This window comes from Marmota flaviventris, chromosome 3 (assembly GCF_047511675.1).
Source record: "Marmota flaviventris isolate mMarFla1 chromosome 3, mMarFla1.hap1, whole genome shotgun sequence".
NCBI classification, from domain to species: Eukaryota; Metazoa; Chordata; class Mammalia; order Rodentia; family Sciuridae; genus Marmota; species Marmota flaviventris.
Window position 1 is genome coordinate 143,966,749 of NC_092500.1, and position 57,111 is coordinate 144,023,859.

Genomic DNA, 57,111 nt, shown 5'->3' on the forward strand with positions numbered 1-57,111 from the left:
CCAGAGGCGGTTCCCCAAGGATCTGATTACACTTGCAGCCCCACCGCGTGTCCTATATCCCGAACGATGAACACCCTCTCTGTCATTCAATTAAGCCCCAGTGCTGTGGTGGGGTGATCTGGGAACCAACAGTTTAATTTTTCCGGACCCCTTTGGTGGGCACGCCCCCAGAAACTGGCGGCTAAGATCTTGGGTGTCGCCGCTGGTGTTAAGGGGAGGTGGGGATCTGGAATCCCCTCTGCTTCCCTACAGACACGCCCCCGGTGGTTTCCTGGCTGCTTGTATCTGGAGGGGGTGGGAGTCACACACCTGCTAATGTGGATTCCGCTGGGAAGGAATTCTGTCGGCGGAACTCTGGTGATGTCACCACTCTGCTATGGCGGGCCCCAGGCTCCTTGCTGGAGTGTCCGAAGGGAGGGGTGGGACTGGTCTGTCTCTGGTTGGTTTCAGCTCCCGGTTTGCTATTTCATGAAGGCTTGGCGAGAGACCTCTTCCTAGAGTCCCTGCACCGCTCCTGCTGCGCTGCACCTCGGAGGCTATCCGCCCTGACGCGGGGGCCGCGTGCAGGCAGCCGACAGCCGCCGAGTCGCGCGGGCAGCGTCTGGCGGGTCTGGACCTCTGCGCTGCGTGGCGGAGATTCACTCGTCTAGCGCAGACTGTCACCTCCAAAAATCTTTCCAATTCCCGGCCGGTCTCTCTTTAGTGGAATTTTGCTAGGAGTTTCTCAGCAGGTCGAATCTAAGCATATCCATGCGTCTCTCTGATCCCGTTGTTGAGGAGGTACTGAAAGCGCTGCCTCCCCTCTCGCCGCCATGTTGGATCCCTCCATGTTTTTTTTTTTTTTAAGCCTAAAATTACCATACAACTTTAGAACACCAGCTTGATACAATGTTCTTTTGAAGCTTCTACCTTACAGACTTGTATACCTGGAAGATATGAACACATTAACAGCACCATAATTACATTGATGTTTTTAAATTAACCGAGGTTAGCTTTTAAAGAAACAACATTACAATATTGAAAAATAACAGCTGTTGTTTAACCATAGTTGTATAATCTTTAATTTCTTTAAGATTACTTGCTCAAAAACTTATACACATAACCAACTTACACAAACCTTTTTTATCACTTACTTAAACCTTTTTAATTACTTAATCACATAGACTCTCTTATCCAGAAACACATTTTCCCTCTATTAAATCTATACCTAGAACCTTTTAGTTTCTCTTTTCCATCTGTTAACCTCCTTCCGTTCACATTTTAAAACAATATCTGTAAATTTCTGAATTTAAGCAGATTATTTTATAGACATCATCATTTTATTAGGGTCTTTTTGAACACCTAGAAAAACTTATAAGCTTAATTTTAAAGACATCTTTACTTTTATCTGTTTACCCAATTTAAATCGAACCATTTGAATCACGTGAATTAAAGATATTTGGATCCATTTTTAAATTTTTTTATGAGCGCTCCTCATCTGTCAATTGTCATATCACTGCAGGATACATGGACATACACACATACAGACATACCGACATACAACACATAACACAAGTGTAACACCCTTGTAGCTTTTTCAGGTGAAATCTCCATTGCAACGTTTCAAAACTCCACAGTTGATCAGAAAAACATTAACCTAGGTCTATAGGACCAAAATCATGAGCTCAAAAAAAAAAAATACAGAATCTAAGAAAAAGCAAGAGTCCTAAAAAAAGATGACTGGCCAGTAATTAATAAATACCATATAATTTACTTTTTGGTTGGGGTCTAGTTTGAGTTCAGGTAAAAAGACACTTTAACTCTTTTTTTTTTTTCCCCTTGGGCCTGAAATCTGTCTCCTGCTGAGTGCCCCAGGCTTCTTCTATTTGCATATCAGTTTAAGTCCTGGCTGAGGTCTGTAAGGAACTGGGAAAACTGGAATTCTGAGCAGAAACCTCATGCCTAAGGCATTTTAGCTATAAGTCATAATTTTCAGGTTTAAGATGCAATTCTCAAAATTTTATATCTTTATATCTCTTTACATTAGAAACACTTGCCCACCCAAAACTGAAAATAGGATCTTTTTCTGATAATATAAAGGCCACCATCAGAGGAAATTCCCTCAGGATCATTAAGCTGCTTCCTATGTTCTGAAGTTCCTAAAGTAGTATTAAGTTTTATCATGTATATCCAAAATCAAGCCTTAAAAATTTCCAAGACTGTTGCTAATTAATGTCATTTCAATAAGCCAGACCAACGTTTTAATTTAACACCCTTTTTTTTCCTGAATCTTACACACTGAGGGGAACAGATATCATATCATAATTTATTATCTTTGCCCAAGTTAATGCACTGGAATACCTAGTGAAATTTTCTCAGGCTACCCAGTTCAAAATTGAAACTTTCTAATTTTTTTACCCTAAGTATTTAAGTTTTCTAGCATGAACTAACTGAAATCAAACTAAACAATTGCTTAAACCCAACTTTTAACTGCAAGATTGTGCAATGCTTTAGAAACCCATTCAGATACCAAATTGTTACAATAAAAAAAAAATCATATTTTAGATACACATTTAGCCAAGATCATCTCCAAGAAACAATCTATAACATCAACACATTACTGTATTTATTGTCCCATTAGTTAAGCAAACAGAGGTGGGGGAATCCCTAAAGTGCAGGTAAGGAAGGAGGAAACTCCCCAAAGCAAAATGGCTTTGGCAGCTGCTGGGAGCCCCTTAGTTCCACCTTTTACTTATAGGATTAGTTCCTCTGGCTTGGTCTGACCCCAGGCATTAGGCATTTCTCACATCTCCTAACTTTTCAGTAGTCAGCTTCCCAAAAAGTTCATCTTCTGCTTGCAGTTGTTTCGAGTTTGAGAAAAGTTTAAGCGAGATATCAAAGTTTTTAGACCCCAGGCATTTCCCTCTGCAGTGGGCGTGCTCAAGCCAACTACGGGAAGAAAAGAAAACACTGCTTCCCTAATCTCGCTTAACAAAAGGGGGGTAAAGTTTATCAAAGTTCTTTAAAACACAGCTAAGAGAGGTGTAAAAGGTGAGAACAGAAAAGCTGGCGGTTCTATTGACTTTTGGTCCCTCACAGGAGAAGCATTAGGTTAAAATTTAGCTAAAGTTACTTCCACACATCTAAGGCCGTTTGGAATTTGGGACTCTGTATCGGTCCGAAGTAAAACAATGCCATCACACTTAACAGAGACACAGACAAAATGACACACAAAGATCATCATGCAGCTCCCGTTCATTCACAACCCCAAGATCTACAATCTTGTGACTCAGGGAGAATGGAGGGAAAAGGGGGAGGAGCAGAAGGATTGAGTGATAGGATCTTGGGGGAAGGGGTCGGAGTGGAGGCAGGGACCAGGAAAGGCTTCACGGACAGAGGCGTGGAATGGCTTTGTCCCATACTGGGAGTTACTCAAACAAAGACAGGGACAGGACAATACAAACGTGACACAAACACGGACACACAGTAAACGTTTAACACAAGTTTAGAAGCAAAGATTAAAGACAGGCAGTGAACTCAACCTGAGAAGAAAAGTAGCCAGCAAGACCTGACGGGTTGGCAGCAGAATCCCTTCTCACCGAATGAGGGTCCATCCACCCCTCCCCGAGTCCTTGCAAGGCGTCCCTTGCAAGGACGTGGCCTGTGGCTTAAAGGACACGTCTGCCCACCACCGCCAGGGGGAGTTCACACTCTCCGCTGGCAGCCACTCTGCCAACCCAAACCGAGAAACCGAACCCGAACAAAAAAGCTCTGAGAGCTCACGCTCTCCACTGAGCCAAAAACCAAACCTGACCAAAAAGCTCTGAGAGCTCACGCTCTCCACCGAGCCAAAAACCAAAAAGCTCTAAGCGATCGCAAAGGAAAAACAAGAAGGAGGAGAAGAAAAGGAAGAAGAAGAAGAGGCGCCTTACTTACCCCCTAAAGGAGTCCTTTGGAGTCTCTTTGTCCCGGCCAACGCACCAAATGTAAGGGTCAGGCGAAGCGTCGGAGAAAGAGACCACCAAGTGACCACTCATGCAATTGGCAGAAGGGGATTTATTGAACCAGCATGCTGGGGCTCCGTGCCCACTCAAGAAGGGAAAACAGCCCAGAGCCCCGAACAGGGGCTGAGCACTGCTTAAGTACACTTTTTGGGGAGGGCAGAGGGCTTTGTATACATCAGAACAAATCATCATGAGGCGCGGGAAAATTGAACAACAACTTCTAAACATGATTAGTTCATTCATTGGCGGGAACAGGTCAGGCTGGAGTGATAGGTCATTTCTAAACGGGGTACACATTCAAACTGATTGGTTTTAGGGCCTAAAGGACTACGTGACCAGTTACACAGAGCCCTAGTTATTGGACAACCAGGGAGTCAGTGGGAATATTTACTGGGCAATTCCAGTATTGTCCTAACAGCTACAGGGATTTCAGGTTTTGCAGGTAACATAGAAACCTAACAATACCTAATCCTTTACATTTTAACTCAGACCTTGCAGCTTAGAAACTTTACAACACCCGGTCTTTTACCCTTTAACTTTTACGCTTTAACTTCAATTTCTTTTACCCTTACACTGGGAGTTCAGATTATTAAGATTTAGATGTTGGCCAAATGTTTATCTGTGAATTTTACTTTTAAGTTATGACTTCTTTTCTGCATACTGCAGAAAATGTACAAGAGGAGTTGGAGTCGGTATTGCTCTCCAGAAGATGTTTCCCATGTTATTGGGTAAATTCTTCAGTAATAGAAATATGGAATCACAGAGAATGAAAGAGGGTTCTCAGACCCAGAGATAGAAGATCATGCACTTGCCACCCATCCCAACCCATTTGGAGTTGAATACTCCAGAACTGTGGGAAAATCTATTTTCTGCAGCAGTGTTTGTTGTTCCACAGTGAAGAGAAGAGCTAACATTGAAGACAGGAAAGCAATATGTTGAAATGTCTATGGAGTTCATTCAGAGTTAGAACCAATCCATTTTTTAAAATATTTAATTGATTTTATTTGTTAAATACATGACAGTGGAATGCATTACAATTCTTATTACACATGTAAAGCACAATTTTTCATATCTGTATATAAAGTGTGTTCACACCAATTCATATCTTCATACCTGTACTTTGGATAATAATGATCATCACATTCAACCATCATTAATTACCCCATGCCCTCTCCCTTTCCTTTCTACTCCTCTGCCCTATCTAGAGTTTGTTTATTCCTCCCATTATCCCCCTGCCTACCCCATTATGGGTCAATCACCTTAAAGAAAACATTCGGCTTTGTTTTTTGGGGATTGGTTTTAAGGAATCGCCGCCACTGAGATCTATTATCTCAAGCTTTTTGAATGATCTCTATGCACATGTTGTATAATAGATGGATTGCAGAGCACCCTTATTGCTTTTCTTTTCACTTGCTAAAAAAAAAGTGAATTAATTTTGAAATACCAAAAACCAGCACCAAATTCCTCACTGAGAAGAAATTCCTTGGTTTTACCTGCTTTCTATAATGTTTTTTTTTCTTTTCACAAAATGGTATTAAAAACACTTTTCTATAAGTGATATTCACCTGGAATAGCTTTTTCTATGACCTCTTTCTCCCTATACCACCCCCCCACTTTCTGAGTTCCCTTTGATTTAAATGGGTAATGCTTTGACCATTGGGCTCTTTCACAGAAGTAGGTTAGGAGGACAAAATGTGGAGACAGAAGGAATTTTTAGCTAGCAGTTTCCCAATAGTACCCTCCCAGTTTCCCAATAGTTCCCTCCTTCTCCGCCTTCACCTCCACCTCTTCCTCCTTCCTTTTCCCCAAGAGAAGGAGGAGGAGGAAAGCAAGGTTTGGAGGATAAGGACATAACTCCAAGATGAAGGCAGAAAATACTGTCTGATGGCACCCCATTTTAAAACTCTGAGATTTTAGAAAATGGCAATATATTTATTGCTTACTTTCATTTTGTTCCTTGTCACTGACTTCTTAATGTTTTGTAGTTGCTCAAAATGTAGCTCACATATCCCAATGTGAGCCCATAAAATTGTCCTCAGCGCTCATATTTTTCCAAAAACACTAGAGATTTGTTTATAAAAAGGTTAATATGTTTTTTCAGTTGGTCAGGGCTATTTATAGATCAATCCCTGGGTACACAGTGATGTAGTTGGTCTCTAGGAATACCATTAAAGAGCAGGCTTGGGTTCTGACTTATGATACTTATAACCTCTTGGAAAGGAAGGTCTTGTGTGTGATGAAAGGAGCTTTCTCAGTGGAGAGTTAATCCTACAAATTGGAGTGCATGTAGGAAAAATGGGCCCACCTGGGGGAATCAGTAGGAAATTAGGCTGGAATCCAAAATTCAAACTTATACTGCCTTCTTAGGGAAAAAAAAAATGGAAGTAGCTCAGTCCTCTCTCAACTTCTGAGAGATGTTAGCAGTGAAGAGGCCACAAAGTATAAAACAACTGGGACAAATACACTGTCATCCCAGCCCCAGGGCTCTCCTCCCTGCTTCTATACCCTGTGTCCAAAGAAATTGTCTACTCTTGTCCTGTTACCTGGCATTCCTCCTAATCTTAGTTACTTAACATCTTAATTCCAACAATAGATCAGAAAGAAAGTGACTTTGGCTGAGGATCCCGAGTTCAAAGCCAGCCTCAGCAAAACTGAGATACTAAGCAACTCAGTGAGATTCTGTGTCTAAATAAAATACAAAATAGCGCTGGGGGTGTGGCTCAGTGGTCAAGTGCCCAGAGGTCAATCCCTGGTACTGCCCCCGCCTCCCCCCCAAAAGAATGATAGACAATTTTGAAGAGACACTGGGAGAATGTTTTGAGACCATTTAAGAAAGACAAGGAGTTTATGTATCTGTTGCATGAGATGCCCTGTGTAATATATGCAGTGCACTTGGTATTTAATTAAGCACTTTCAAGTAGACAGTCAGGAGACAAGATAGAAGCAGGAGACTAGAAATATCCCACCAGTGTTTTATGAAGTAGACTGTGAAATGCAAGTTGTTTTTTTTTTTTTTCCCAGAATTTATATATCATGTGCCAAACCCAAAGAGGAAAAGAGGAAAAGGCCAGAAGGAAGAGGGGTTTGATCATCAGATGGTTAAATGTGGTGTGATAGTGTTCTATTAGAAGTTTTGAAACATTCAACCCATGTTCACTTCACTTCAAACAGACCCAAATGGAAAACATCTGGAGATACACACATGCAGCAGTACTATGGGAAACATCTGTGCATAAGTCACACTTTGTGCTGGTTAGTTGTCTGTTGGCTTCCCCAGTATACTCCCACTCTCCCTGCCCTTCTCAAGAAGGGTTGGAAGCCTGCAAACTACATTTCCCATAATTCCCAGATGGCTGTCTACTAATGGGAGAGGCTGGGGAGAGATAGAAAGAAGGTGGAGGGGAGCAATCTATTTTTATTTCTTCATCTGTTGAAGTCTTTGGCCGTGCCAGCAGTGATGGTGAGTGAATGTGAGTTTCTGCTCAGGTAGGAGAATTTTCATAGCCTAGAGGCTGGGGTGCTCCTGCAGCCTCTATACCACAGCATTCCCTGGCTGTGGGTCTGGCTGCATCAGCATCTGTAACAGGCAACCATTGATTCAAGTTCAGCTTCCTGGATTCCTGAAAGTTTCCAACACAGCGGTGGGGCAGTGGGTATCCCAGCAACCTCAGCAATCATGGATTCTGGATAACAGCATTTCTTCTTTGGTTGGGTCAGCCTTAGGCAGTAGCTCCTGCGATTACTAATCTCTCAGTGATCTCTGCTTCCCCCTTTGTTCTCCTTCAGAACTTTTAACACATTTGTAGCCAATTTCCTATGTTAACTTCCCTCTACTGAAATTCCTAGAGCATTTCTGTTTTTCTGATTGGACACTGGCCAATGTACACACATAAACTAGACTAAAAGAAGTGAAGGAAAATCAAATTAGACATTTAGTGTGTTTAGTCTCTTCCCCTATTTAGGGGTAAGCAACTCTTTACCCCACAAGTTCTAGAAAAAACTCAGTTCCTTGTCATATACTCTGGAGACTCCTTCAAGGAAAAGAGGGCAGGCGACACTGCAAATATTCTAGACAAGAGACTTTCCCTTCAGATAGCCCTGTTCATAATCTATGATGACATTTTAAAAAAAGGACTTTTCACCAACTATCTTTTATATGTTAGGCATTTAAAATGTTATTTTATTTAGTCCATAATAATCCTTGAAGTCTTATCACTCTCATTTCATATACAAGGAAAATAAAGTATTTTGATAGTGGTGTACTTCATTTGGTGGTGTCCAAGAACAAAATTTCAACATCCAATTTCAATTGAATTTTTAAGATCTCATTGACTTTATTAATGATTCACAAACCCAGCAGCATTCAGTCTATAAAATAGACAGGAACTCTGTGGGGGTGGATAACAGTGAGATTTTGTGAGGTACTGTGCACAGGAACCAGGAAACAGCGTTGTACAAAAGTAGATTGATTGGTTAACATCAGGTTACTTCAGGTTAATTCCCTTGTACGGGTTGAAGCAGAGGGAACCTCTTTATCATGTCAGCTCAGATTGACTGAGCTCCTTTTGATGGGTTGCTGTGAATTTCCTCTTTTTTTTTTTTTTTTAAGCTGGGGATTTTCCTGTTTTTAAAATTTCAGTTTGATTATGTGACACTTAACACAAGTGACTCCGGTTTGGTTTGGTCTGTTGGGGCCTAGCATAGGAGCTCAAAAGAATGGCTTCCTCTCCCTTTCCCAGCACACATCCTTTTTGCATTGAGACTTAGCTATTCCTCCCAGGCAGTGGTGCAGTCTATTCTTTACTTTCTGGAATCTAAGATGACTTACTCTGGTCTGTAAAATGTGCTGGAAAAGATAAAATGGTTTCTACAGGTCAAACTCTGGTTTGAAAGGTCTGGCAGGTTTTGCCTTCTTCCACGTGGAACACTGCTGTAATGTCACTGAATGCAGTAGATCTAGCCTGTTGGAGGATAAGAAGCTGTTTAGAAAAGACACAAGATGCCTCAGCCAGCCACCAGTACCAACCTCCAGAGGTTAGAGTGTGGCTATCCTTGAGCTTCTAGTCCAACAGCCTTTCACTGAAAGCAACTGCAGGCCAGGCAAAACTGGAAAAGGAACCACCCAGCTAACCTACAGAGTTGTGCAAGATAGGAAATCATTGTCTTAAGCCACTAAGTCCACTGTGCAGCAATATATAGTTGATAAAGTGGTCGTTTGCTGGGAATATTTTTTTTTGCATTCATATTCATTCTACTTTTGCTTGTCAATAGTTTCCCAAATCCCTTTTATTGTATTTTATTTTATTGTCTTTGCTAATAAGATGCTCATCTTCCCTAGTCAAAGAGCAGGCACAGGACTCAAAGTGGTCCAACGGGATACTCTGTCTCTGGAATTTGATTTATGATCAGAGGAAGGAGAATTCTAGGTGAGAATATAGGTTGACTATCCCTTAGCTGAAATACTTGGGCTTTGGGAAGTATTTCAGATGTTAGACTGTTTTCAGATCCTGGAATATTTGTATACTTATAATGAGATATCTTGGGGATGGGCTACAAATCTAAATGTGAAATTCATATATGTTTGATATTTACCATATACCCATAGCCTGAAGGTAATTTTATATAGTATTTTGAATGAGTTTTCACATGAAAACAAGTTTCATGGTGTGGAATTTTCCACTTGCAATGTCAATGGTCAAAAATATTTCAGAGTTTGGAGCATTTTGGATTTTCAGATTAGGGTGCTCAACCTGCCTTAAGATCTGGATCTGCTGTATGGAAATTCCTTAGAAAACTTGGAATAGAACAACCATTTGACCCAGTTATCCCACTCCGTAGTCTATACTCCAAAGACTTAAAATCAGCATACTACAGTGATGCAGCCTCATCCATATTTACAGCAATTTGACTCACGTTAGTCAAGCTATGAAAACAACCTGATGTCCTTCAACAGATGAATGGATAAAAAAAATGTGTTATATATACATGATGGAATATTACTCAGCCATAAAGAAGAATGAAATTATAGCACTTACCAGTAAATGAATGGAACTGGAGAATATCATGCTAAGTGAAATAAGCCAATCCTGCCCACTCCCCAAAAAAGGCTTAATGTTCTCTCTGATTTGTGGATGCTAACCCCAAAACAGGGAATAATAGAAATTGGACTAGACAAAGGCAAATGAAGGGAAGGGAGGGGGGGAAGAGAATAGGAAAGACAGTAGAATTAATGGTCATAACTTTCCTAGCCTTGTATTTATATATTTGTATACACGACCAGGATAACTCCACATCATGTACAACCAGAAAGAGGGATCCTAAATAGAATAAAGTATACTTTCTGTATGTATATTCTGACAAAATATGTTCTACTGTCATGTATAACTAAAAATGTGTTATATATACATATATATATATTTTTCAATAAAAAAGAACACATGGGGGGGGGGTGGCAGAAAGACCTGGTTTCTGCAATGGAGATCCATTGGAGAGGCTGGTTCTCATTATGTTACAAATCTCATTCTGTGGCACTCCTTTTGGTCCTGTTAGCTGTCTCATTTTCTTTTCTTTTTTCCTTTCTGTAAGTTCCCTTTTTTAAGTTAGTTTGTATGGATTTCTGGTGCAGCACTACATCTTGAACCCAGCTGCCCCACCCAGGTTCTACCCATCCCTGTTGCTTCCCTAATCCTTTCTAATCCAGTTTCTGCATTCATTTTAGCATCTCAAATATGTCTGACCTTGCTTGATAGGCATTCAGAAAAGTCTATAATCAAGCTGGGAGCTGCAACCTGGTATCAATACTGGGTATGTTAATTAGGTCTTTGTGCTGTGACCCAAAGACCTGAGAAGAACAACTTAGAGGAGGAAGTTTATTTTGAGCTCAAGGTTTCAGTAGTTCAGTCCATGGTGGATGACCCCATTGCTCTAGGCCCCAGGTGAGGCAAAACATCTTGGACAAAACTTGAGACAGAGGAAAGCTACTCAGCTCACGGCCACAGGGAAGTAGAGAGAGGGAGGGGGTGGGGCTCCAGGAGATGAACTCATTCAGGGCATGCCCCCAGTGACCCACCTTCTCCAATCACACCCCATCTGCCTACAGCTCCCACCCAGTCAAAATAGGATGGACTAATTAGGTTATAGCTCATGTAATCTAATCATTTCACCTCTGAATATTCTTGCATTAACACAAGAGCTTTTGGGGGGATACCTCATATTCAAACCAGACTCTGGGTCTCCCATCCAATAATCATGTTGGCAGTAACCAGGGAAGGAAGTTTTCCAATTGGAGAAATGATATATTGACCAAGAAGTGGTGATTTTTTTCTTTTAGGTTTATTGGAGTATAATTGATATACAATTGAAATGTACGTAAACATATTTCTTTTTTCTTTTTTTTTTTTTTTTGTATTTTATTTCCAGACAGGGTCTCACTGAGTTGCTTAACACCTTGCTTTTGCTGAGGCTGGCTTTGAATTCACGATCCTCCTGCCTCAGCCTCCCTAGCTGCTGGGATTACAGGTGTGAGCTACCACACCTAGCTAAGTGAACATATTTCAAAGGTTCAATTTGACACATTTTCTCTTGTGTATCCATGAAAACACTACCACAATAAGATACTGAGCATCTCTATGAACCCACAGTTTTCCTTGTATCCCATTAGGGTTTGGTTCTTAAATAACCCTGAAGGCTCCTGTGTGGAAGGGTTGATTTCCAGCCTGTGGCACTATTGGGAGGTGGTGGCACCTATAGGAGGTGAGGCCTAATGGAAGAAGTGGGGCTATTGGGGTGTGTCATCAAGGGGGGTGTAGGGACCAGGGGCCCATTTCTTTCTCTTTGCTTCCTAGCCACCATGATGAGTTGATCAGGTTTTCTCTGCTGGGCGCTTCCTGTCATGATGCCCTGTGCTTCCACAGACCCAAATCAATGTGGCCGAGCAACCATGGATTAAAACCCTGCAACCATGAGTCAAATTCAACCTTTTACCTCCTTTGAAATTTACCTCAGATATTTGTGACACAGACAATAATCTGACTAAAATGTGATCCTTTGTAATCCCTTCCTCTCTCTTATCCCACCTCTATTTCCCCCAGGTAACCTACCTGCTTATATTAGTTTGTGTTTCCTGAAGTTTTATGTAAGTGAAAAAACACATGAAAAACTTTTTTTCCTCCAACCCATTTCACTTAGCATAGTTATTTTGAGATTCATCCATGTGGTTGTATGTATCAATATTTTACTTCTTTCTGTTCCTGAGCAGTATTCCTTGGTGTATGTACACCACGGTTTGTTCATTCATTCACCTGTTAAAGGACATTTAGGTCGTTCTCTGTTCTGGGATATTACAAATAAAGTTATAAGCATTCATGCACAAGCCTTTATATGGATATGTTTCCATTTCTCTTGGCTTATTATTTAGGAGAATGACTAGATCATAAAATAAATGTGTATCTAAATGCTTAGGAAATGGCCAAAGAGTTTTTATAAAATAGTTATACTATTTACATTCTTTTTTCTACATTTTTATTGATACATTATAATTTTACATAATGGTGGAATTCATTGTTACGTATTTGTATAGGCACACAATATAGCAATATAATCATTCCCTGATTGTGGTGAGCCGCTTCTGCCGTTTCTGCAGACTATGGTCGCCATTACAAGATGGCGCTGGCTCCGCTGTGGTCTGTGACAAACAACTCCTTATTTGGGAGAGTTGGCACATGATTTTTCACCACCCTATGAGAAAGCTCCACGTGGCAGCTTTGCATTGGGGCTTGAGATGCTTTATTAAGGCTGGGAGGGGCATCCGAGAGTTAGAAGAAGAAATATCAAGGACCTGAATAAACTGCTGAAAGAAGATTCCTGAGTTGCGTCTTCCTTGCGGGCAAGGGGTCGCGACACCTGATATTTCCCTGTTCTCTCTCCTACTCCTTCTCTATGGTCCCTTTCCTCAACTCTGTAGATCTCCCTTTGATTTTCAGACACCCCACACATTTCTTTTCCCTTTTCCTTTCTAGCTTCCACATATGAGAGAAAACATACAGCTCTTGATTTTCTGAGTTTGGCTTATTTCACTTAACAGAAGGTTCTCAAGTTCTATACATTTTCCTGCAACTGACGTACTTTCATTTTTCTTTATGGCTGAATAAAATTCCATTGTGTATATATGCCACATTTTCTTTATTTATTCTTCTCTTGATGGAAACCTAGGTTGGTTCCATAGTTTGGCTATTGTGATATTGTGAATTCATACATATGTGTATGTGTGTGTGTGTGTGTGTGTGTACACACATATATGTGTATATATATGTATAAAATAGATATAATAAAGATAAATAAATACAGATAAAGATATATAATCTTTAATTCTATTAAGGGATATATACATATTTCTTAATTCTTTAGGATAAATATCAAGGAGTGGTATAGCTGGGTCATTCCTAGTTTTTTTAAGAAAACTGCATACTGATTTCCATAGTGGTTGTAGTAATTTACAATCCCACCAATATTGTAAAAGCGTTTCTTTTTCTCCACATGCTTTCCAGCATTTATGTTTTGTACTTTTTTTTTTTTTTTTGGTACTGAGGATTGAACTCAGGGCCTTGTGCATGCGAGGCAAGCACTCTACTGACTAAGCTATATCCCCAGTCCCTGTTTTATATTTTTAATGGCGGTAATTCTAAATGGAGTGAAATGAATTTTCAGTGTAGTTTTGATTTACATTTCCCCAATTGCTAACAATGTTGAACACTTTTTCCATATATTTGTTAACCATTTGTATTTCTTCTTTTGAGAAGTGCTGTTTAGTTAATTTGCCCATTTATTACCTGAGTTATTTGTTTGTTTGTTTTTGACTTCTTGATATATTTTGGATATTAGTCTTCTGTCAGAAGAGTAGATGGCAAAGTTTTCTCCCATTCTGTAGGTTCTCTTTATACTTTCAATTATTTCCTTTACTTTGCAGAAAATTTTAAATTTTGATGCTATCCCGTTTTCTAACTCCCAGCATCATTTCCTGAACTTCAGAGGTCGTATTGAGAAAGTTGTTGCCTGAGCCTATATGTTGGAATATTGACCCTACGCTTTGTTCTAGGAGTTGCATAGTTTCTGGTCTAATTCCTAGATCTTTGATCCATTGAGTTGATTTTTGTGCAGAGGGGAGATAAGGATCTCATCATGTTCTTCAACATATGTATAACCAGTTTTCCCAGCACCATTGGTTAAAAAGTCTGTCTTTTCTCCAATGTATGTTTTCAGTAACTTTGTCAAGGACCAGATGACTGTATCTGTGTGATTTATCTCGGTGTCTTCTATTCCGTACCATTGCTCTATATGTCCGTTTTTATGCCATTAACATGCAGTTTTTGTTATTATAGCTCTGCAGTATAATTTGAAGTCAGGTATTATGATGTGTCCAGCATTGCTATTTTGACTGAAAATTGCTTTGGCTATTCTGCGTCTTTTATTTTTCCAAATGAATTTTAGGACTGTTTTCCCGAGTTCTGTAAAGAAAGTCATTGGTATTTTGATGGGTATCACATTGAATCTGTATATTGCTTTTGGTAGTTTGGTGTTTTAACAATATTAATTCTACCTTTCCATGAACATCAGAGGTCTTTTCATTTTCATGTGTCTTCTTCAATATCTTTCTTCAGTCTTCTATAGTTTTCATTGTAGAAATCTTTCACCTCCTTGGTTAGATTTATTCTTAGGATTTCTTCTCTTTCTTTCTTTCCTTTTTTTTTTTTTGAGGGGCTATTGTGAATGGGATTGTTTTCCTGTATTCTTCTTGGCAGATTATTTATTGGTATATAGGACAGCTATTGTTTTTGTATGTTGATTTTGTAACCTGCCATTTTGCTGAATTTGTTTGTTATAGGAGTCTTCTGGTAGAGATTTTTGGGTCTTCTAAGTATAGGACCACACCACCTGCAAATAGTGATAATTTGACTTCTTACTTTCCTATTTTTATCTCTTTTATTTCCTTCTCTTGCTTAATTCATCTGGCTAGAATTTCTAGCGTTATATTGAATAGGAGTTATGAGAGTGGATATCCTTGTTTTGTTCCAGATTTTAAAGGAAATGCTTTCAGTTTTTCACTGCTGAGAGCCACAGCTGAGTCGGAATGGCCCCTGGCATTTTGCCAATAATATTGATTGACAGGTGAGGCATTAATATCTGCCTCGGCTGCTACTTTGCAGTTCTCACGGTACTTTGGAGTTCTCATGGGGATTCCCAGGGATTCCCGGAGAGTTCCCATTGGTTGGGGAAGTGCAGGAGGAGGGATTTGAGGAGGATATTTCCAGCTGCTGGTTCCTGGAGGAGCCACGTGGCGTTCGGGAGGAATTCCCGGGAGCGTGTGTGGAGCGTGCTGTTGGAGTTCAGAAATAAAGTTTGTTCCTGCTTCAGTGGCTCGTGATTTGTGCCCAGCCAGACTGCGGCATTTGGTGGCCCGTAAGGGGAACGCCTGAAGCTCGGGGGTAAGTGAAATTGCTTACCCCTAAGGGAAGGTGAGAGAATGGGTGACCATTTCAAAAAAAAATGTGTTCTTGTTTTGATTTGTTTTGTTTTTGTTTCAAGCTGCCTATCCCTAGAAGTTTCTCAGGCAAACTGGGAAAAATGGTTGGCTCAAGGTTTGAAGTTGTTTGCCCCTGAGGAAGAGATAGAAATAGACCACAAATGCACATGTCAAGAAAATAGGAAAATTGATACAACGATTTTTTGTTCCGTTTTTGTTTCATTCTGTTTCAGTTTTGTTTTGTGTTATCTTATTGGGTTGCGTTATCTTTATAGTAGATTAGAAATTAGTAAAAATCAAACCGAAAGAGTGTTAAGTAAATTGTTAGAGGTTCAGACCATGGAGAAAGACATTTTAGATCAAGTAAGAGAAGTTCTCTCGAGCTAGTCAGATAGAGGAAGAAAATTCAAAGGAAGAAAGCTTAGAGGAGAAACAGCTATTAGGGAAAAAGCTACAACAGGAGGCTGCCACTAACACCGTTCTATCACCAGAGGGCGTAATTCAACCAACAGCTCCACCTATAGAGACAGCTGAGTGGCCCTCAACCCCCGTAGTTGATAGATGGGATCCTGAGATAGGACCTCAAAGATTAGCATGCCCTGTACTTGAGCAGGCAGGAGGGCAGCAAATTCACTGTGCTTTAGATTTCAAAACAGTGAAGCAGTTAAAGGAGGCTGTAACAACCTATGATCCTCAAGCAACCTTCACTGTAAGCATGGTCGAATCCATAACCAACTTGGACATGACGTCAGCAGATTGGGCTAGCATGTGTAAATCTGTGCTAAATGGAGGAGAATATTTGTTATGGAAGTTGCCAATGAGAAATTTTGCATGGAGACAGCTAGGCGAAATGCAACAGCCGGTTACCCTCAAAGAAATCTAGATATGTTGTTAGGAAAAGGACCTTATGAGGGTCAACGGCAACAAATTGAATATGATCCTGCTATATATGCACAAATTGCTGCAGGTGCAGTTAGGGCATGGAAGACTTTACAAGGACATGGAGATTTACAAGGTCAATTATCTAAGGTAATACAGGGAGCTAATGAACCTTACGCTGAATTTGTAGATAGACTTATTCAAACAGCTACCAGAGTTTTTGGGGATATAGAACAAGCAATACCATTATTTAAACAACTGGCTTATGACCAAGCAAATCGTTGGTGCAGAGAGGTCATTAGACCATGGAAACATGGAGATTTAAACACATATATTAAATTATGAAGAGACATTAATGAACAAGGGCAAGTCTTGGCAGCTGCAGTACAATAGGCTTTAGATGCCAGGCCAAAAACATGCTACAATTGTGAACAAACAGGACATTTTAAAAGGAGTTGCCCCATAGGAGGAGGGTTTAACAAAGCTAGGTATCAAAGGAGTAGAATACCGGGTATTTGCCCACAATACTGTAGAGGGAGACATTGGGCTAATGAATGCCGTTCTCAAACCACCATAGAGGGTACTCCGTTATCAAAAAACGGACAAGGACCAGGTGTTTACCCACGATATCATTGAGAAAGGCATCGGGCTCCATTGCCAAAAAAACGGACAGGGGGGCCCAATGCTCCAGGGCCCACAACCACAAATATACGGGGCACTGGAGGAACCGAGAAACACCATCAGGGTAGTGCCCAGGACACATTATCCATTAAATCCCTCATCAGACAAACCAGAGGAAGCGCAGGGTTGGACATCTGAGCCTCCGACAGAGCAGTACTAACTCCAGAGATGGGAGTTCAAATCATTCCCACAGGAGTAAAAGGACCTCTTCCCCAAGGAACAGTAGGCTTATTGTTAGGACGCAGTTCTTCTACTCTAAAAGGACTTATGATACGTCCTGGGGTAATTGATCCTGATTATGAAGGTGAAATAAAAATTATAGCTAGTTCTCCAAAGCGTATATCAGTAATTTCACCAGGAGATAGAATAGCACATTTATTAATAATACCCAGCCTACATGATAAATTTTCTAGTCGTATTATAGAAAGAGGTTACAGGGGATTAGGCTCCACAGGTGTAGATTGGGCTATGCTGTCTTTAAATTTAGATTCTCGCCCAATGCTAAAACTAAATATTCAAGGACATGAATTTAATGGACTACTGGACACAGGTGCTGACCTTAGCATCATCTCTCGTCAAGAATGGCCAAAACATTGGCCGTTACAACAAGCCACTCAAATGCTTTGAGGCCTAGGAGTCGCAACTAATCCCCATAGAAGTGCAATGGTATTAGATTGGAAGGATCCTGAAGGATGTGAAGGAACTATACAGCTATATGTATTGGATCATCTTCCTATAAATTTATGGGGACGAGATGTCCTAGATCAATTAGGTTTGACATTAACAAATAACATCAATCCTAATGTGCCCACTACTAGGGCTAAACAAGGTTTCAGGAAAGAAAAAAGATTAGGAGAACAAGAACAAGGTATAGCAGCACCAATTCAAATAGATCAAGGAATAAATAGACATGGATTGGGTTTTCAGAAGGGGTCACTGAGGCAATAAAAATTACTTGGAAATCAGAAAGACCAGTATGGGTTCCTCAGTGGCTCCTGACTAAAGAAAAGATACAAGTAGCCCATGACCTGGTCAAACAACAATTAGCGGAGGGACATATACAACCTTCCGTATCTCCCTATAATACTCCCATTTTTGTCATTCAAAATAAATCTGGTAAATGGAGATTATTGCAAGATTTAAGAGCCATTAATAATGAGATGGTTATTATGGGACCTGCTCAATCAGGGATTCCTCAATTGTCTGCTTTGACAAAAACCTGGTACATTTTAGCTATAGATATTAAAGAATGTTTTTTTTTTTCAATTCCAATTCATCCTGAGGATAGTCCACGTTTTGCATTTACTATCCCTGCACTGAATCATGAAGGTCCTGATCAGAGATATGAATGGAAAGTACTCCCTCACGGGATGGCTAACAGCCCAACTATGTGTCAAATTTATGTTAACAAAGCAATCCAGCCACTTAGAAATCAAAATCCTGAACTACAAATATTTTACTATATGGATGATGTATTGTTAGCACACAAAGATAAAAACACATGCTAGAATGTTATGCCACACTTACAAATTTATTAAAAAATTATAATCTAGAGATAGCAATAGATAAAGTACAATTAAATTTTCCAATTAATTATTTAGGAGTTCTATTATCCTCAACCATGGTCCGTCCACCAAAAATTCAAATACGAGTAGATCAACTCAAATCACTTAATGACTTTCAAAAGTTATTAGGAGACATAAATTGGATAAGGCCTTATCTAGGCATACCAACAGGAGAGTTGGGACCTTTATTTGATATCCTAAAAGGTCCATCAAATCCAAATTCACCCCGAATGTTAACGCCTGAAGCAAGACAGGCATTAAAAATTATTGAAACATATATGGAATGCTAAGAGCCAAGTATATGATGCATGGCATTTTTGGTCGAAAGGTGACGCCAGCTAGCCATTGAGATGATATGATTATGTTAAGATTTGCATTCATATGGATATTGGACTCCTGCTGTTCACCTAGGCCGGCTACGGGACTCCTGGAGAGTTCCCATTGGTTGGGGAAGTACAGTAGGAGGGAGTTCCGGGGGAGGAGCTCTCTCTGCGGGTCCGAGAGGAGGCCGCTTGGGTGGAAAAAATCTTCCCGGGCGCGTGCCGAACATTGGCGGCAGTTTCAAAAAATAAAGTTTGTTCCTGCTTGAGTGGCTCGTGATTTTATGCCCAGCCAGACTGCGGCAACTAGCGGCCCGCACGGGGAACGCCTGAAGCTTGGAGGTGAGTAAAATTGCTCGCCCCTGAGGGAAGGCAACAAAATGGGTGACCATTTCAAAAAACAATGTGTTCTCGTTTTGATTTATCTTGTTTTTGTTTCAAGCTGCCTATCCCTAGAATTTTCTCAGGCAAACTGGGAAAAATGGTTGGCTCAAGGTTTGAAGTTGTTTGGCCCTGAGAAAGAGAAAATTGATACAACTATTCTTTGTTCGGTTTTTGTTTCATTCTGTTTCGGTTTTGTTTTATGCTATCTTATTGGGTTGCGTTACCTTTATAGTAGATTAGAAACTAGTAAAAAACAAACTGAAAGACTGTTAAGTAAATTGTTAGAGGTCCAGACTATGGTAGAAAACATGTTAGGTCAAGCGAAAGAGAAGGTCTCTCAAGCTAGTCAGACAGAGGAAGATTTGAAGAAAGAAAGCTTAGAGGAAAAACAACCATCAGGCGGGGAATTACAACAGGAGGCTGCTACTAACCCCGTTCTATCACCAGAGGGCGTAATTCAACCAACAGCTCCATCTACAGCTGAGCGGCCCTCAACTCCCATAGTTGATGGACGGAACCCTGAGGCAGGACCCCAAAGATTAGCATGCCCTGTACTTGAGCAGGCAGGAGGGCAACGAATTCACCGTGCTTTAGATTTCAAAACAGTGAAGCAATTAAAGGAGGCTGTAACAACCTACGGGCCGCAAGCACCCTTCACTGTGAGCATGGTCGAATCCATTACCAACTTAGACATGACGCCAGCAGATTGGGCTAACATGTGTCGATCTGTGCTAAATGGAGGACAATATTTGTTATGGAAGGTTGCCAATGAGGAATTTTGCATGGAGACAGCTAGGCGAAATGCAGCAGCCGGTTACCCTCAAAGAAATCTAGATATGTTAATAGGAAAAGGACCTTATGAGGGTCAACGGCAACAAATTGAATATGATCCTGGCGTATACGCACAAATTGCTGTAGATGCAATTAAGGCATGGAAAACTTTACAGGGGCATGGAGATTTACGAGGACAATTATCTAAGGTAATACAAGGAGCTAATGAACCTTACGCTGAATTTGTAGATAGGCTTATTCAGACAGCTTCTAGAGTATTTGGAGATACAGAACAGGCAATGCCATTTATAAAGCAACTGGCTTATGACCAAGCAAATCGTTGCTGCAGAGAGGTCATCAGACCATGGAAACATGAAGATTTAAACACATATATTAAATTATGTAGAGACATTAATGAACAAGGGCAAGTCTTAGCAGCAGTATAACAGGCTTTAGATGCCAGGCCAAAAACATGCTACAATTGTGATCAAACAGGACATTTTAAAAGGAGTTGCCCCATAGGAGGAGGGTTTAACAAGGCTAGGTATCAAAGGAATAGAATACTGGGTATTTGCCCACGATGCCGTAGAGGGAAACATTGGGCTAATGAATGCCGTTCTCAAACCACCATAGAGGGTATTCCGTTATCAAAAAACAGACAAGGACCAAGTGTTTACCCATGATATCGTGGAGAAAGACATCAGGCTCCATTGCCAAAAAACGGACTGGAGGGCCCAATGCTCCGGGGCCCAAAACCACAAATATACGGGGCAGTGGAGGAACCCAGCAACACCATCAAGGTAGTGCCCAGGACGCATTATCCATTAAATCCCTCATCAGACAAACTAGAGGGAGCGCAGGGTTGGACATCTGCGCCTCTGCCAGAGCAGTACTAACTCCAGAGATGGGAGTTCAAATCATTCCCACAGGAGTAAAAGGACCTCTTCCCCAAGGAACAGTAGGCTTATTATTGGGACACACTTCTTCAACACTAAAAGGACTTATGATAAGTCCTGGGGTAATTGATCCCGATTATGAAGGTGAAATAAAAATTATAGCTAGTTCTCCAAGAGGTATATCAGTAATTTCACCAGGAGATAGAATAGCACAGTTATTAATAATACCCAGCCTACATGATAAATTTTCCAGTCGTACTGTAGAAAGAGGTTCCAGGGAATTAGGCTCCACAGGTGTAGATTGGGCTATGCTGTCTTTAAATCTAGATTCTCGCCCAATGCTAAAACTAAATATTCAAGGACATGACTTTAATGGGCTACTTGATAGAGGTGCAGACCTTAGCATCATATCTCATCAAGAATGGCCGAAACATTGGCCATTACAACAAGCCACTCAAACACTTCGAGGCCTAGGAGTCGCAACTAATCCCCATAGAAGTGCAATGGTATTAGATTGGAAGGATCCTGAAGGATGTGAAGGAACTATACAGCCATATGTATTGGATCATCTTCCTATAAATTTATGGGGACGAGATGTCCTAGATCAATTAGGTTTGACATTAACAAATAACATCAATCCTAATGCGCCCAATACTAGGGCTAGACAAGGCTTTAGGAAAGAAGAAAGATTAAGAAAACAAGAACAAGGTATGACAGCACCAATTCAAATAGATCAAGGAACAAATAGACATGGATTGGGTTTTCAGAAAGGGCCACTGAGACAATCAAAATTACTTGGAAATCAGAAAGACCAGTGTGGGTTCCTCAGTGGCCCCTGACTAAAGAAAAGATACAAATAGCCCATGACCTGGTCAAACAACAATTAGTGGAGGGACATATACAACCTTCCATATCTCCCCATAATACTCCCATTTTTGTCATTAAAAAGAAATCTGGTAAATGGAGATTATTGCAAGATTTAAGAGCCATTAATAATGAGATGGTTATTATGGGACCTGCTCAATCAGGGATTCCCCAATTGTCTGCTTTACCAAAAACCTGGTATGTTTTAGCTATAGATATTAAAGATTGTTTTTTTTTTTCAATTCCAATTCATCCCGAGGATAGTCCACATTTTGCATTTACTATCCCTGCACTAAATCATGAAGGTCCTGATCAGAGATATGAATGGAAAGTACTCCCTCAAGGGATGGCTAATAGTCCAACTATGTGTCAAATTTATGTTAACAAAGCAATCCAGCCACTTAGAAATCAAAATCCTGAACTACAAATATTTCACTATATGGATGATGTGTTATTGGCACATAAAGATAAAAACACATTGCTAGAATGTTATGCCACACTTACAAATTTATTAAAAAATTATAATCTAGAGATAGCAATAGATAAAGTACAATTAAATCTTCCAATTAATTATTTAGGGGTTTTATTATCCTCAACCATGGTCCGTCCACCAAAAATTCAAATACGAGTAGATCAACTCAAATCACTTAATGACTTTCAAAAGTTATTAGGAGACATAAATTGGATAAGGCCTTATCTAGGCATACCAACAGGAGAGTTGGGACCTTTATTTGATATTCTAAAAGGTCCATCAGACCCAAATTCACCCCGCATGTTGACGCCTGAAGCAAGAAAGGCATTAAAAATCATTGAAACATATATGGAAAATATGCATTTGGATAGAATTGATATAAGTTTGCCTTTATTATTTATTGTACTGCCAACAAAAAATATTCCTACAGGAGTATTCTGGCAAGAAGGTCCATTATTATGGATACATTTATCTTATTCTCCTAACACTATTCTTACTAGGTATCCTGAGGCTGTAGGACAATTAATACTCAAAGGAATAAAAGCAGCAAAAGGAGTGTTTGGAATTTCTCCCAATAAAATTTTTACTCCACATACTATGGATCAAATTGATGAGTTAGCTAATGAGTTAAATACTTGGGCAATAATCATGTGTAAATCTAATGTTTCATTTGATAATCACTTACCATCTAATCCTTTGTTGTCTTTTTGGTCCTCGCATCCTGTAGTTTTTCCAAAAATGACAAGAAAAACCCCTATCATGAATGCTCCAAATATATTCACTGATGGGTCAAATAATGGTACAGCAGCAGTAGTTATCCCTGATCAAACTTTTACATTTTTAGTACCCAAACAATCAGCTCAAAAGGTAGAGCTTAATGCAGTATTACAAGCTTTTGTGATGTTTAAAGATTCTGTATTTAATTTATTTTCTGATAGTCAGTATATATTTAATGCTATAGTATCCCTTGAAGATGCTGGTAGGATTTCCCCTTCCTCTACTGTTTTCTCTTTGTTTTCCACTATACAAAGCCTAATCTGGGACAGAAAAGATCCATTCTTTATAGGACATATCAGGGCACGTACAGGATTGCCTGGAGCCCTTAGTTTGGGCAATGAATTAGCAGATAAAACTACACATGACATACATATTTTCTCTACACTAGAAGAAGCTACAAATTTCCATAAAAGGTTCCATGTCAATGCTAATACTTTACAAAAGCGCTTTAAAATAACTAAGGAACAAGCCAGACATATAATAAAACAATGTCAAAATTGTGTGACCTTTTTACCACAAGTTAATCTTGGAGTCAATCCTAGAGGATTGATACCTAACCATATTTGGCAGATGGACATCACACACTTGCCAGAATTTGGAAAATTAAAATATTTGTATGTTACATTTGATACTTCTTCCAGATTTTTGATGGGCTCCCTTCACGCCGGAGAAAAAAACTAAAAATATTATAGCTCATTGCTTACAAAATTTTGCCACTGTGGGCAGTCCAAAACAGTTAAAAACAGAGAATGGTCCTGGTTATACTTCTACCTCTTTTAAACATTTTTGCTCATCATTTGGCATTACTCACATAACAGGAATTCCATATAATCCACAGGGACAAGGCATAGTTGAAAGAGCTCATCAAACTATTAAAATGTATTTATTAAAGCAAAAAGAGGGAATTGGAAAGGGGTATATATCCCCCAAAGATAAACTTAAAATAACCCTTTTTACTCTAAACTTTTTAAATTTGGATTCATCAGGGCTTAGTGCTACGGAAAGGCATATGTATCCAAAAAATGTACATAAGCCCAAGGTACTTTGGAAGGATATTCTAACAGGACAATGGAAAGGTCCTGACCCAGTGATTGTCTGGAGTCGGGGTTCTGTTTGTGTGTTTCCACAGGGAGAGCAGCAGCCGATTTGGATTCCAGAGAGACTAACCAAAGTGATTTCTATAGACCAAAAAGAAGATGATTTGACTCAAATCCATAACAGCTGATATCTAGACCTCCAGTTTGGCTATTCTTACATCTGCGACAGTGATTAACCAGGATGCTTTTTTCAATATCTATTTTATTATTGCATTTTCCCACATCATAAAGTTTTATTTTATTTTTTGAGCTCATAAAGACCTAGGTTAATGTTTTTCTGATCAGTTTTATTTTTTGACTGTGGAGTTTTTAAACATTGCAATGGCGATTTCACCTGTGTAAAGCTACAAGGCCTTTACTATTGTCTTATGTGTTGTATGTTTGTGTGCACACTTGTGTTTTGTGTTGTATGTCTGTGTGTGCATATGTCCATATATCATATATGAGGAGCGCTCATGAAAAAATGAATCCAAATTTTTTTTATTCACGTGATTTAAAAGGTTTAATTTAAATTGGGTAAACAGCTGTTGAGGATTGTTTTAATATGTGAACAAATAAGGAGGTTTACAGATCTGTTTGTTTACTTTCACCTTTCCTTTTCATTATATTTAATAATTCTGTTCAGGAAAATGTAAATTTTTCAGAAAATTGTTTTCTTAGTGCCTGTTAGAATGTTATATAATTTTTTTTAGCCACCATTGCCAGAATTTCTATCTTCATCCTAGTGCCGGTGAAGAGAAAGATAAAACCAAACTATAGCTTCTTTGATAGCTATCACAGTAAACTGTATAAACTGATACATCAATGAATAATAACTCAACAAGTAATGCTCAATCGAGGAGTCGATTTACTTTGGGAGGAAATGGACATATCGATAGATTCCTCCGCTTTGCACTGCTTGCAGAACTAGCCTGGACTATGTATCACTTGTATACATTGTGAACTATCTGTTGGTGCAGCGAATTTTGATAATGCAGGAGTATCTTTGCTGATGGTGTCACCGGTGGTACAATTTTTCAAAGGACCTGTCAATTGGCTTAGTGTCGTGGCATTTCTGTATCCTCCTCCCTTCTGCTAGTGATGGTCTAAAATTTGGGGGCCAACAGAGGTGAGGCAAAGAACCTCACCCCCCACTGGCACCAAGGCCAAATTTGGGGGCCAACAGAGGTGAGGCAAAGAACCTCACCCCCCCACTGGTGCAAAGGCCTATCCACAAGTATGGCTGTATGCTGGACAGGTAGTCAGTGACGGGTATGATCCAATTGCAGTGGTACCAACCTAAGACAGGAGGCTGACGCCTAGAGGTCAGCTCATCCGATGATGGGTAAGAACCATATGTTATATTGGACAACCTAACAGGCACGGTCCCTAAGCCACATTGCTTGTTGTTTAATTAAACAGAAGGGGGTAGATGCTGAGAGCCACAGCTGAGTCGGAATGGCCCCTGGCATTTTGCCAATAGTATTGATTGACAGGCGAAGCATTAATATCCACCTCGGCTGCTACTTTGTAGTTCTCATGCTACTTTGGAGTTCTCGTGGGGATTCCCAGAGAGTTCCCATTGGTTGGGGAAGTGCAGGAGGAGGGATTTGAGGAGGATATTTCCTTCTGCTGGTTCCTGGAGGAGCCGCGTGGCGTTCGGGAGGAGTTCCCAGGAGCGTGTGTGGAGTGTGCTGGTGGAGTTCAGAAATAAAGTTTGTTCCTGATTCAGTGGCTTGTGATTTGTGCCCAGCCAGACTGCGGCATTTCACATTCAATATGATTTTGGCTTTGGGTTTGTTGGATGTAGCCTTTATGATGTTCAGGTAGGTTCCTTGTATCCCTAGTTTCTTCAGGGCTTTTATCATGATTGGGTGCTGAATTTTGTCTAAAGGTTTTCTCTGCATCGTCTACTCTATTAGGGAGACTTTCAACTGAACATTTTGTTTGATTTATTGTGTCTTTCATTTCTGTTTGGGTATTTTTCAGTATTTCTATCTTTTTTTTTTCTAAAATTTTTTTAGTTGTTAATGGACCTTTATTTTATTTGTCTATCTATATGCAGTGCTGAGAATCAAACCCAGTGCTCACACTTGCAAGGCAAATGCTCTTACCACTGAGCCATAATACCAGCCCCAGTATTTCTATCTTAATATTAATTTTTTCATTCACATTCTCTTCTGAATTCTTTCATTAATTTAATTATTTTTTCTGTTTTCTCTTGGAATTCATTGGTCATTTTTGTAACCATTCTTTTGAATTCTTTATCTGATATTTTTTTCCACTTCAATATCTTTGGAGTCAGTTATCTGGTGAATTAACTTTAGGAGACATTGTGTTACCTTGATTTTTCATATTTTTTATATTCATGTTTTGGGTTTTATGCGTCTGCTGAGAGGGATTTCTCTTCCACTATTATGTGTTAGCCTTTTTAGGACACAGACTTCTGTTGCCAAAGTGTCACAGAATGATCTAGATTGAGATCCTTTATAGAAGCATTATGCACGGTCTTTGTGTTAATTCTCTCTTTTTACAATGTAGGAGTGAATGCCATGAGTGCAAACTGAGGGGCCCCCATGTGTTCCTACTTGGGGCCTGGTCATTAGCTGTCATTAGTTTTGGGCTCTTGTCTCTATATTCTTTGCAATCACATATCACTAAAGTTTTTTTTTTTTTTGAGAGAGAATTTTAATATTTATTTTTTAGTTATTGGCGGACACAACGTATCTTTGTTTTTTTGTATGTGGTGTTGAGGATTGAACCCAGGCCGCACGCATGCCAGGCGAGCACACTACCGCTTGAGCCACATCCCCAGCCCTATCACTAAAGTTTGAGTGTAGTTAATTTTTGTGTGGAGCAAGTTGTGCTGTCTGTTGCCTGGGTTTAGTTTGGCAGCAGAATCCCTTGCTTGTGAACTTGTAGTGTTCTTGTAGATTTCCCAGCACCTCATACTAAAGGGGGAAATGAATAATAGCAACAACCAAAGCAAATGATATATAGCATTAGAGTAAATACCAGTGCCTATTATGACATTTACAACACTGATTACCCAAAGAATATAAATGGAGGGGTCAGTAACTGCCAAAAGTAAAAGCCAATAAATAGTCAGGAACTAGATCTGGCATTGAAATAAACAGCAGGTGTCAACTATGCCAGTACTAATAACTGCAACAACATGAATGATGGGGACAGGAGTTATAGAAACCAAATAGTTCTAAGGATTATAAAAACACATTTCATAAGATGAATGAAAATGTGCCAGTAAGGTAAAGGAAAGTTTAGAATGTTCAAAATGTCAACAAAGAATGCTGAAGAGATGTAGCAAGCGATGACTATAAAGAAGGAAGAGAAAAAAAAATAAAATAGATAATTCAAAGTAAAGGGAAAGGGAAAGAGAGAAGAGAATTTGATTGTTAGGGGGAGAAGGAGACAAAAAGAAACAAGAAAAACAAAACAAAAATAAACAAACAAACCTGAAACCTGAAATGATAAGAAAAAATATCTATTATAAAAAAATGCTAAAATGATGGAGAAAATATGCATATGAATACTTAATGAAAAATAGAAGAATTGTCTCTACTGAGGTGGTCATAACTGTCAGTGAGGATGGGTGATCACTGTGCCCAACTGTCCCTCTTTCCTTTTCTCTCTTGGCTAGGTACCAAAAGAAAGAGGAGGGGGCGTGGGGAGAGGGAGACAGAGACAGACAGACACACATAGAGTGAGTTAGTTGGGGTCGTTCATCTTTTACTCTTTTTGGGTTGCTCACCACACTGCCAGTTGGAGTGGCCTTAACTGAAGCGGATTGAAATATCTCCCAACTTCCCTTCTCACCTGTATAAGGTAGGACAGAGTGGGAAGTATATAGATTGAAAGTGTTGTCTTGACAGACCAGTAAATTCCAGAATGGGGCTGCTGCAGAATTCTTAGACAGGAGTTCTAGCAGCGAGAGCTTAGGTCTAATCAGGTCTTAGGGACATTGCTGGGTGCTGTCTTTTTGGAGAGAATAGATCAACACATGCCTATGGCCAGGCAGATGCTGTCCTCTGCTGGGAGTCTGCATCTCATGAAACCTACGAATTCTACCCATGGGTGTCGCAAGCCAGCCATGGCCTGAATATGTGAGCTATGCACATTTGAGCGTATGAGGGGACTGGACCGATGTTGCTTCCTGATTGGACAGTGCGATGTATGTGTGCCTTTGGGCTCGATCTGCCTGTGATCCCACACAGCACCTGAGATGGGTGTGACTCTTCAAGATGTCAATCAAACTGCTGACCAAGACATCACCAAGCAAGACTCCATTCTCCCAAATCCAACCCCTTGTTCTCTCGTAGTTTTACCCCTTTGCCTTATTTGGATGGAATATTCTATTGAACAGCTTTTCCCAATAAAAACCAGGATTGGAGTGTGTTTTCTCTCTCTCTCTCTCTCTCTCTCTCTCTCTCTCTCTCTCTCTCTCTCTCTCTTGCCTCTCTTGCCTCCCTTTTAGGAGGTGAGGCCAAGGGACCATCACTGCACCCCCAAAAAGGTATTTTCTGTGTTTGTGTGGTTTTTTCCATTGCCAGCCCAGTTCACACAGAGTGAACCTGATTCAGTTGCGTGGGGTAGGAAACCAACCTTCCACAGGTCTCACACACTCTGCTGCCCAGGAATATGGCCTTCCCAGGCTTAGTCCCTCAGTATCTTCACACCCACCTGCTCAGTTTCCTGACTCTCCTTAGCTGGCCATGTGGGCTGCCAGACTCATAGGGGAATTGAGTTGCAGTTCCCTCCCTATTTCTGACAAGATCCCCTGGGTACCATCTTCTCTGTGCCTAATTCACTCATGCTCTACTAGGTGCACCTTCGGCCATATGGTAGGCCCTTGATGGGACAGTATGGCAATATTTGCTGTGATCTCCTGGGGTCCCACAGGATGGCTCCCTATCTCAGCTCTCCATTTGCCATTTGAGAAATACAGAGCACTTCTCAAACACAAGCTCCCTGTGCAGCCTCTGGATCAGCTAATTCAGGCTGCTTTTCTGATCTGCAGGTTTTTCTGTGCCAACTTTGTCTGTTGTGTTTCTCTCCCTGTTTGTATTATCCCAGCCCTCTGTGGTGAAGCAGCACCACTGCGGCTGCTACAACTGGCCTGGCTCCAATGTACTTTTTCTTGTTCCTTTCTCAATGTGCTCAAATTTCCAAGTCTCTAAGAAACTCTGACTGTCTGATATTGAATTTCAGTGAATTCTTTCTGTCACTCACCTTGCTGAGAACCAGAATTCCCACTGCTTGAATCCAAAGTCTTGGGGCCACTGGAAATGCAGCCTTCCTTGAATCCATCATCTTGAATCAATCCCCTACATTCTGACTAGTGGTGTATGAGGATTACAATTCCTCCACCTTCTCACCCAAACTTGGTGTGCTCAGTCTTTTTAATTTGGCATTCTAATAAGATATAATGGTATTCCATTGTGACCTTAATTTAACATTACCATAATGATAAATACTGTTCCAAGTTTTTTAATGTAATTATTACAATTTATATAGCTTCTTTGGTGAAGTGTCAGAATATTTTGACTATTTAAAAACTGAATTTTTTTTCTTATTATTGTTTTAAAAAAACAGTTTTTAGTTGTAGATGGACACAGTATCTTTATTTTTATGTAGTGTATTGATTTTTTAAAAAATATTTTTTAGTTGTAGTTGGACATAGTATCTTTATTTATTTTTATGTGTGCTGAGGATTGAACCCAGTGCCTCACACATGTAAGGCAAGTGCTCTAACAATGAGCTATAGCCCCAGCCCTTATTACTGAGTTTTGAGTGTTCTTTACATACGTATTGGACATAATCCCATTATCAGACATGTTCTTTGTGAACATTTTCTCCTACTCTGACTTTTTTCTCCTAACAGTGTCTTTTTTAAAATTTTTTAGTTTCAATTGGACACAATACCTTCTTTTTATTTATTTTTATGTGGTGCTGAGGATGGAGCCCAGGGCCTTGCACATGCTAGGCAAGTGCTCTACCTCTGAATCACACAATCCCAGCCCCTAACAGTGTCTTTTGGAGAGCAGGTGATTTGAAATTTGAAGTCAAATTCATCAATTTATGCTTTTAGTGAAGCACACTTTTGGTGGTATATTTAAAGAGACATAACACAGGATACAAAGGTTTTCTGCTAGAAGTTTTTTCTTTCTTTCTTTCTTTTTTAAATATAATTGAGTTTATGTCCACATCTTAATTTTTTTTAGTGGTAGATGGACACAATGCCTTTATTTTGTTCATTTAGTTTGTTTATGTGGTGCTAGGGATTAAACCCAGTGCCTCATGCTTGCTCTACCACTGAACCACATCCCCAGCCCTCTTCGAGAAGTTTTATAGTTATAGATTTTACATTTAGGTGTATGATCCCTCTTGAGTATTTTGAAAGTAAGGAATGAGGGCTTTTTGCATATAAATTCTGAATTGTGTCAGCATTATTTGTGTGATGAAGGAATAGAAGAATAGAAAAGCTTATTCTTTCTCCCTTGACTTGAGTTTGCATTTGCATCTGTATAAGAAAATTGGTCATTTATATATGTGTGAGTCTACTTCTGGACTCTTTCTTCTGCTCCATTGAGCTACTTGCATGTTTCTGGTACCAGGGACTGAACTCAGGGGCACTCGACCACTGAGCCACATCCCCAGCCCTATTTTGTATTTTATTTAGAGACAGGGTCTCACTGACACTTGCTTAGCACCTCACTTTTGCTGAGACTGGCTTTGAACGCGATCCTCCTGCCTCAGCCTCCCAAGCTGCTGGAATTACAGGCTTGTGCCATCACACCTGGCAAAATTACAGCATATTGATTATTGTACCTTTATAATAAGTCTTGAAATCATGTCATTTTAATTCTTCAAATTTTTTTTGAAACATGTTTTAGCTATTTAGGATTATTTACATCGCCATAAAAGTCTTATTCTTATCAATTTCTGCCTGAGATTTTTTTTTTTTGGTGGTGCTGGGGAACTAACCCATGGCCTTGTGCATGTAAGGCAAGCACTGTACTGAGCTATATCCCCAGCCAGGGAGCTGAGATTTTGATTGGGATTGCACTGTATCTCTGGACCAATTTACAGAAAAGTGAGATAACAATATTAGCTCTTCCTCCCATGATGAATGCAGCACATTACTTACTTTTGTTTAGGTCTTCTTTAATTTTCTTCAGCAATGTTTTGAAGTCTCTCAGAGTTTCATCAGCTGTATTCTTAAGGTTTTTTATTCTATTGTAAAAAGTATCGTTTCTTCAGTTTCAATATCCATTGTTTCATTGCTAAGATATAAAAATGCAACTGATTTTTGTATATTGATTTTATATACTTCAATATCACGAAATTAATTCAATAGTTCTAGTAATTTTTTTGTGTGTGTGTGTTTGAATTCCACTGGGTAATCTATATAGACAGTCATATTGTCTATAAATAAAGACAGTCATCTTTATCTTGTCCTGGATCTTAAGATGGGAAGGGTGGAGTTTCATTCTTAGGCATTATTTGTGGTATTAGTTTTAGCCATTTTACAGATGCTTTTTATTAGACTGAGGAAGTTCCCTTCTATGTTTAGTTTGCTGAGGGTTGTTTGTTTTGTTTTTCTTGAAATCAGGAATGAACGCTTAATTTCGTCAAATGCCTTTTCTACATTCATAGAGATCATTCTATGTTTTTTGTTTTTCCAGTTTTTAATATGGTAAGATACATTGACCAAATGTTTAATGTTATACCAACTTTAATACCTGGAATAAACTCTGCATGGTTGTGATTTGTTATTATTTTTATGTATTGGACTTGATTTGCTAAAATTTTGCCTAGAATATTTGCATCTATGTTCATTGGGAATATTGATCTGTTGTTCTCTTGTAATATCTTTGGCTTTGATGTCAAGGTAATACTAGTTTAGTAGAATAAGTTAAAAACTATTTCTCCCTATTCTAATTTTTGGTCAAGTTTATGTTGAATTGATATTACAGGTTGATTGTTCCTAATCAGGAAATTCAGAACATGAGTACTACAAAATCTGAAATTGTGAGTGCCAATATGACATCATGAAAGAAAAACTTCACACCTGATCTCATAGACAGGTCACAATCAAAAGGCAGGTATACTAATATTGTTGAAACTACCTTCAGGCTACACTATAAAGTGTATATGAAATGGAAATGAATTTCATATGTAATCCTAAGGCTGTCCCCAAGTTATTTTATTTCATAGATTCAGATGCTAAAATGCTGAAATCTGAAATACTTCTGGTCCCAAGCATTTTGAACAATGGATATTCAACCTGTATTTCCTCCATGAATGTGTAAAAGAAATTATCACTGAAGCCACGTTGGTCTGATGCTTTCTTTATGGGAAGGTGTTTTTTGTTGTTGTTTGTTTGGTTGGTTTGTTTTTGTTTTTGTTTTTATACCAAAGATTGACCCAGGGGCACTTAACCACTGAATTACATCCCCAGCCTTTTAAATTATTTTTCTATTGAGATTGGGTTTCACTGATTGCTTATAGCCTTGCTAAGTTGCTGAGGTTGGCTTTGAATTCATAATTCTCCGGCCTCAGCCTCCCGGGCTGCTGGGATTCTAGGTGTGTGCCACCATGCCTGGCAATGGGAAGGTTTTAATTATTGAACTGGTCTTCAAAATAAGGATCAGGTCCTGGTTCCCCTGGTATGGAAGATTAAACATCCGAGAAATGCCAAGGCAAGAAAACAAGTTTTATTTAAAGGATAGAATAGAGAGAAAGAGACTCCTGCAGAGAGAAGGGGGTCCAGAGCTGGTGTTGGAGGCAGTTGGGCTGTCTTACCCATTTTATAGATTTCAGGTTTGCTTTCTTCTTATGACTACATGCCCAAAAGTCAGGAAGAGAGACTTCCAGGGGGTGATTGCTTGGGTTGTAAAGTCAGAGCCTTCCCCTCCCCACCCCAGGCTGTTAGCAACCCGAGCTGGGGAGTGTTATCTATCCATTTCCTTTGATAATCAGCTACATGTCCTTTAGTGTTATCTATCCATTTCCTTTGGTTGATAATCAGCTACCTGTCCTTTGCCCTGACCTCATTATGATTTATTTAATAATTATTTTTTATTGGTATTTTTCTTCGAAGTGAAGGACTATCTTTAATATCACTTGTAATGCAAGTCTGTTGTTGATGTATGTCTCAAAATGTGATTATTTCACTTTTGTGTTTGGAAGATATTTTCACTGGATATATATATTTTTATTGATCTAGAATTTTGAATTTTCAATCAAAATTTTCTCTTTCTCTTGCATAGTTCTGATAAGAAATATAATTTCATCCTTTTTTTCCGCTGTCCATATATGCCTTTTTTCTGGTGCCTAAAAAAAATTTTTTTTTAAAGTCAGGTGCAGTGGCACATGCCCTTAATCCCAGCAGCTTGGAAGGGTGAGGCAGGAGGATCACAAATTCATATCCAGCCTCAGCAACTTAGCAAGACTCTGTCTCTAAATAAATATTGTAAAAAGGACTGGGGATGCAGCCCAGTGGTTAAGTGCCCCTAGGTTTAATCCCTAGACCCCCCCTCCCCCCCAAAAAAAGAATCATTACAGGTTCTCAGAACTTATTATGATATACATTGCTGAAATTTTCTTTGTGTGTTTTTTTTTGTTTGTTTGAGTACTTTTGAACTTCTTGGATCTATGTGTTTATAATTTCCATTAAATTTCTATCAAAATATTTTATCTATCAAAATATTTTCTATGTCACCTTCTCTCCTCTCTTTCAGGGATTTCAATTATGTAACTTTTATACCACTGGAGGTTGTCACAAAGCTTGTTGATGTTCTCTTTGTTTTTAAAATTCCCTGTTCTTTGTGTTACCCTTTGGCTAATTCATGTAGCAATGCTTTCAAGTTTACCTTTTTCTTGTGCAATGTCTAACCTGTATTAATCCTATACCAAGTATTTTTTTTAATTTAAATTTTGTAGTTTTCATCTCTATATGACTTGGGGTTTTTTTCTAAATCTCCTCTGTCTCTCTACCTTTTGAACATGTGAAATACATGTATGGCAACTGTTTTTATGTCCTTTACTGTTTGTTTTACCATATGCATTAGTTCCGATTTGATTTCAATTTATTGATTATTTATTTGCTTCATTGTGCCTCATATTTTCCTGCTTCTTTTCATGACCAATTTTTATTTGATTCTGATCACTGTGAATCTTATCTTGTTGGGTCCTGCATATTTTTGCAATCCTGTAAGCATTCTTGAGCTTTGTTCTGGGATACAGTTAAGTAACTTGGCAGCACTTGGATACATAAAATTTTAGTTTCTAAGGTCTTAAAGTCTTGTTTTTAAGATTTGTTAGGTGGGACTAGAGCAATGCTCAATCTAAGTCTAATTAATGTTTTACTACTGAGTTAAAACATCTCTGTGTACTCTACCCATTGCTTCACCAATCTTTTGTTGTCTGAAATCTGGCTGGTGGAAATAAATACTATTTCTAGCTCTGTGTAAATGTCACAGGAGAGCGGGGAGCTGAAACTCCAACCAAGCCTTGGTTATTGTGTTCCGACAAAATCCATGCAAGAGAACTTTTTTTTTTTTTTTTTTGGTGATGCTGGGAATTGATGTGCATGCAAGGCAAGCACTCTACCATCTGAGCTGTATTCCCAGCCCCCTCAAAAGAACTTTATTATAAGTGAAAGTAAAGTAAAAGAAAATTAAGGCTCAAGCAGAGAGCACTCTTAAAAGATTGTGGGCTGTCTCTGAGCAGAGAACTACAAAGGAGACAATGCTGTCTCCAAATTTATTACTGTTTGGTATTTACCAGGAGAACTAGGGACCACCTTCTGTACTCTTTGCCAGTCAGGTGTTTAACTCGTCCTTCATGTTGGGTAGTGGGAGTTTTTGACCTTACGGTCTTCTCTGGAATTGTCATGGGCCCTACCTATTTAGGGGGGCTACATCTACAAGTCAATCCCATGTTAATGTGGGTACTGGGGTCAGTAACTGGTCAGAAGTTACCTTAGTGCTACTAAAGGAATCTTCCTTCCCAGACAACTGGAGATGCTTATAGCCATAATTGCTAACTTCACACCAACCTCAATGGACCCTGTCAAAGTTTAGTCCCATTAATCCTTTTCTCTTGATGTGTTTTATAAATAGCTCCCTTGCTTTTGTTTGTTTTCTACAAATCAACTGCCACCATTTGATTTCTTAAAATAGCTTGGGGGGGTTGGGGTTGTGGCTCAGTGGTAGAGTACTTGCCTAGCATGTGTGAGGCACTGGGTTCGAATCTCAGCACTGCATAAAAATAAATAAATGTTCATTGACAACCAAAAAAATATTTAAAAAAAAAGATAGTTTAAGGAAGAACTGTAAGCAAAATTAACCAACATGGTTTCAGCACCACTATGAAAATACAAATAACCAGATGGAAGCATACCTTAAACAATCAGCGAGCTTTCCTGTGTTCTGCATTGGAGTCAATCAGGCAGTGGAGGGGCTCATTTTCTGAGTAGAAAAGTGGCCACTGGTTACAGAAGGAGTCTGAGTTTTATAGTTTACAATGAGGGTGGTTTAATTATTGGAGACTGAAGCAGGACGTGTTGGTTTGGAGAGCCAGGAAAGAAGTTGTAAAAAGCCCAAAACTCATTGTCACTGGGAAAAGTTAAGAAACTCAGATATTCATTGCTCATCTTCTTTCTCCGGGATTCATAGTTTCCCAGAGTTTCATATTTGCTTTTCTCCTTCCAGGACTCATCGGCTATAGGCAATGAACCTCCTTCCTTCAGGACCACTGTGGTTGGGACGGGATGAATGTTTGTTTTTGTTGGAGATGCTGGGGCATGAACCTGGTAAGGGATGCTTTCTTTTCCTGGGGGCCCATTGTTACTGGGAAAGTTTTACTGGGAGAGGATTAATGATTGCCTTCTTTCTCCCTCTTCCTCTGGGTCAGACAGCTTTGGGGGTTGTCATTTCCCTGTCCTGAGGGTTGTCATTTGCCTCTGCAGAACTCTAGAATTCTGTGTGTGCAAATCTCTCCTCTCTGGTAACTGCTTATGGGTTCTGATTCGTTTGTTTTCCCCACTCTCATCTCCATCTCCTCATCTCAGGGAGGTCACTGGGATTTACCTGGGTTCTCCCTTCCTGTATCTTAATCTTGAAACTGTCTCAAGGTAGGAAACTTGGCCATTGTAGGAATCCTATCCTTTGTTCCCCATTTTTTTGAAGGTATTACTTTCCTTTACCGCACAATATGTAGAATCTTAAAAATCCTTATTTAATATAGTTTTTTTGTTTTCTCCCAAGCAGGAGAGTAAACCTAGTATGTTACTCCATCTTGGAGGGATATGGAAGGTGTTAAAGGAAAAGCTATTATCATGCTTGTTAAAATAGTAAGGAAGAACTTTGTTCAGGATTAGTGCAATAGATGTCAAGCTGATCAAGAGACTAAGTGGGCTTAACTCTAAATACAGTAAAGAGATCTGGAGATTTGTAGACAATAAGAAGAGTAGCAGGGGAAGTGTTAGCAGATGAAAAATTACTGAGAGGAGATAATCAAGTTTGGGGATATTTTTCTCAACTGACTTAGCAGGATTCTTGCTACAACCAGACTAAGCTAGCTGAAGTCAGGCCCAAAGACAAGTCCTGTTGAAACCAGGGCCCAGAGGGGTTTGTCTAAGGTTTGGTCAAGGTGAGTCTTTGATATTCCCTCTCTTGTTCAAGGAAAAATAAGGCACTTTTTTTCTTTAATTCCTCCTCTTCTTTGGAACAACATGAATCCCTTTCTCATTCAGCTGTCTTTTATTCACTGAGGACCAACTGAACTGAGACTTGGTAATAGGGCATCAGGTCAGGAAAGAGTCTAGATATTGGGCTTAAATTTTCTTTGCAAGGTAGAGTGAGGATAGCAGTAAGCAATTCGCTGGATTTCCTGATTTGCCATTTGAATGTCTTTGGTTATAGAAGAGACATCAGTGTCACGATCATGGTTCTTCCTCAGAGCAGGGAACAGAAGTATCTAGCTTCATCTTCAGGGCTTCTTGAAATAATCTCAGTGAGGTTCTGGGCATTTAGGTTTTAGTTCTCAGTGATGCCAAATCAGGAGAGGGGGAGAAATTTTATAGATGTTAGTTTAGAAAATTGTAGCCAGATAGTAATGAATAAGAATATCAATGGTCAGTCTTATTCAAACACAGGAATCACACCTGAAGGCTAACCAGTAGAAAAATTAATGAGCACCATCAAGGCCTATTTCAAATCTAAAAGACCTTGCGGCTCACCTGTGGGAACACCTCCAGCTACTCCTTTGTCCTGGAGGTGGAAAATGGAAGGTGGAGGTGAACCTGGATGAAAGTTACAGGAAGGCAATAGCCTTGATATCTTTTCAATGCCTATTTTACATACATTTTACTCCACACTCTACCCAGAACCATATATAAGCCCCTAAGCTGGCACACCAAAATGGGATTTTCTGCTATCAGGTCCCCTCCTGCACCAGCTTTGGGAGAGTTCTATTTCTTCTCAAATAAATCCTGGCAGGGAATCGTGTCATCTCAAAACTCTGGATTTTTTTTTTGGTACCAGGGATTGAACTCAGGGGCACTTGACCACTGGGTCACATCCCCAACCCTTTTTATTTAGAGACAGGGTCTCACTGAGTTGCTTAGCACCTCACCATTGCTGAGTTTGGATTTGAACTCGCAATCCTCCTGCCTCAGCCTCCGAGTTGCTGGGATTACAGGAGTGTGCCACTGCACCTGGCCCATCATTATATTTGGCTTGATTATTATTATTACTATTATTTTGGTCCTGTGGATTGAACTCAGGAGTGCTTAACCACTGAGCCATATCCCCAGCCCTATTTTATATTTTATTTAGAGACAGGGTCTCATTGAGTTGCTTAGTGCCTTGCTGTTGCTGAGCCTGGCTTTGAACTTGCAATCCTCCTGTCTCAGCTGTAAGGTCAAGCACCAGTGACCAAAAGGAGGCAGATTAAAAGCTGCTGAACAAGGCTGTATTGAGATTCGCCCCAGGTGAGACCCTCTAGTCCAACAGAGCGAGTCTGGGGGAATAGCATCTAGGCTCAGCCGGATTGGAATTTTATTGGACCTAGGGCAGTAAGGGAGGGATTGGGACAGGAAAGGGAGGTTTTTAGAGTCCCTTGTCCTCCTAGTGTTGGTCTGGGGATCTTGCTGAGATCCATGTCCTTCCAGGTCAGGAGATCCTGCTGATGGACAGGTGGTTATGAGGCACCTGATTGGTTGTTCTTTCTTGTGTGTGGGTTGCCTTTGTTCCCTTAGCCACCTCAAACCAACCTAACATCCCAGCCTTTTTGATGATATAGGGCGCTGAATTCCATCTGACCACTTCCTGCTGGTTAGGGGTGAAGAATCTCATTCCTGTAAAGGGGTCAGGGAGGGTTTTAGGTGGGGGCAGAGTCTCTGGAGCTGGAGGAGTTGGACATGAGTCATAGATCTCTGTCTTGGGCATCAGAGGCTGGTAGTCTTGAAGAAGTAGTTGATTGACAGACTTGTTGGTGAATTTGGGATCTCATCTTGCAGGAACTTCTGTAGGCCATTTAACAGACATGGTCCTATTAGGAGAAACATAAAGAGGAGTAATAGGGGTCCTGCGACAGGGAGGAGCCAAGGTCATACTTTCTGAACATTTCCCATGGAAACTGTTGGCCTAGTTGCTGTCTCCTCTTTTCTAGCTGTTCTTGTAGTTGTTTGATCTTGTCCTTCACTACACCCAGGAATGACTGTGTTTTGGTTTAACTGTTTTTGCTAGGTGATCATGCTGGTCAAAATTGACTTTGTTTCTATTGTTAAGAGTCAGCTGAGTTCCCAAGGGGTCACTTATAGGGGAACTTAAGAGTAGCTTCTTAGCTCTGCTAGTGCCATTTGTGTCTTGGGCACCAGGGGCTGGTAGTCTTGAAGATATAGTTGATTGACAGAGAAGTAGGATGGGTCCAGGTCTTGCTTGACCATGTGGCTTCCCTTGGAAACATCAGGGATATCTCCCTTCTCCAATTGCCGCAGTCTGGCTGGGCACAAATGCCGCAGTCTGGCTGGGCACACAATCACGAGCCACCACACAGCTTGTAGATTCAAACAGCAACTCTTTATTCCCGAACTCACACCAGCCGTCTACAATCACGTTCTGGGGAAATCCACGTTCTCTGCCCAAATCCACCTCCACTGGGCTTCTATCTCCCAAAAAATACTGTCTGAATCCCGTGAGAACTCAAGGGGAACTCAGGCAGTAGGATACACCCTATTCCCAGCAGGAATAATCTTAAACCTGGAATGCCCTAAACCCGATTATCCTAAACCGGGAACACCCTAATCCGCCCTGGTCCTTGAGCAAGGTCACCTACATTCAATGTCACTGCAACATGAGGTACGCTGGCAAGGAAATTGTCATACCTACTTGGCTAATGGCTCCCAGCATCTCCCCCCTTCTGATTAATTAAACAACAAGCAATGTGGCTTAAGGACCGTGCCTGGTAGGTTGTCCCATTCAACATATGGTTCTTACCCGTCATCGGAAAACTGACCTTTAGGCGTCAGCCTCCTGTCTTAGGTTGATACCACTGCAATTGAATCATACCCGTCACTGACTACCGGTCCAGCATACAGCCATACTTGTGGATAGGTCTATGCACCAGTGTGGGGGGGGTGAGGTTCTTTGCCTCACCTCTGTTGGCCCCCAAATTTGGCCTTGGTGCCAGTGGGGGAGTGAGGTTAATGTGGCTTAAGGACAGTGCCTGGTAGGTTGTCCAATTCAACATATGGTTCTTACCCGTCATCGGAAAACTGACCTTTAGGCGTCAGCCTCCTGTCTTAGGTTGATACCACTGCAATTGGATCATACCCGTCACTGACTACCGGTCCAGCATACAGCCATTGGCCCCCAAATTTTAGACCATCACTAGCAGAAGGGAGGAGGATACAGAAATGCCACAACACCAAGCCAGTGGGAGTGGATTTGGGCAGAGAACGTGGATTTGGGCAGAGAACTTGGATTTCCCCAGAACGTGATTGTAGACGGCTGGTGTGAGTTCAGGAATAAAGAGTTGCTGTTTGAATCTACAAGCTGTGTGGTGGCTCGTGATTTGTGCCCAGCCAGACTGCGGCATTTGTGCCCAGCCAGACTGCGGCATCCAATGACCCTCCTATTCATAGCAGGCGCACTAATTGGCTTTTCATTCTCCAAAGGTCTCATTAGTCTCCCTGATCGGGAGGTTATGTGGCCCAGAGTTGCAAAGATCTTTAGAGAAGTTTCCTGTTCGCTAGATTCAGACTGACTCAGAAGGCCAGAGCCAAATATTATTTTTTTGGCCCTTTTAATTTAATAATTTTAAGTCTTGATCTTAAACATCTAGCAAGTCAGCCTCACCAGTCTTAAATTAAGAGTACTGGGCTTTAACTAAAGTCTGGCCTACTTTGGAGTCATTCTGACATGTTGTAAGATGGGAGGCAGAGCCTTATCTCAGGTAAGGTGGGGCTCTCTTAACTTAAAAATACATTTAAATTGTACCCCAGTGGTAGAACTTTATATTAATCTTATTGATAACAGGTCCAGTTATAGAACATTAAATGATATAAATAAATATCCAATATGTTATTCTTATAAGCCTAAAATTACCATGCAACTTTTTGGAGAACACTAGCTCTTTAAAAGCTTCTACCTTAAAGACTTGTATACCTGGAAAATATGAACACATTTAATATACAAAGAAGAGTAACAGCATCATAATTACATTGATGTTTTTATATTAGTGTTATAATATTGCAAAATAACAGTTGTTGTTTAACCACAGTCGTATAGTCCTCAATTCCTTTAAGATTACTTGCTCAAAAAACTTAATAAACACAATGTTATGAATAAATTAATATTTTAAGAAATTCCTGTCCTTTTAACATAGATCAAACTTTGGTTTATATCAGTACATTAACATTTGACCTCAGGGGAAAAACCTTACATATATATAACCAATTTACACAGACCTTCTTTATCACTTACTTAAACCCTCTTATTTACTTAATCACATAGACTTTCTTATCCAGAAACTCTTTTTTTCCCCTTTCTATTAAATATTGTTTCCATACCTAGAACCTTCTAATTTCTTTTCCCCATCTGTTAACTCCTTTTTTAAAAATTCACATTTTGAAACAATTTTTATAAATTTTTGAATTTAGGCAAATTATTCCATTGTAATAAGAAATATTTTGTTATTTGTACTACAAATAACAGTTAATCACATCTGTTTGCCATTTCATGAAAACATAAACAATGTTTAAGTATACAGAATTATACCTGTTGGGACTTTAAACTCTTAGTAACCTTGTTTTCAGTTTCAGTGATGACAAAGCAACTTTAAAGATCATTTTCACCAGATATCAGATAGGGGTCTGAGGGCCCTCCTCAGCTCATTTGAGCTCCTGGTTAGCTGGTAAGGGGGACTGGTGGGACTGGGTGTGGGCACTGACAAGAGAAGAGAGGAGTGAGTGCATGGAGGGGATCCGTTGAGGGGGGAGGGGGAAGGGTTGTATCATAGAAGATATGACTGCAGGAAAGGAGGAGGGAGAGGAGGGGGAGAGGGATGGAGGGGGAGGGTCCTGGAGAAGGGGAGGAGGAGCTGTGGGGAGGGGAGGAGGAGGAGCTGTGGTAGAAGGGGAGGGTGCAGGTGTGAGAGGGGAGGAGGGAGAGGACTGGTATGGGTAGGGAGGTGCTGAGAGCAGCTCAGGTGGATCTGAGAATGAGGAAGGAGATGTAGGTGAACAATGGGAAAGGGGTTTGGGATTTTCCCTAGCAAGGAAGACTTGAGCAGTAGAACAGGTAGAGCAGAGGGTGGGAAGGGAGCATATATCCCAAAAAGCCCGAATATAAGGGACTTTGCCCACTTCCCTGTCCAGCGACAGAAATTGTCCACATCAGTGAGGACTTAAAATCAAAAGTCCCTTCTGGGGGCCATTTTGACCCATTGTCTATGTCACACTGGGGCCAGGCCACAGTGGAGTAAAAGACCAGGCGCTTATGGTGTAGGTCTTGAGTGAGTCCTAATTTGGCAAAATTTGAATATAGACAACCCAAAGGAGTTTTGGGGTCTAAGGAGGATTTGGTGTTTCCCATGACCTTCCAGAGTTGGTGGAAGCAGAAAAAGGCATCCCAAATTCTGATCGAACTCACCCAAGGAACGGATGTGGGCCGGGTGGGGGTTGAGGTATCCCTATAAGCCACGGAGGCCCAAACAGATCAAAATGGCTCACATGAGGTCATCTCCACAGTTCCCAGGGCAGAACGGGCGGGGGTCTATGGCATGCATCTGACTTATGGACAGACACCCCCCCCACACACACTAATGGAGAGGGGCTAAAAGGTCAGGGGAAATGAGGGAACTTACCCCACTCCTGTCAGCCTGGATGAAAGGAGAGGAAAAGAAGGAGCAGCTTAGAAATTTCCTGTCCGTTTGAAGGGGAGGGTGGACCTCAACCCCAGATGTAAGTTATGGGGGAGGCCTGGTGCTTTGTTCCCTTAGCCATATCAAACCAACCTAACATCAGCCTCCCAAGCCACTGGGATTACAGGCATGTGCCACCATGCCTGGCTCTAAATTTTTCTCTTGAATTCTCCAAAATATCCTAGTTTCTGGGCCTACCAGGAAGCAACTTCCTGATGTGTCTTTGGCCTGGGAACTCTGAAAGGCTGCTTTTCCCCAGAGGGCTTCAATAGCACCTTGTTCCACAGAGTCAACCTGACTTCCTTAGCACTGTTTATATCTGATTTTATACATCATTCTCATATAGGACATTCCAGCCAAAGCCTTGGTTACATAACCAATTTTTCCAATTATGTCCTGTTTCAAAGAGGACAGATTCTTATTGAAATCATGAAATTAATTATATTGCCATGGAAATAAGAATATCCAATAATCGTTTTTGAATTCTGGAAGAATTGGAAAGGGAGGAAAAGATAAATGTTTCATTTTTGCCTCTGAAAATATAATCTATTAAATTGTTACATATTATAGATAAGAGGCATGAGGAAGGTGTTCCTTGTATCTATAATGTTGCTGAAAACTCACTCCTTGTCCTCGATGTCAATCCAATTGTGAGGACACGGTTTTGAGAAAAAGGAAAAAGAAGGTTTATTTTGCTTTGCTAGCAAAGGAGAAACACAGGGGACTCCCATCCCAAAGGCTATGATTCTGCCCATCAGCAAGAACAGGGGGCTTTTAAAGAAGTGAGTCAAAGGCTACTCTGTTGGAGTTGTCATTCATTTGTTAATTTGGGAGATAGTCATTTCTGAGATCTTCTGGTACCATCCCCAAAGTCTGGATTACTTTGTTCCTATGGTGGGTGTGTACTCAGGCACAGATATAGCTACCTAAAATGGTGAAGAAAGGTAATCCTGTTTCCCCTGAGATTAGGGAAGAGCAGGGAGAGAGGAAGAGAAAGAAACAAGTCCATTTAAGAATAAGCTGCAGAGGCAGAGCAGCAAGGGCTATATCAAAGCATAAAGTAGACCACTGTTACAATAACACAGAACATTAAAGAACCAGCAATGTTCCAAACAAAAAGTCATAAAAATTATGAATCTTCTTTGATTCCTTCAGTGGTGTATGATGAATTCTTTGAACGTACAGTTTCTCAACTAGAGTTCTAAAAATCCTTACGCAGTCCAGCAGTCCTGTACTAAGTTACGTAAGCAATGTTATCAGAAGTTTATATTCTGTATTGTTTGCCATAGTTCCTTCCAGGGGTCTCTGAGACAGACCCCTTTTCTTAAAGATGAATTGCTCTGCACTGTAGCTAAATTGCAAGGACTTTCAAAGAATCAGAATGAAACAAAAACTACTTGTGGATGGCATAAGGCTTGAAATGGTCCTACATCTAACGAGAGTCATTTGACAAGAGACTTTTTTAAAAAAATTTATATGGTATATAATACTTTTAAATAATAACTGGAAATATGATGGATGGAATTACACCTTGATATATCATGGGCAGCAAGGGTATTGACAAAGTGCCAGGAAGTTAAGACAGACTCTGAAATACTTAGGTAACAGTGATCTACTTCACCTTTTGAATATAGCCCTGCTTGCTCTGAGGCTTATTTTTAAAAGGGACATTGTTTTTTCCCTCTCTTCTCCTTCTCCCCTTCCCTAACAGGATTAGGGAGATAGGATTATCTTTTCTTCCCCAAACTAATTTGTCCTTGAGTACACCCACCATAGGAATGAAGTAATCCAGACTTTGAGGATGGTACCCGAAGATCTCAGAAATGGCTATGTCCCAAATTAACAAGTTAATGACAATTCGAATAGAGAACACATGGAATATAGCCTTCAAATCACCTCTTTTTTAAAAGCCCCCTAGGACTGGAGTCCCCTGAGTTTCTTCTTTGGTGACAAAGCAATAAAACTTCTTTTTCCTTTTTCTCAAAACCATGTCCTCATTATTGGATTGGTGTCAGGGATAAGGACTAAAGCTTTAGGTAAAACTTATATTAAAAATATTTGTACATACAAGGCTGGGGTGTAGTTCAATGGTACAGCACTTGCCTAACATGCATGAGGCCCTGGGTTTGGTCCCTAGTACCACCAAAAAGAAATTTTGCCTATACAAATATGACCTAGGGGAAGGGTAACTATCTCTGCTTTTGACAGTCCTTTTTATACAATTCAACATATCAAGTAAATTCAATTACTCTAAAATATTCTTTTTACAAAATGAAAAGACAAAAATCCTTTACATCCTTTCAGATTTTCCAAGAACCCTTTGGAAACTCCCAACATCAGCTCAAGATCCATAGATTTCATTTATGACTTGACTTTGGGAAAGTGAAATTTTTAAAAAATGTCAAAAGGCTTGAACACTTGAATAAATAAGATCCTAGATCACTATGAACCAATACTTAGCCAAATACTTGACCAAAGTGACAATAAATCATTTCAAAAGTAATTATACAAGATGATGCAACACAGGGTCACTTGATGCTTTGGCTATATGTTTTGTGGCTTTGAAACTTATATTTTCTTTTCCCTAAACTTCTTCTCCCTGATCTTATTTTTCCTGGTATTCTCCTTCCTAATCTCATTTTCTCTGAATCACCTTTTTAAAAACTCCCTGCTCCCTGTGATGGGTAGAATCACAGCCTTTGGGACAGGAGTCCCCTTTGTTTCTCCTTTGCTAGCAAAGTAATACACCTTCTTTTTTGTTTTTCTCAAAACCATGTCCTCCTTATTGGATTGGCATTGGGGACAAGGACAGAGCTTTTGGCAACAGTAACATCATTATAAAAGAGATCTTAGTTCTTTTAAAAAATGAGATAACTCTGTTGTCCTCATACAATCAAGTTAAGTACAAGAAATTACTGATAAGACAGAATATTTCCTAGGTGGATGACTTAAAAGATAAGTAAAGACTTCTTATAATCTCTTATTAAGAGCAGACAAATAATCCAACAAAAAATTGTCATTTTAACAGGACATCAAATTAGTTTTTCATCAGTGTAGCTTTTTAATTTCAAATTTGGGGATGGGGTACCAGGGATTGAACCCAGGAGTGCTTAACCACTGAGCCACATCCCCAACCCTTTTTAATATTTTACTTAGAGACAGGGTCTCACTGAGTTGCTTAGGGCCTCACTGAGTTGCTGAGGCTGGCCTGGAACTTGGTGATCTTTCTGCCTCAGCCTCCGGAGCCACTAGGATTATAAGTGTGAGCCAAAGTTCAAATTTAAGAAAACCCTGAAGGTGAACACAACCAGCGTTGGCCATACAAGAAAAAAATTCCTTTTCCAAGATTCCTTTTTGCAGGCCTTCTGCAATTTCTTATGTCCTTTGAGCGTTTTTCTCAAGTTTTTCCTCTTTATCTCTGTGGAACAATCGGTCCTTTTACTTTAGGACAAAATTACTCCCTTTTCCCTTAATAAGAACACATTCACATTCCTTGAATTATTGACAGGGGAAATTGTTTCCCTTCACCAGAATCATGTCTCCTGCATTTCTTTTTCCTTTTCTTTGTCTTTTTGGTACAGGGGATTGAACCCAGGGCGCTTAACTACTGAGCTACATCACCAGCCCTTTTTTATTTTTGAGACAGTCTTGCTAAGTTTCTTAGAGCCTTGCTAAGTTGATGAAGCTGGCTTTGAACTTGAGATCCAACTGCCTCAGCTTCTCGAGTTGCTGGGATTACTCCTGCATTTCTTTTCATTTATCATTATATTTATTATTTATATTTCATTTATTAATTATAATTTTTACCATAGTGATCCTCCACAGAGGATTCTGCTAGGTCATAAGAATTTTGCTATGCCCATTTAGCAAGAATCCCCCGACCTGTGACAACTAATCACTCTGGTTAAAGTTTTCAACACATGTAAGTAGAAGGTAAATAATTTTGAATTGCAATTCACAATTGTCAGAGTCTAGGATTCTGTAACAGACTAGCAATGTCTACCAACTCACAATTTTATAGGTATATGCTTCCTCCTAGTACAATTTTTCAACATGACAAAAAAGGAACACACTTATTAACAGACTCAAATATTTTTAGCCTCTCTGTACTGTATACAATTAAGAAGCCAAAATAACTTAAACTTATGCTCAGTTTTTAAAAAATATTTTATTGTTTAGTTGTAGATGAACACAATATCTTTGTTTTATTTTTATGTGGTGCTGAGGATTAAACCCAGGGCCTCACACCTGCTAGGTGAGTGCTCTACCGCTGAGCCACAACCCCAGCCCTTGTGCTCAATATTAGGGCTGATGTTTTTCACCAATATTTTTGGTGAGATTTTCTTTTGCCCTGCTATGCCTTTGCTTTAGAGGGTTTTTGGGAACCCCCATTGGAGGGCAGGGAGCCTAAAAATTCAACTCATGGTAGGAGCTGAGGGGCTGGGGTAGGAAGAGAAAATCCTGGAGGGGTGGACAGAAGAATGGAGGGAAGGGGACATAGCCAGGATTCCAGGCACTGAAAGAAGAACAAAGGTGATTAAAGGGCCGGGTGCAGTGGTGCACACCTGGAATCCCAGTGGCTCGGGAGGCTGAGACAGGAGGATTGTGAGTTCAAAGTCAGCCTCAGCAAAAAGCAAGGGGCTAAGCAACTCAGTGATAACCTTATCCCTAAATAAAATACAAAATAGGGCTGCGGATGTGGTTCAGTGCTCAAGTGCCCCTGAGTTCAATCCCTGGTACCAAACAACAACAAGAACAACAACAAAAATGGTGATTGAAGGAACAGGAGCAGAATGGATGGGAAAGGAGAAGATGAGAAGAGCCAGTTCATCTCTGAAATCCCAAATTGTCCTTGATAAGATCATCAAGAAGGGAAGCAGACAGAGTTAGCATCACATACAGCAATACAAATTAGGGGTGGCGGTGGTTCTGTCAGCTGAGTGTTCCCATGAGAGAAACAGAATCATGCAGGAAGTAAAAGAGCTCACAAAAATCCAGGAAAAAATTTCTAGCTCATGAGTCATGGAACAAATGCCCCTCTTGAAACAAGGACCCAGGAAGGATACCCAGCCCAGGAGGTACCTTTTGAACAAGGAAACCTGAGGCTTTGTACTGTGGATCTGGAGACACCAACCTGTCCTTGGTGTGCTTCATGGTCTGTTCTCAGAGCAGTGGCTCAGTTTTGGGGCTCACCAATGGATCTCCCAGTCAATCATGCAGGAATGAAGACAAGGGATTCAAAGGTGTGCACTTGGGATCCTTTGAGATTGTTGGTAAAGATGGCGCTGGGAGTGCTTCTCTTCCGGGAGCTTAGGAATGTTGGTAAAGATGGTGCCCGGAGTGCTTCTCTTCCGGGAACTCAGGTCCATGACGCACTGAATGGCGCTGCGAGCCATCACCTCCAATCCCTGTGAATGGTGTGAACTTTGAATGGCGCACCTCCAATCCCTGAAGTGGTGTGAACTCTCGGCCAATGAAGAAGTAGCAGCCCACTTGCCTTGCTCCTCCTCATCCTGCATTAAGCCCATAAGTATCAACACCCTGTTTGTGCTCGCTCTCTTACTCTTACTCTTACTCTCTTGCTGTCTGGCTCTCCCTCTCTCTCTTACTCTCCCCTTTCTCTCCAACCCTTCTCCTTTCTCTCTCCCCCCTCCTCTCTCTCTCATCTTCCTCTCTTCTCTCTCTCTCTCTCTCTCTCTCTCTCTCTCGACCTCCTTCTCTTCTGTGACTGACCGCTACGGTCTTGATAATAAAATCTCGGACAGATAAACAGTTGTTTTGGCTTGTTGAGTTTACGGAGCTTTTCCATTGTCCTTTACATTGGTGCCAAAACCTGGGACGGGGATCCCCATCGTTCAAGGTGGAACCCCATTCCCAAACTCAGAGCCCAACTGTTCTTGTTGTAGTCCACTCCTCTGATCACCTGCCTGACATCCACCACTGGGCTGCAGATTGGTGAGTTCCCCCATCCCATGAGCGCCTGAACCCTAACTCACCAGAACGAGGGAATTGGCCGTTGAGTGTCTGGCAATCCCTCCGGGTGTTTTGGGGGGGGGGACACACTTCACCCAGACCCATCAGGGTTGCGGTGGACCCCGGGCGCTCTTCTACGACACCCCTGGGAATCGACCGCCTGGGACATAGGATTAATTCTCTCTTTCTAACTCTTCTGTCTCCCTTCACTCTTATCTCCCGTGGATGGGTTAGTGTAATTGCTACAGCCTGTCTCACCTGAGTCCGGAACTCTGTTCCTCCTGGAACTCCCTTCCTCCTGTTCCTCTTTCGTTCCAGTCGAAAAACTTTCCTGACGTCACTTTGCCCACGGCCCCGGCCCTATATGGATCTCACAGATCGCACTTCACTGGTGATGACCGGGTAGTGCCCTCTGTATTTCCTCACGGGGGTCGGTCATTTTGGGGATGCCCACTTGATCCTCCGTTCACCCCGAGCTTTCAGGAAGCTCTTTCCGGACCAGGTTCTCTCTCTCTCTCTCTCTCTCACGCTTTCTCTGACTCCAATCTTGCCCTTCCAGCATGGGAAATTCCTTGTCCCTCCTGGCCGATTCTCTCTTGCGGTGCCTCTTAGATAATTTGAAAACCCTGAGCCTGGCCCCTGATATTAAACTGAAAAGGCTCATAAAATTCTGTACCCAGGACTGGCCTACATACCCCTTAGACACCAAAACATTTGGCCCACGTGTGGGTCTCTGGATCCCAATTTACCCGGGATCTTTTTAATTACTGTGAGCAATCAAAGAAGTGGAACGAGATTCCCTATGTGGAGGCTTTTTCCTTGCTTTGATCTCATCCAAATCTCTGTACCCAGTGCAAGCCTCAGCATCTACTCCTTGCTCTCAAGCCTTCTTCCTCCTCTTCTTCTCCACTCTATGCCTCCACACTTTCTCCTCCTCCTTCCTCTTCTCTGCTCTCTGGCTCCACTTTCAATCCGGCTGATGAACTGCCTCCATACTGCTCTCCCCCGCCCTCAGCCCCTCTTTCCCCACCTCCTACTTCCTCCTCTTCTACATCTGTGGCTTCTTTTTTGGACACTTCTCCTCCTCTTCATCCTGACACTTCCACACAAACTCCTCCCACTTCTGTTCCTTCTGCCTCGGTCCCTCCACCTCAGTTTAGTCCACCCGCCACCCATTCAGCCACCCATTCACGCACTAATACAGCACCTAACTCACAAGTCACCACATCTCATCACCTGGCTCAAACTTCACATGTTGTGGTCCCCCTTTGGGAGGTCTCCAGGCCGGACGGGATTTTAAGGGTTTATGTTCCTTTTTCTATGCTTGACCTTTCTCAAGTAGAAAAAAAATTGGGATCTTACAATGCAAACTCTGTCTCTTATATTAAAGAATTTTAATACTTAACTCAAGCCTATAGCCTCACCTTTCATGATCTCCATATGATTCTGTCCAATACTGTCCTCCCTGAGGAAAGGAGAAGGGTCTGGGACCAGGCTAGGGCCTATGCAGACCAAGTTCATCAGACTAATGCCTACCATCCCATAGGGGCCCAGGCGGTTCCAGACCAAGACCCCCATTGGGATTATAATGACCCCCAAGACCTGGGACGTAGGGACCACCTTATTACCTGTCTGATAGCTGGCCTAAAGGTGGCAGCACAAAAGGCTATTAACTTTGATAAACTCCAGGAAGTCATCCAGGAGAAAAATGAAAACCCCTCGGCCTTCCTAGACCGACTAACAAAGGCTGTCCTTCAGTACACTCATTTGGACCCTGAATCCCCAGATGGGAGGCAATGTCTTATGACCTATTTTTCCCCACAAAGCTACCCCGACATCCGGGCAAAGCTAAAAAAACTAGAGAGGGGACCCTTGACTCCTCAGAACGAGGTGTTGGCCATGGCCTTCAAGGTCTACCACAACAGAGATGAAAGAGCAAAATGCCAAAAATGCCAGATGTTGGCCCAGGTGTTACAGGGCTCCTTCCAACCTGTGGAAAGGGGGAGACACCAACCCCCACATTGAGGACCCCCTGGGCCCTGCTTTAAGTGTGGTGATGAATGACATTGGGTTAGAGCTTGCCCTAACCCCAGGGCACCACCCAGACCATGCCCCAAATGCAGACCGTCCTGGCCACTGAGGATCGGACTGCCCCAATTCCCGGAGGGGAGCTGAGGTCAGTCACCCCGCCAGTGACTTGCTGGGCCTAGCAGCTGAGGTTTGACGGGGCCCTGGGTCTTCTGTCCCGACCTATTCAATCACCAAGCAGGAACTCAGGGTTGTTATCCGAGTGGATGGGCATCCCATAAACTTTTGGTAGACCCCGGGGCCACATTCTTGGTTCTGAGAGAGTTTTGGGGAACTACCTATCCCTCTGAATCTCCTATTGTCAGGGTAGGGGGTCAAACCATCATCCCGTGCAGAACTCCTCCCCTCACTTGCTCCTTATCTGAGTTCTCCTTTTCACACCATTTTTTGGTTATGCCTCAGTGTCCAGTGCCCTTGCTGGGAAGGGATATATTATCCATCTTGAAGACCCCCATAACCTTACCCTTATTGTCCTCCCCTACTTATATCTTCGTCATGGCTTTACTCCCTGACAAAGAAGAGACTTTACCCCCTTGTGTCTGGTGTGGAGACCCCAGTGACCACCAGAACACACATTTTCCCCTCCCCTGTAAAATGGTAGATCCAATTGTATGGGACACTGAAACCCCGTCCTCTGCAAACTGCTCTCCCATGGAAGTGCATCTTAAAGACCCTAACCACTTCCCAAACCAGACTCAATATCCCCCTGCCAACTGCCAGTCTTAAAGGCCTAAAGCCAATCATTCAGAGCTTACTAAGAAAGGGGGTCCCCCGTCCCACACACTCTCCATTCAATACCTCAATTTTAGCAGTAAAAGAGCCTAATGGAACATACCATTTGGTGCAGGACTTAAGGTTAATTAATTCTTCAACCAGGCCCATACATCCCCTGGTTCCAAACCCTTATACTATCCTTTCCTCCATTTCTGCAAACTCCACCTGTTTTTCAGTTATTTATCTTAAAGATGCCTTCTTTTAGATTCCACTATCTGTCTCTGCCCAAGACATATTTGCCTTCACCTGGACTGATCCAGAAACTAGACGTTCCCAACAGTTAACCTGGACTGTCCTGCCCCAGGGGTTTTGAGACAGCCCACATATTTTTGGACAAGTCCTCGCAGGAGATCTTGAGGATTTTTTCCCTCTATGCCCCGACTCAACCCTCCTATAATATGTTAGTGACCTCCTCCTCTGTAGTCCCTCATTAGAAACCTCAAAGTTGGACACAGCCACCCTTCTGAATTTTCTTGCTCACTGAGGATATAGGGTTTCTCCGCAAAAGGTGCAGCTCTCTCTCTCTGAGGTTGTTTACTTAGGGTTCCACATTTCCCCAGGAAAGAAAGCAATCATAACCGATAGAAAAGGCCTTATTGAAAGCCTTCCAGTACCAAAAACTAAAGAGGAGATTCTCTCGTTCCTGGGTCTGGCAGGCTATTTTAGGTCATGGGTACCAAATTACTCATTACTTGCCAAACCATTATATGACCTAGCAAAGGGGAACAAGAATGAGCCCTTGTGACTTTCAGCAGCACCACATTTCAGAACCCTCCAGAAGGTCCTCTTACAAGCACCGGCTCTACACCTGCCAGATGTTAATAGGCCTTTTACTCTCTATGTTCATGAAAACAAAGGGCAAGGCTTGAGGGTTTTGGGACAAATGTATGTGTCCACCTTTGCTCCGGTGGCATACCTTTCGAAACAGTTAGATCCAACTGTCCAGAGATGGGCTCCTTGTCTCCGTGCCCTAGCGGCCTCCTATGTTTTATTAAAAGAATCACAAAAGCTTACCTTTGGAGCCCAAATCACTGTCACCTCCCCTCCTCACCTCAAGGACTTGCTAACATACAAAGGGCTGCAAACCCTCCCTCCCTGTCAAATTCTCTCTCTCTTGGTCTCTTTCCTCTACGACTCCTCCGTGTCCTTCCAAACCTGCTCCCCTCTCAACCCGGCAACTCTGCTACCCATTCAGGCTCAAGGTCAAACACAGTCCCCAATATATAAATGCAGGGAAATTCTAGAAAACTTCCTCCCATGCCTAATTAATATCACTGAGGGACCTGTAGACCAACCTGATTATACCTGGTTCACTGATGGCAGCTTCTTTATGCATGAGGGGGTCAGAAAAGCTGGATATGCCATAGTGTCCCTATCACGAGTAATAGAAGCCAATCTCCTGCCTGTAAATACCACCAACCAACAGGCTTAATCTAGGTAGCTGCAATGCGAGCCTGCGAATTGGCAGCAGGGAAAAATCTTACGCTTTATACTGATTCCAAATATGTTTTCCACATTCTTTTATCTCATGCAGCAATTTGGAAGGAGAGAGTTCTCCTGAACTCAAAGGGCACCTCTATAACCAATTCCACATACATCACCCAGCTACTACAAGCCTCCCAGCTTCCTAAAAAACTTGGACTTGTCCATTGCAGATCACACCAAAATGACTCCTCCCCGGTCACACAGGGGAATTCAAAAGCAGATCAGGCAGCCCACTCAGCTGCCCTTCCAGACCTCACTGGATCTCTCATTGCCACGTTCTTTCCATCCATTATTACCCAATAACGGAGACCCACCTAAACATGCCCTCTTTACTTACCTCCACTCCATTTTCCACACCACTCTGCAGACTCTCAAAGCCTTTCACCACTCTTTCTTTACTCTGACTCCCCAGGATAAAGAAGTGATACATCAAATCACAGCCTCATGCCAGATATGCAAAAGAGTGAATTCCAATACATCTTTAAAGCCCGGAACCTTCCCTTCTCATCAGTCTAGGGGCCATATTCCTGGGGCAGATTGGCAAATCGACTTTACCAACATGCCCAGGGTAAAAACTTCAGATACATACTAGTTTTAATAGACACATTCTCGGGTTGGGTAGAGGCCTTCCCCACCTCAAATTAGCCAGCTACCACAGTGGCTAACATCCTCCTAACCGAAGTAATCCCTCGGTTTGGGATGCTCGCTTCAATCCAATCTGACAACAGGCCTGTGTTTATCTCTCAAGTAACCCAGAATGTGGCAAAGACATTGTCCATCCCATGGCACCTTCATTGTCCCTATCGCCCCTAAGCCTCAGGTAAGGTTGAGCGAGCCAACTGCACAATGAAAGACATCATAACGAAATTATCTTTAGAGACTCATTTAGATTGGGTTAAACTCCTCCCTCTTGCCCTACTACGCATGAGGGCTTTACCAAAAAAGCCATCCCTTGCCTCCCCCTTTGAGATAATGTATGGTCATCCCCTTCTCCCCCCGGGAATCTCATCAGAGCCTTGGCCCCTCCCCGACCAATATGCTCTTCCCTTCCTCTTCCTTTCTGCTCAAACCAGGAGAATGGGTCTACTTTTCTTCCCCAGGGGAAAGATCCCCCCTAACCCTAAAATGGGAAGGGCCATTACAGGTAGTCCTGTGTACACCCAATGCTGCAAAACTCCAACAGGAAGGAAAGAAACTAACCCCCTGGATTCATATTTCTAGGTTAAAACTGGTGGCAAGCCCTCCAGAGGACAGCTCCCAACCTTGCAGGACCCCTACAATCGCCCCGATTTACCTGTGAGATATCCCCAGATAACCCTCTCAAGCTCTGTGTTTCACAGTCATGCACTACCCTCCATCCCATTCTGGAGAAGAACATTCATAAGAATGGGCCTCCCAATGGGATCTAGGAACACACGGCAACACAGTACATCCACACCCTTTATAGACTTATGTCTACTGTCTTTATACCTGCTAACTCTCTTTCAAAGTGTAGTGCAGGGAAGGTTAAACCTTGTACCACCCTGTCCCACAAACTGTAGCCAAACTCCTCCTAGGAAGAGTTTTAGATTTTTTAACGAAACCCCTCCAAGGCACTGTTACCACGGTGATCCCCAGGCCTGTGAGCACAACAACAATAGATACTGGGTGGCCATTGGGAAAAACCCAGGCCTGGCTCTTCCCACACCATGCCCAAGTGGCTGGACATTCAATAGGAAGAATTGCTGGAAGAGGACGATTGATATACCCAATTGGCTGCCTGATTTGGTTAAGGCAAAAACAATCAAAGAACCTTCTCTCTCTCTTAAACTTGTCAATATCTCTCTCAATCTGTTACAGGCTACTAATAATACAAATTATGTACAGGGATGTTGGCTGTGTTTGCAGGCTAGAACTGAATCCCCAAAACTAATAGCATACCCGATAAATAGTTCTCAGGCTGTGCTCAAGGAGGCCTCTTCAACCCTCAACACCACAGCCAAACTCTCAGGTGTCCCTCTCTACCAGGCTGCTCCATTATGTTTTCAGTCATCAGGAAACATACCAGTAGGAGACTTATCAGAGAAGCAATGTCAACAAAAAACCTCTCTACCAAAATGTAGTAAGGCCTACTGCATACCAGTCTCCGAAGCATCACTCTTATGTGGGATGACTATACTACTGTCTGCCCCCTGACTGGGCAGGCACATGTACTCTTGTTCTATTGTTTCCCTATGTAGACATAATTCCAGTAGATACAGAAATACCAGTCCCCCTCATGACACACAGAAGACCCAAACGGGCAATCCAATTCATATCTCTCCTTGCTACTTTAGGAATTACAGCAGGTTTGGCAACGGGTACAGCGGGTTTGGCTACCTCCTTCACATACTATGATCAATTGTCCAAATTGTTCTTAGATGACCTCCAACAGGTGACTGAGTCCATACTTACCCTCCAAAATCAATTAGATTCCCTAGCGGCAGTAGTCTTACAAAACCAATGAGGTTTAGATATACTTACAGCTGAGAAAGGAGGCCTCTGCCTGTTCTTACAAGAAGAATGTTGTTTTTATGTTAATCAGTGAAAGATAAGATTAAACAGCTACAGGAACAACTAGAAAAAAGAAAGCAGCAATTGGCACAACAGTCCTATTGGGACCTCTTCACAAACCCTGTCAGCCACTGGATTCTCCCGATACTGGGACCTCTAGTTGGGGTCTTTTTATTCTGTGTCTTCCTTCCTTGCATTTTAAAATTCCTTCAAGGACAAATTAACAAAATCTCTAACCAAACTTTCAATCAGCTCCTCCTCAGGGATTACCAGCTACTTGCCAACAAGCCAGACGACATGCACATCCAGTCATTCCAAGAAACCTCCACCGAGTGCTGAAAGATGAAGATACTGAATGACTACTGCACCAAAGGGCCATCTCTACCCCACCATGCCAAAGAAATAAGCCCTTGGTTTTCAGCTTTATGTTCTAATTTGCCTTCTCCTGGACATAGGCTTTTTTTCTACCAGCCCTACAGACTGGATGACATGCCAGAAATTAATGCTGTTTCTTTTCATAGTTGCAGGGCACGTTCATGGACTTCTCCCCGGAGGAAATCCATTCCTTCAGTGCATGGATATGGGGCCTCCTAGCCCTTCTTCTCCAACCAACTGACCTCCCGACCTCCCTCTAAAGGATGCCCCTACTCAGCAGGAAGTAGCCAGATCGAGTACAACACCCCCAAACCAAAACAAAAAAGGGAAGAGTGTTGGTAAAGATGGCGCCCGGAGTGTTTCTCTTCCGGGAGTTCAGGTCCATGACGCACTGAATGGCGCACGAACCGTCACCTCCAATCCCTGTGAATGGCGCACCTCCAATCCCTGAAGTGGCATGAACTCTCGGCCAATGAAGAAGTAACAGTCCACTCACCTTGCTCCTCCTCATCCTGTGTTAAGCCCATAAATATCAACACCCAGTTTGTGCTCACTCTCTTACTCTTACTCTCTTGCTCTCCCTCTCTCTCTTACTCTCTCCTCTTCTCTGCCCCCTCTCCTTTCTCTCTCCCCCCTCTCTTCCCCCGTCTTCTCTCTCTCTCTCTCTCTCTCTCTCTCTCTCTCTCTCTCTCTTTCTCTCTCTCTCCCTCCCTCCCCTCTTCTCTTCTGAGACTGGCTGCTATGGTCCTGCTAATAAAATCTCAGACAGGTAAACGGTTGTTTTGGCTTGTTGAGTTTACAGAGTTTTTTCCAGCGCCCTTTACAGAGATGCTTGTTGTTCAAGGTGGGGAGTTGAACGAATAATTAATCCAATTCAAGTTGTGGCACCATATTGTTAAAGAAGAAATTATTCTGATGGTTGTTAAAAGGATAAGGAAGATTTTATTCAGGATTATTTTGAGCGGTGTCAAACTTCTGCATTAGAAGAATGAGATGTCGCTCAACTCCAAACACTATAGCAAAGATCCTGAGTATTTATGACTAGGGAACACCATGAGGATTTGGGGGCATCTGTAGGTGGAAATTTTTTAAGAATAGTCATTACCAAGAAAATAATGACTATTACTGTTAAACTGACTTAGGGTTCATGCTGAAGGCAGACTGGAGTGATCAAATGTCACAGGTCGGGGGGGTTCTTGTTAAATAGACATAGCAAAATTCTTGTGACAACAGATTAGATAGGCTGAG

At 41.4% G+C, this 57,111-nt stretch overlaps 1 long non-coding RNA gene across 1 annotated transcript; it reads left to right on the forward strand.

Annotated features, from left to right (window-relative positions):
• The first annotated feature begins 7,385 nt into the window (after positions 1–7,385).
• Positions 7,386–56,604, forward strand: LOC139705052 (uncharacterized). Its single transcript, XR_011706943.1, has 3 exons — positions 7,386–7,443; positions 35,922–36,022; positions 56,010–56,604. It is a non-coding gene; the product is annotated as an uncharacterized lncRNA (long non-coding RNA).
• The last annotated feature ends 507 nt before the right edge of the window (positions 56,605–57,111 follow it).